The 67,808-nt window shown below is 37.9% G+C and overlaps 3 protein-coding genes across 4 annotated transcripts; 2 read left to right on the forward strand and 1 right to left on the reverse strand.

Moving 5' to 3' along the window:
- Positions 1-671: 671 nt before the first annotated feature.
- Positions 672-3,169, reverse strand: LOC124819774 (glutathione S-transferase L3-like). Its single transcript, XM_047291354.2, has 10 exons — positions 3,100-3,169; positions 2,932-3,006; positions 2,780-2,840; positions 2,395-2,481; positions 2,186-2,284; positions 1,985-2,087; positions 1,812-1,888; positions 1,280-1,387; positions 1,014-1,094; positions 672-921 (listed from the first exon to the last, which is right to left on the reverse strand). Exons 1-10 carry the CDS (start codon positions 3,108-3,110, stop codon positions 910-912), a joined length of 714 nt encoding a protein of 237 aa, XP_047147310.1. The 5' UTR covers positions 3,111-3,169; the 3' UTR covers positions 672-909.
- Positions 3,170-19,867: 16,698 nt separating this feature from the next.
- LOC124822542 (glutathione S-transferase L3-like) lies at positions 19,868-30,377 on the forward strand. Of its 2 annotated transcripts, none has more exons than XM_088097510.1 (10): positions 19,868-20,017; positions 20,120-20,194; positions 20,278-20,338; positions 20,416-20,502; positions 20,611-20,709; positions 20,817-20,919; positions 21,004-21,080; positions 29,604-29,711; positions 29,862-29,942; positions 30,060-30,377. In XM_088097510.1, the coding sequence occupies exons 1-10, from the start codon at positions 20,007-20,009 to the stop codon at positions 30,075-30,077; spliced, it is 720 nt and encodes a 239-aa protein (XP_087953636.1). In that variant the 5' UTR covers positions 19,868-20,006; the 3' UTR covers positions 30,078-30,377. The 2 variants fall into 2 exon arrangements, with proteins under 2 accessions (XP_087953636.1, XP_087953637.1); XM_088097511.1 differs by having other exon boundaries at positions 19,872-20,017; positions 30,032-30,377.
- A 7,362-nt stretch (positions 30,378-37,739) lies between these two features.
- On the forward strand, positions 37,740-38,339 carry LOC148194250 (uncharacterized). Its single transcript, XM_088097156.1, has one exon. The coding sequence runs from the start codon at positions 37,740-37,742 to the stop codon at positions 38,337-38,339; it is 600 nt and encodes a 199-aa protein (XP_087953282.1).
- The last annotated feature ends 29,469 nt before the right edge of the window (positions 38,340-67,808 follow it).

A 67,808-nucleotide genomic window follows, 5' to 3' on the forward strand; every position in this document is an offset into this window, starting at 1 on the left:
GCTCCGTTACCATTTTGTCTTTAAAAGATGTCTCAAAGGATGAAGGAATAATGAGTATTTAAATTATACTTGACTTCGACTCTTAGGCGATCTGAGAATATTGGATGTATCAGAACAAACCCCCTAGTTGAGGACAATGGAAACTTTCATTCTCACAGACCGGACCAATGTTTCGATCCCAAGTCTGTTTAGATATCATTAGGATCAATCTTTACATTCTTAAAGTATTGTTCGCTTTAGAGATTCGAGTTTCATTATGATTTTATCCTTAAAAAACACGTCGAGAGATGAAAAGAGATTTAAACTGTGTTTGATATCGGTGTATTTGAGTTTTGAGTTTTTAAACTACTAAAATCTATTTTTAAGATTGTCACATACCACAAATATTAGATAATTGTTTGACACACAGTTACTGATGAAGTTGGAGAGGAAGGACTCATTCACATATTTTAAAAGAAAAAAACTGAGGACTAAATTCACGAGTCTAAAACACCTGAGTGAAAAAATGCACTGCTATCCCTCAATTGCACTGCCATAATACGTTGTAAGTGAGAGAGATTGTAAGTTCAACCTCTCGACTAACATAATACGTTGAGAAAATTGCACTGCCATCCCTCAATTGTAATACAATTATACCTTACAGTCTTAAATTTTTTACCTGTTAAACTATGTGTCTATAAGGGAACTTTCGTCAAAACAAAGATGCAACATTTTTACATTAAACTCTGAAACTAAAGAACATCTAAATAAGTCTCTAACAGCACAATAAGGTGGTAATATAAACATTATTACGACATCAAACATACAAGCTGAGAAGTGAACATAACTATGTGCAACTTTAGCAGATAAACATAACTGATATTTGACTGAAGATAATCTACGTCGTCTTAGAAAAATCCAATCCAACGCTCACTGTTGAGACTGCAGAGTAGAAATGCAGAAGTAGCATCAAAGAGATCAGTAAGAAACCAATCACGATTCTTCAAAATAAACAGTTAAGAGATTCGCAATACCAGATAACGTTTCTTGAATCTATCAACGATTTCCTGGGGTTCTAATTTTGTCTCTGTATAAGCATCAATCTTGTTAACCTCCTGTAAGAGAAACATACGATATTGCTTTAGTAACCAGTGTATCCCAAGGGTTATTACTTGGTAGTTATGCAGGTTCAAATGGAGCAATCTGTCAGCTGTTGTGCAGCAAATTGAGAAATTTGAAACAAGAGCAATTTCCCCAAAAAATAGAACCTCTTTTTTACATAAAACTGAGTTTAGTGTACCTCAATCCACGTTGCAAGTTTTGGCCTTCCTTCGGTGATGTCATGTTTGAACACGTCAACAGAGACAGGTTGGAATCTTTCAACAAATGGAATGTATGCAATATCCACCTGATCATCACAAATATTTTTATATGATACAAAAGCTATGGTCATTGATGTAATCACGTATGATAATAGTATTCTACATTGGGGTCAAACCATGACTACTTTCTTTCATCTTATTGAAATGTTTGCCTTTTGGATAGAGATATTAAAGATCACGAAATACAGAGTTGGTGTTAACTAAGATATATTAAAATACATTAATATCTTTAATGTATTACAATAGAATTTATAGTACTATCATAATTCTAAAAGCTAATGAGGAAATATGGAAATCAATGCTCGAGGATAATAAGATATGCTAAGGTATTTTGATTTATTCCAACACATTAGATGCATCACGACAAGCATTAGTAATCACAGCCTGAAAAGCAGCAAGTTTTTAAGAGGAAATCGAAAATCAAAGATTATTGAAATGATTTTAACTCACCAAACTGAATTGACCAAGAAAGAACGGCCCATCATCAAATTTACCAAGAGCATTCTCCAAGTAATCAAAGGCAGAACCTGATTTAAATCGCCATGGTAAGGACCCACTTGTATTTGTGTAGAAAATGAAAAGGGAAAATTTCCTATAGTTATGAACTTAAATATATCGCTTACTAGCTTGCTGTACAACACCCCCTTTCAATGAAGAGGACGCGTCATTGTTGAATGTATCAACATGGGATAATAGTTGTTCACCAAACTCTTTCTTAGCAGGATCCTAGAAAAATTTGCACTCAACATCATTAATTCATTCTAACAAAGAGATGAGAGAGGCCATGAAGGGCCAAAAGAGAATGTGCAGTTTCTAGTTCTTACACCAGGAAACAAAGGTGTCCCTTCAAAGTTGGCATCTACATATTTGATCAAATCAAGACTTTCTCCCAAAACCTTGCCATTGTGCTCCAATGATGGCACCTACAAATGAATTCTATTTTAGGGAAACAAATTCAACTTGCTAAATCAAACCAAATCAAATCAAAATAGCAAATTAGAACCCTTTAATTACCCTCATTTGTCTAAGTTACCTTATTTTCAGGGTAGACTTTCTCCTTATACCAAGCTGGCCTATCTTGAAGATCAATAGGAACCAATTTGATCTTGTCTTGTAGTCTCTGTAGTTTCCATTACCAATACGAGAAATAAAAGTGACAGAATAAGAACATTAAATAAGAGTAAATAAATAGTCTATGTGTAGACAGTGCAGAAGGTTGTTAGAATGTTATTTAGTTACAGACTGGATAACTTTTATAAAAACTACTTCAAAAAGGTTATTTCAACAATAATAATGTCTTATTCAGATGCTTTACTCAGTAATTAAACTCAAAATCATAATAAACCACAAGAAGCACGCACTTAGAACATGGCAAATTAAAAATGGACATCATAAAAAGGACATAACAAAGAAACAACCTTGTAGTTCCTAGTTATCCATACACGCTGTGCATAGGGGCAAGAATAACTGATGTACAACCTAAATAAACAATAAAAGATAATAAGGAAATTGGCATTTTAAAATTGAAGAACCATGAAAACGATGAACTTTGTATTGAGATGGAAACAACCTGGTGGTGCCATCAAAAAGAGGAGGTGGGTCGGAGGTGGATGTTAATGGAGGAGGACGAACAGCTTGCACGCTACTGTTGGATACAAAGAGAGAGCATTAGAGAAGAACATAATATTGGAATAAAAATGTAACACAGGATAATTTAGAAAATGAAGAATTTTAATACAGAGTTGCCATTGACGTTGTTCTTCACAGGATATTAACGATTGAATGGACACAATCAGAATATAAAAGATAAAAAGAAACTTACATATATTATTTGACCATTTATTCAATTTTCATAGTCGTGTATTTTCAAATATAAAAGATAAAAAGAAACTTACATACATTATTTATATAAATAAAACTAAAAAATAAAGAAACAAAAGTTTTAAGATAAAATACTCTTAGGCATTGTAAATTTTACCATATAATGATAATAAAACTTTGGAATAAATGTTTAAAACAAAAACTAAAATTTAATTTTAAAGTGATGTTAAAAATCAGTATGGACTTGACAGTTCAGTTATGTTGATATCCTAAAGTAAATCCTTTGTTATCATATAAATTTAATTAAAAAGAAAACATAAATAAAAGAATACAAAGATGAGAATCGACTTAAACCAACGATAAAAATTACATTTCACAAAATATATAAATGAAAAAAAAAATCTACATAAATACATATAGGTAAAACACTAAATCATGTATAATTTATAAATCAAGACTAAATTAGCTAATTGATCAATACAATGATTTCCTTTATGAAAAACATGATAAACTTTGAATTGCATATGTTTAAAAAAAATGTAAGTGTCAATGTTATTTCTTTCTAAGACTTTAAGAAACCACTCGTTGATCCAAAAAATCATGATACACTAAATAAAAATTATTCTCCAACCAAAGTCTTTGAAAAGTCTTTCCTCCAAGCATGCTCCAATGCATAAATGGCCCTTGTAAATTTGACATAAATAGAAATTTTTATTCTAAAAAAGTTGAAAAATTACTCACATATTCACTCAACTTCCTCTAAGAATACTAACACATGAAACTAAATTAGAACAAGCCCTAGATGCACCATCAATATTCACCTTAAACCAATTGACAGATCTTGTTATATTACGTCCATAAATAAAACCACCCAACATTCCCTAGCTTGAATATTAAAATACTTTAGTACCAAAAAGTCATAGACAAATTATTCATATGATTCTTAGATTTATTTCAAACTAGACACACTAACTCTTAAGTTAAAAAATAGCATAAGGAATCACAATTGAATCCTCAAATCTATTATGATTTCTCATCCTCCAAATCATCCAAACAACTATAATAATATTACAACCACTTTAATCACTTTAAGAAAAGGATTATGAGAACACTTCATAAATTGAATAACCAAATCTAAAAAAAAACTACAAATTCTAAATAACTTTTTTCAACCATGTTCGTAACCGTATTACAATAGAATAATACAAGAACAAATGAGAGATATATTTAATATTATTATCATACAAATAACATAGAGGTTTCATATATAACTAAAACATCATAATAGAAAAACAAAGTTTTATCACTCCTAACCTCTTGTCACTTAACAAATTCATACCTACTTATAAAGACTAATTAAACAAACAAGACGAAAAAAGTGGAAAAAAATTATATCTTACACATGTAAACGACATAAATAAGAGGATTAATAAATTCAAACACATCATAAACATTTCACTGAACAATATATTTTAATCACAATCACGTCAAATCACTAGTGCAATGAACGGAAATGACATCGGTTAGTTTCGTTTATACGCACCGGTTTTACAACCGGTGCATATGGAGGCGAGGTAAAAAGGATACGTTTAATACCTCGGTTCTAAACTGGGTCAAAAAAGAATTGATTTTCGCATTGGTTATCTTTTGAACCGAGTCAGTATCTTAGAAAATTCAATAAAAAAAATTTCAGAAAACTGCCGATCCATTTTCTGGGTCTTTTCCTCAATCCTTTAACACAGCAGCCATGTCTCAACGTAGAATTCGAACTCAAGCATTTTCAGTTATAATTCCAAAACACAAACCAGCTCCAAAAATCAGAATAAGATACATCACAGAACAGATAAAACCAAAAATCATCGTGAATAAATTGTTCATACTCTTCAAATCACTCATCCTCTACAGAAACTCATTTACATCTTCAACTCTGTGTTAGAAAGAACCCCCTACTCTTCAAACTAGCAACTTTCATCCTTTGCAGAAACTCATTTTCATAGATGAGCCCAGTGCAACACAATCTGCTTCAGAACTGTCAAATTCATACAAGCCAGCTTCATGAAACCCTGCTGCCGATTGAGCCATAGCCGCCAACCCACCAGGCGGTGTGACATTGTTTCCCGTTGCCCTCACCTCCGCCGCCTGAATCGCGGAAGCGTCACTCTGATCCACCGCTTTGTGGCACCAGGCGGTCCACGAACAACACTAGATCTGAGATCGCGTCCGCTGGTGGAGTGAGATCGCGTCCAGTTGGGTGGCGATTGGTGGTGGGGTTGGGGTTGCGGGGTGGGAGGCGTGACGGGTTAGGGTTGCGGGGTGGAAGGCGTGACGGGTTGAGGTTGCGGGGTGGGATGCAGCCATGGCTTTCGGAGGCGTTGAAGGAGATGTGGCGACGGCGGAGCAACGGAGTGGTGGCGACGGAGAGGCGGAGCGGCGGAGTGGTGGCAAAGCAACGGAGAGAAGAAGAAGAGGAACTGTGAGAAGGAGATTTGAGCGAGAGAGAAGAAGAGGAAGAGTGAGAAGGGTACCGTGAAAGGAGATCTGAGCGGCGGAGCGGCAGAGTGGTGGCTTTGAGATTTGAGCGTGAGCGAGAGAGAAGAAGAGGAAGAGTGAAGGAGATCGCGTGAGCGAGAAAGAAGAGGAAGAGTGAGAAGGGTATGAGTATACTGCCTCGGTTAATATTTACCTAAGGTAAGAGAGGTATACTGACTCGGTTTCAAGATACCCGGTGCCTAAAGTTTCGAAAAATAATTAAAATTTAAAAATATATACGGGTTATATGCCTCGGTTGGCGCGTAACAGATGTTGAAAATCTTTTTGGCTTCGGTTCTACTGATACACAAGGCATATAAGTTGTCTAAAACTACAAAAATGCCACCGCGCTTTTATACGCTTCGGTTTCAGTAAAACCGAGGCATATAGAGCGCATTAAAAAGCTTCTTTTTTAATTGTGAATACACAAATAAATGCATATTGTACCATACGATTAATGCTTTAAATACCTACATGGCTCTATCATAGGGCCGCTTGAGCACCAACTTCCGATACCGACAAACCACCGGGATTTTTCATATTTTTCTCTGGGAAATTTTTCCTTCAGTTGATATTTTTTGCTTTTATTTTTTTCATTAGATTCAGTCGAATTTTATTTTCCCACTAGACCTGAATACTGTTTATTGAGATAAATCGGTTCCTACGGGCCGATTTGATTCATGATTTTTTGACATCTTAAATATTCTTGTGAGAATATGTTCTATAAAATTAAATGGATAGTTTTAAATAGTTAATGTTTAATAATTTTGTTACTTGTGGAGTACAAATGTAAAGAGTTTATTGGGTCCATATGTTTGATGCCCCTGCACTGCAGACGAACATAGGAGGTACTTTTTTGTTCTGAAAGTTGTGAAAAATAAAATCACTTTATTCTTGTAATAGTCTCTCGGTGTGTGTATGTATTATTGCTACATTTTTTTCGTTATTAAAACTAGCCTTCACGATTCTTCAGGTACATTCCTATCACTTTTACAAGACTGTCTTAGAGTTCTTTCTTTTCTTAAAATACATACAGAAGAAATTAAAATAAAGTGAGCTTCTTTTCTTTTAACTATTAGTGACTTGTAAAAATTTGAGGACAATTTAATATAGTATATATAGGTTTATGTACAATATAATGTTATTTTATAATTTTTTCAACAATATTTGTATGGTATAAGTAGGTTTATGTACAATTAATATTTTAAATATTATTGGACAATTTGATGTATGAAATTTTCATAAATTATTTGTTTTGCTCAAATTATTGATTTTCAGGTAAATTAAATGGATAAGATGGTAAAATAAGGAAAAAATTAAAAAAAAAACTTTAATATCATGACATAGATGACCGATAAATGGATAGGTAAGGAAAAGTACGTCATAGAAAGCAAGGATATTATGACAGATAAACAAAGTACGTCATAATAACTTGAATATATTATGACAAGTAACCTAAAGTACGTAAAAAGACTTACTATAACAAAAATTTTCGCTACATTATAAAAAGTGTGAAACTTCTATGTCTGTCATAACTATGACGCAATAACACCTATCCTAAAAGGTCCATTTTACCTGTCATAAAATGACATTTATGTATTAGTGAGACAATGATGTAGATGTTGTACCGCCATGTTTATGAGTTCAACTTTGTTAAGATACCAAATGCTAAAACTTCAAAAGAAGTATAAAATTTTCTAGAAAAAGAAAAAAAAGGAGATAACCAAGTGAAGGAAGTTTGACTTCAAATACTTAGGGGTAAGTTGGAGAACATGAGAATGACGGAGATAGAAGGAGTTTCTGAGTACATCACTCAGGTTGAAATCATGGTGAACCAACTCAGTAGAAACTGAGAAACGTCGATCAATGGATGAGTAGTGGAGAAACTAGTTGATGATGGATGAATGTGAGGTCATAGAAATGGATTAGAGGTGAATAAGTATTATGGGTGATAGAAACTGAATATGGAGGTACCCCTTTATCTTTAGAATTGTGGTTGAAGGAAGAAAAAGATTGAAATGAGGGAGTTAGAGATGAAAGAATTCGTGATTTACTCCACTTGTTGAAAAAGATAAAATGCTCTTAAGAGAGACGAATATAAAAGATAACGCAAAAGGTAGTTCATAAGTGCCTAGTATTAATTGATTTCAATGTTGAATTGACACTTATCTTGTTATAATTATATGTAAAGTTCATCTTAATCACCCCAACTTTACTTATTTTTCAAAAATACAAGAAATTAGAGAGTCAAAACTTAAATATGAAGAAAAACAGAGAAACTCAAGAACTTTTCAAGCTATCTGACATAACATAGTTGCAACGCTGAATGAGGGCTTGAGCTGCAAAGAGAAAATCTAACATGGTAGGTTTCCTCAAGCCCTGGCTTGAAGCTCAAGCCATGGAAAGTCCTTCATCATGAAGTAATCATAAGAAGGCTTCAGCCCAGGAACACATAAGTTAAGCCTTAGAGGAAACCCAGCTACGGAAGAAACCTTACGACTAGAGCCATGAACCATCGCTTGAACCATGTTGTTAGAGTTTATAATACCATAATTTCATGTGTTTAAAGAGACTTCGAAGAGAGCTTTTGGAGCACTTTTTGAGAGAGACTTTAGAGAGTCTTTTCACTCACTTCCTCTATATTTAATATAACCTTTTTAAGGAATTAGGAGATGAAGTTTCTTCCTTTGTATTACTTTTTTCTATCATTTATGAATAGCAAAATCTCCCATGTTGGTTGGAGTGAGATGTAACAACTTTGAACTCTCTTATTTTCGGTACTATATTTCATTTATTGATGTTTGCTTTTGATTTGAAGTTTGTTATTTGATTTATACTTAATGTTGGATGAATTGATCACCCATCTTACTTTACTAGCTTAAGATTTAGTGGGAACTAGTTTTAAGTCGTGGTCTATGTTAAGACCTCAGTAAGTGTACTAAATTGTATCAAGTAATAATAAATGGTAAGACCAAGTATCGTTTCCCAAGAGACTCACAACACTAAACAATTGTGTAATTACTTAACTAATTAAGACGGAAAAGATATTTTGTTGGTTTTCAAATGCAAATGCAACAAAAGTAGATATGAATGCAAATTGATCAATTGATGCTAAACACTAGAATGAATGGATGAAGTTGATAATATGAGATATAATGTTGTTGGGGTTTAGATTTCACCTAATCACTCTCATGCATATAAGAATTCTTCTTCTTTATTAAATGTCAATGTCACTTTCTAAATTACTCAGAACCCGATGTCTCGGTGAAAGAAGCCTATCGTTAATTACTAGACCACAATGTCCTGCATCCCTAATAATTAATTATGCATTACGAATGAAAGCTTAAGACAACCAAGTGTTCTATCCCTATGTCTAGACAATAGTTCCCTTGGGAGAAATTCTCCAGATCATGAATTGTAAGATATCTGTTGATACTCAGACAAATCAAATATCATGTCGTGAATGAGTTAAACATAACAAGCATTGGGCAAATAAGAATAACCTTAACAATTAATGAAAGAAGCATATATAAATCAGAATCAATTCAAATACGTGAGAGTTTAGAGGTTACATCTTCCCTAACAACAAATAAGGTTTAGTTCTCCATTATAATGGAGAAACTAGATGAACAATGGAATGGAAGAAATAGAAAAACCATAGAAACTGAAGAGGACAACTCCCGCATCCCCAAATATGCCTCCAAGGGGCGAAAAGTGTGTTTCTGTGCTCAAGCTATCAAGAGATAACAACCCCAGGTCGTGCAAGTCCTTAAATAGATCAAAATTGGATCATGGGCCAACGTCGCTAGCGCTCATCGCCCCAAGTGGGGGCAAGCAGACGAAACTGCCAGAGAACTGGCGCTCAACGCCCCTGGAAGGGCGCCCAGGCGGTGTGTGATACATGAAACTGATGCGTAGGGCCCCTGGCTGATGCTCAGCCTTGATTGGCTGGAGCTCAGGGCCTTTAAGGGGGCCCTCATCTTTAGTTTGACTTTTCTACACTGCGTCATTTTCTCTTTTTCTGCATCCGAACTCCTTGATACTTTTGCTCTTCTTCCAAATCATACCAATAACCTACAAAATTAAGGGAATTTAGGGATAAAATCATTTATTTTTGTGTTATTATTTTTAAGTTACTGTTACATTGATTTTTGCATTCTTTTATGCATAAGTTTTTGTACTTTAATGTTGCTCACCATTGTTTAAACTATTGTGTATGCAAAGGAGAGGACACAAATTGGTTTTATTGTTCGTTTCAGAGGTTGAATGCGCAATTAGAAAGCGTAACAGCAAGACAAAAAATAGAGACAAATTATGACTTCACTGTTGTAGTTGTAAACTGAAGCCGTAGAAACAAAACTTTATATGGAAGCAAATTTTCTTAATCAAAAGGTTCCAAAGAACAATCAGAGGATATTACCGGGAGATTACACTTGTATTTAAGTGTTGATAAGGTAACCAATTCATTTATTTTCATTTTACTGTTTTTAAGTTTCTATTACATTGATTTTTACACTCTTTTCTTCATAAATTTTTGTGCTTTAATGTTGTTCACCATTTTTCAAATTCTTGTGTATGCAAAGGAGAGGACAAAAACTGGTTTTATTGTTCGACCCAGAGGTTGAACTAGTAATTAAAAAGCATAACAGCAAGAACAAAAGACAGAGACAAATTCTGACTTCACTGTTGTAACTATAGACTGAAGCCGTAGAAACAAAACTTGATCTGGAAGCAAACTGTCTTGACCAAAAGGTTCCAAAGAACAATAAGAGGAGATTATTGGGAGATTACACTTAACAACATGAGCCACACCATTTTTCAAACATTGCTAGACCCACAAAAGGAGTGGAGATGAAGCATGTATTACTCTATCTAATAACAACAAATCAATTTGCTGGTTTTGACCAAGAAGATCCTTTTAATCACTTGACCATGTTCTGTAACCTATGTAGAACACTTGGAACAAATTCTAAAATGGCTATTTTCATTTTCACTTGTAGAAAAAAGCTAAGATTTGGTTACAATCTCGCCCATATCAAAGCTTAACAAGTTAGGATGATGTGGAAAGAAAGTTTCTAGCCAGATTCTTCCTACCATCTAAGTATATTAGTTACAAAACTACCTGATGGAAGTAGCTTCACTCTTCAAGAATGAGCAGCTTCTCGGACCAGAGGTGGCAGCAGAATTGGAAAATGTAGATGTAGTTGGAGGCGCACAAAAGGTGTTTGATGAATTGTCTAGTGCGGTTTTGGAGTGTGTAGGTAGAGGTTCTAGCTCAGACGGCCTTCCAAGGGGGAAGGAAGCTACAGGATAAGTGTGCTAAGAAGGCACAAGTCAGTGAACTTGAAAGTGAGAACTGGCTGGACAATTCAGCAGCATTTCTTTATACAATTCAAGTTGAGTTTACAAATGATGAAGCTCTCTTTTATAGGAGAAGATGAGCTTGGAAGTGTGCAAGGAAAGCTACTGAATTATGCTAATTACATGTACTGAAAACTAATGAACGTGAGTTGCATTTTTCACGTGGGAAGCATGGAGAATGTGCTACAAATGAAGATGGCTCACGGTGTGGCTTGTGTTCCACGTGAAAAATAAGTAAAGTGTGCTTCAAAGTAAAGAAAAGCCATGGCTAAATGTGTTGCACATGGAAAGTGTGGAAAACATGCTTCATGGCTGGTTGCAACATACATTCCCTCTTACTTCCATTGTTTCCTCTTTGCTTGGCAACTCTCCTAGGAACTTTCCAACCTTTATTGTCCTACAAACAATGTAAATGGAATTAGTTAAAGAGAACATGCTAAGACTTAGAAAGAAAAGATTAAGTCCTTTATTCAACTTCCGTTTCTTGGTCTTAGAGTAAAGTTAATACTTCTTTGGATGGAAGTCCTTAAAGGGGTTGCCATCACTACCACTGCAACCTTCTCCCAAGGAGTAGACGACCACTTCTACGAAGCATGGGAGAGGTGCAAAGCCTTGCTTAAAAGTTGTCCTAATCATGGATTTGATGAAGTAACATAACTCAACATGTATATAATGGACTTAGACCACAAACAAGAATGCTACTAGATGCTTCAATAGGAGGAACTATGATGATGAAGAGGGTTGAAGAGGTTACCACAATCATTGAATCACTAGTAACTAGTGATTGTCAAGCACAATATGACAGAAATCAACCTTCCAAAAAAGGAATACTGGAGCTAGGAATGCAAGATGTCATATTAGCACCGAATAAACTCATTTCTCACCAAATGGAAGAAATGGAAAAGTTGCAGCTTGAGTCGAGATCTCACGACTCCACATATCATACATTAAAATGTGATTTATGTGTAGGTGAACACCAAAATGGCCATAACTCTGCAGTTGAAACTGCAAAGGAAGAGGAAATACACTTCATGAACAAGAATTGAATACCAGATAACTACTCTAACAATTAGAGATCAAATAGTGGAGTCTCATTCAGCTTAGGGATTTGACGCTTAGCCCCATTTGGTTTAGCCACGGGTAGCCAATGTTTAACCCCATTACGCCTAACACAAGGTCACTAACGCCCATTAATCTTCGAGATAATCTTAGAGTAAGTCTTAGAGTAAGTCCTAGAGAAAATCTTGGAAATAATCTTGGGAATAATCTTGGAGATAATATAGTTTTATAAACATAATCTCTAACCCTTGAAGCTCTAAAAAAGAATCTTTCAACAAATTTCTATAACAATATAATCTACACTAGCAATTGAAATTGATAATATGGATCTCAATAGCAACTAAATTTCATCTAGAACAGTTATAAATAAAGAGCTCAACTTTGGTCTTCATCTTACTTCAACCATCCCACTCACCATTCATCAATCACTTCTTTCATTATCATTCACCACTTCCCTTCATGTTTTGGGTGGTCTTTCACATGAAAGATTATCTTTCTTTATTATCTCGTAATTTCATATTGAATTATGAGATTATATGTCATTAGAGTTTATTTTTAAATTCAAATAGAGTTTATTTTCATTTATTTTTTTTAGTTTTGATATTATTTTGAATTGTTTTCGGTCTTATGTCTTTAATTGAAATTCGTTTTAGATTTCTAATAATTTTTAAGAGAAAGGTAAAAGATTTACATTATTGCATGCACATATATAATCTGCATTGCATCGTATTCATACTTGGATTATAATAATGAATAAAGTGGTTAGAGTCCTTCTTAGATTATAGAAAGAAGCTAAATGAATTAACTTATTGATGTTGTTTGCTTAACCGTAAGAGGTAGAACAATAAATAAGATTTTTCATTATTGTGATTATGCGTGTAAAGTAAAAAATTAGTAAGTTAATTAATAGATTATATTTTATTGATTTGAAATCTATTTAAAAAATTGATTGAAAAATAATCATTTAATAGCCAATAAAGAATTCAATTATAAAAAAATTGGAGAATAAACTTGGTTTTATATTTAGTTTACTTTTTTTTATTTCTTTGTATATATTTTTAATCCTTTTCTGCAAACTCTTATAAATACTGCCCCAAATAAAATTCTTACACCAGATTGTTGGAAGACAAATGAAGTTAACTTTAATAATTTTTATAGTTTTTTTTTTCACTCTTTCTGCTCTAGTATATTAGAGAAGTGATATTTATATAATAGCATGATGACAACTTATCACCCTCACTACTTGTACCAGAACACTCTTACTCTTAAATCATTATATCTTCATGAAGAAAAATAAAATTAACAACTTCATTAACACCTACAAGATAATATTTCTAATTTCACGTCAATGCATTAATTATTTAAAATTTCTAGATAAAGACCTTTCGATTTCAAAAATCATAATTAATTCTAGTTAAATTATTTCTATATAGTTTCAACTCCGGTATATTCCTTTCAGTCTGTATATTCCTAATTCAGTCTAGTTCTGTTGAAATATTATCTCATTAGAGTTTATTTTTAAATTCAAATAGAGTTTATTTTCATTTATTTTTTTTTAGTTTTGATATTATTTTGAATTGTTTTCAGTCTTATGTCTTTAATTGAAATTCGTTTTAGATTTCTAATAACTTCTTTTTAAGAGAAAGGTAAAAGATTTACATTATTTGCATGCACATATATAATCTGCATTGCATCGTATTCATACTTGGACTATAATAATGAATAAAGTGGTTAGAGTTCTTCTTAGATTATAGAAAGAAGCTAAATGAATTAACTTATTGACGTTGTTTGCTTAACCATAAGAGAGGTAGAACAATAAATAAGATTTTTCATTATTGTGATTATGAGTGTAAAGTAAAAAATTAGTAAGTTAATTAATAGATTATATTAAAATTAGTAAGTTAATTAAAAGATGAAATCAGACTCTTCAAGATATGATAAGGAATATGGTTTATCATTTCACCTTACCAAAGTCACTTTGGGGAGAGGCTCTAAAGACTATAACTTATATTTTAAACAGAGTGTCAACCAATGCAGCTGTCACAATATCTTATGAGCTACGGATTGGGTGAAAGCCTAGTCTAAAACATTTACGTGTGTGGAGATATTCAGCTGAAACAAGGCCTTATAAGAAAAAGAAATTGGACTCTCGAACAGTGATTAACTATTGGTTATTCTAAAAGCTCCAAATGTTATAAGTTTTATGATCTCAAATTAAAGAATATTTTTGAGATGAGTATTGCCATATTCTTTGAGGATATTGAGGTTGAGAGGAAGAATAAGGTTAGAGACTTTATTTTTGAGAAAGAATTGGTGACAATTTCATATCACAACATTGGCTAACCAAGTTGTGTAACAAGCTTCCTTCATAAAGTCGGCTTGTAGCAACTTCCCAACGTTAGTCTTAACGGCTAGCCTCCTCTCTTCTCCTAATTTTCTCTTCTTTTGAGATACCAGCCTGGATTCATTGAAAATAAACAACCTATGAGGGGCTATCCTCATATTGATCCCTGGAAGGTCAGTTGCAGTCCATGTGAACAAACTAGCATTGCTAGTTAGGACCTAATCTATAACATTTTCTCCTTCCTCGTCTACTTTTATCTCAATCTTTAGGCCATGTTCCTCATGCAAGGGGAACATACTAATTTCCCCCAACAAGTTCCATCCACGCATCATTACCTACCCTTGGTTGAGGTATTCTCTTTCTATGGCTAGACCAATTATGCTTTCTTTCTCAACATTGTTAGCACTGAGTTGCACAATAGAAAGTTGCAAACTTGCTATGTAGCATTATCGTACTGTTTTCTAGTCTCTGTGGACTGTGATGATGTGTCTTGATGATGATGAGAACTTCATGGCTAGGTGGGGAGTAGACACCATTACATCAAGTAGGTTGAGGGATGGCCACCCTAGTAGAATCTTGTAAGACATGTTGGTGTTTATGACCAGGTATTGAATATGTATGCTCTTTGTTAAATTCCCTTCCCCAAACGTTGTATTCAAGTCAATGTATCCCTTGGTGCTCACCCTTACTCTAGAAAAACCATATATCGGCTCTTCATACAAGGTCATTACCTCTTCTGGTAACTCCAACTTCTTATAAGTTTTCAAATAAAGGATATCCATTCAACTACCCTGGTTTATTAAGACTTTCTTGATGGCAAAGTTTTCAATCTCCACCTTGATGACCAAGGGTCGTTTATCCACTACTTGGAAGTTTCTACGAAGGTAATAAGCGGCATCCTCTTCATCTTGAAAGTCCGGGATATTGCATTAATTGACTACATCACCCTCATATGTTTCTTTTTGGCTGAAGATGAAGATCCACCTCCCGCGAACCCTCCGGATATAGTATTAATCGTACCCCTTAATGGGGTCTATCATTAGAGTCTATCCCATCGCATTGAGCTGACTTTTCTTTCTTCTTCATTTTCTCTATCTCTCTTAACTTCTCTTTTATCATTATATCTTTGGTATCTAGAACGTGAGCTTACCCCACTTCATGTTTCATAAATCACTTAAGATGTCCGACTTAAATTAATTCCTTAACTTTGTCATAAAGTGTGGCACACTCATCGATCGTATGGTCGTAGTTGCGATGACACTTGCAATACTTCTTCATATTGGCATTCTGTGGTGTTTGGGATTTCCTAAGAGGTGATATAAGATTCGCTTATAATGCTTCCTCCAATACACGAGACTTGGGAGCATTTAAGGGTGTGTATAGTGAGAACCAAGTAGGTCTGAACTCTCTGTGGTGAAATTCGCTCTTTGGGGTTGAGTCTCAATCAACCTATGAAGTACTTGAAAAAACTAGAAGGCCGGGGGGGGAGGGGAGGGGGGGGGGGGTTGAGTAGTGTTTATGGAAAACGTCTTTTGCAACCCTTTTGATATAGCACGTTATCGAGCGTGTGAAATATTCTTTTGAAGGATTAGACATTCGACTTCAAATATATATGCGTTGATAAGATCGTCATGTTATTCATAATGTTTCTACTATAGTGTATGTAAGAACTTCCTTTAAAAATAAAGGATAGTTTAGCTTGGAAGTTCTAATATTTTGAAATATAAAACTCAATTGCAGGTTTTCTAGGAGGATCGTTTAGTAAAGAGAATAGAGAATAATACAATAGATTTTATACTGGTTCGCTCCAACTGAGTTACATCTAGTCTTATTCATATTCCACTATAATCTTCACACGATTACAAATGAGTATTAGCACCATTCCTGGTACTTAACCACCTCGCCAAGATTTCCTCTAAGTATTAACACTACCCCTGATACTCAGCTGCCTACCGAGATTTTCTTTGAGTATTCGAACCACTCCTGGTAGTAGCCTATCGCGCCTACATTCCTCAACTCAAAAGAGTTCAGTTGTAAGTATTTTAATTCTCTTTAAAATTGCAATCAACGATTGCTTACAAGCAGCTTAGACTAAATCTCTCTACAAGAGAATTTGATTACAATACAATGCAGTCTAAACACTCACAGGTGTTTCTCTCTACTCTCTTACAGTAGTAAGAAATTTAACGCTTAAGCTCGAGAGTATCTCTTTCTCTTTTTCTCTTCTCTTCTTTTTTCTTCAGCACAAATGTATTCTTTTCTTTGAGCTCTTTTCTCTTTTTTTCTCTTTAGGATGGATATGCCATTGTAAGCTCTTCTTTGCTTTGGCTATCATATATTCTATCCTCTTGATTTTCTTCATTAGAGATCTTTTATATATAGGCTTCATGAAAATTTGTCTGTTAGACTGCATTTGTAGTTTGTAGCCTTGATACTTGTGTTTTCTCTTTCTTCTTTTTACAGTAGTCATTGTGTAAGTCAACTTTGTTAGAGCAGGCATGCTTTTTCAGTCCTTTGTTTGAAGTAGGTTGTACGATCTTTTTAGACTTTACTTCAAGAGAGGAACATTCCACGATTATCTCGTTTGTCTCTAACGTCCACTTTTGATATTTGATTTGCACCATTGTGGATGTGTGTAGAATAGTTTATCTGCAAAATTAGAGTAAAGTGTGCATGCAAAAGATATGACTTTTCTTATCACTTTTGTTGTTTTTGAACGTTGAGCATGCAATGTCATTTAATGCCTGCTCAGAACAACAAAGTATTTTTTGATTTCCTACATTAGGTAGCATTTTACAAATAAGTTCTTTAATCGAAGATACCAAACATATATTAATAGTTCATCACACGATGAGGTGTTTCTATAGCTCATGGTATCGTTTTGATCCAAGTAAACGCTTCGTTGGCTTTTGTCTCTTTTTAGACAGATAGCGTTTAACTTGCTTAAGCTTTCTTATGTGTTGTAACAATTGTGTCTTTTAATGTTTTAGTCAAAGACAATGTCTCAAGCTGTTTTTTTGTTTTCGAGAGAAGCCAAATACCTAATCCAGGTATTTTAAGCATTGAGCGTTTAGCTTAATTCTCTCTTGGATGCCTTTAGACAAGACATCGTCTAGTCATGCGTCTGGATTTTCTAGCCTAAGTGTTTTCCTATTTCCTAGGACCTAAGTGTTTTCCTATGTTTTCTATGTTTTCTATGTTTGGGTTTCAGGTTCTAGTTTTTATCTGTTTGGGGTTTAGGCTCTAAGTCTTGTGTTTTTACCCTAGGTTGTGTAAGAACCCAGAAAATAAACTGTTAAGAGTAGATGGATGTATTAAAATAATGAGACTGAGCACTTAGTGTTAAAATAAGCTAACAATATAAATAGAAGTTTTAAAATACTCAGCTCATTATATCAGTACGTTCTATCTCTAAAACCACTATCTTCTACCTTTTCTCTTCTTCTTTTTAAAATTACTCACTATTGGTTCATCTGATCGGTGATCAGAACCTCCTTAGGCGATTCTGAGATCAAGGGCGTCCTTTTCCACCGATCAATTTCGTGTTTAGAGCCGGTAAGTTTGTCTCTCTTTAATTCTTGAAATTTCTGATACATTCAAGCACCGTTCGGTTTTGCATGTGTTCATCGATTCTTCATCTGGGTTCTGATTCTGTTTATGGTTTGGTGGTTGGTTTCCCTTTCACCAATCCAAAGTCTGTAGGCTGTCCTAGGATCACTTGCAGATTAGCAAAACGATGGAGAGGTTTAAATCTATCAAGTTGCTTTGAGGTTAGGGAAACTAGTTAATTTAATTGTTTGGGTGATGATATATGAAAATGTTGTTGATGATTCTGCACGTGTGTGAAATTGAATGATTTAATGTTCGGTGATGCTTGTGTGGACTGTTAGATGCTATGATTATGAGGTTTGGGTTTCTGCAGAATTTAAAGTTAAATGGCTGAGTAAATTGTGAAGAAGTGTGATGGTGAAATTGGGGAATTTGTGTTCAGTGTGAGTTTGGTGTGTATAGAGAATCTGGGCAAGTTATTTAGGACTTGTTGAGATCCTTAAGTCATTAAAAACTATACTAAAATAGAGAAATCTGGTTTTCGGTCATTGAGTTCATGATTCTGCAGAATTGAATCTCAAATCTGAGATGAAACTCTCTAATTGATGTTAGAAAGGTTTAGGTACTCTTAGTTAAGTGTAAAGATATGTATAATTCATGTTTGGAGGATTAGAAGTTGGGAAAAATATTCAATTTTTTAAAAATTAGGTGTTATTCGTAATTCTGTAGTTATTCTGCAGAATTATGCAGAACGCTGAGAGAGCTTTGTTGACTGCTCGGTCATAACTGAGTCCGGTCTCTGTAGAGTCTTATCAGTTCATGACCGTTCGGTCTTAAGTGTGGGTGGTCTTCCTCTTGTGTTCGGTCTTAATTGAGTTCTGCTTATGTGGAGTTTAGTTAATGATCGAACGGTCTTTCTAGCGTTCGGTCTCGCTCTAGTGTTCGGTCATACACTAGCGAACGATCTTTCTAGCGTTTGGTCTCGCTCTAGTGTTCGGTCATACACTAGCGTTCAGTCTTGCTAATGTAGAGTTTTCTTCCTTCAAAGTGTTCATCTCCTTTGTGCTCCTCTTCTTCAAAGTGGTTGTGTTAGTCGAGGAGGGTCCCGATCCTACCGCTCTTGTTTCAGCCATCCTTCTCCTTATAAACACCATGAATGCTTCTTCTTTACAAAATATATGTCAGTCCCACATTGGGCACCAATTTCTCTTATAGGTTTCAATATATCTTATTAAGACTCTTACCTCCAAACACTTGTAGTTCCACACACTAGGTAGTTATCCTCTTTAAAGGATACTCGTCCACACCAATCCAAATAAAGGTTATGTTTGCAGAAGACACTCTCACGTTTAAGTCAACTAAATATATTAAATAATGATAAATCCAATAATTAATGAATTTAATTCATGTATAATGCTTATTGATATTATTTAAATGGACCTGGATCACGTGGTATAATCACATGTTAATTTTATAGTAATCTTTTCTTCCTTATTTTAATTGCAGATTATGAAGACTAATTAATCTTGCTTATATAATAGGTCATAAACAAGTTATTTGTCACAATGGTAAGATATATATGGACATCTAAAATACAAATTATTAATCTAAACAATGAGAAGTAATAAATAATTATACTTTTAAAAAATCAAATCGTAAACCTATGTAATTAAACGTAATAAATGATGCGTATTAACTTAGAAATTTAAATCCATTTTGACTTTTTTAACTAAATATCTTTTTATAAGTTTTTGGTGTCAAATATTTATAAAAGAAAAAAATAACTTACAGATGATTGTTCTTGATAAGATTCGGTTAGACTAGGGGATGAATCCTGGTACGACTTCAAGAAAAAAAAACCTAAATATCAGTTGGTGGGACCCATACATAGGAAAGACAGCAGCATAAAAGGACCAAACTCGCTTGAACTTAGACAACATTCTGGTTCTGTCCACTGAATCCTTGATTTTCTGTGAAGAGCAATGGCCACATTGTAAGAAAGCTCTCCATTCTCTATATTCTGTTACCTTCTTGTTCCAAAACTACCCTCTTTTTTGATGCGCTCTCTCTCTCTCTCTCTCTGTAACTTTCACAGTGGCGCGCAAGGTGTTCGTCCTCCTCCATTGACATCCACCTCCGATCAACCTCCTCTTTTTGATGGCACCACCAGGTTCTCCAAAATTCACTTTCTCTTTCATGTTTTTTGCTTCAATTTTCAGATGTCCAAGTCCTTACTTTTTTACCATTCCTTAGGTTGTACACCAGTTATGGTTGCCCCTATGCACAACGTGTATGGATCACTAGGAACTACAAGGTTCTTTCTTCAATTTTCCTCTGTCTACAATATTCTAGTCATACATTTAATTCTCATGCTGGTAACTGACACCATAGGGGCTACAAGACAAGATCCATTTGGTCCCTATAAACCTTCAAGACAGGCCAGCTTGGTATAAGGAGAAAGTCTACCCTGAAAATAAGGTAAGTAACTTACACAAATGAGGGTAATTAAAGGGTTATATTTTGCTATGTTGATTTGGTTTGTTTAGCAAGTTGAATTTGTTTCCCTAAAATATGATTTATTTGTAGGTGCCATCATTGGAGCACAATGGCAAGGTTCTGGGAGAAAGTCTTGATTTGATCAAGTATGTAGATGTCAACTTTGAAGGGACACCTTTGTTTCCCACTGTAAGAACTAAGCACTGCACATTACTTCTGTTTTTTCCCTTAATGGCCTTTTCATCTTTTCTTAGTTGTTGGAGTAGATTAACAATGTTAAGTTGAAATTATTTTAGGATCCTGCCAAGAAAGAGTTCGGTGAGCAACTGATATCCCATGTTGATACATTCACCAGAGACCTGTTCGTTTCATTGAAAGGAGATGCTGTACAAGAAACCAGTAAGCGCGATATTCAAGTTTGTAAATAGAGGAAAGTTTTCTTTTCCTTCATTCTTTGGTCCTTAAAATGGTGATTTAAACCAGGTTCTGCTTTTGGATACTTGGAGAATGCTCTTGGTAAATTTGATGATGGGCCATTCTTGCTTGGTCAGTTAAGTTTGGTAAGTTGAAATCAACTCAGTGATCTTCAGTTTTCATTTTCCTTGTAAAGTTGTTGTTTTCTGAACAATCACCGATTCTTGTGGTGGTTGTTAGGGAGTGGAAAGTCTACGAGAGGAGAAGGAAGAGTTAATGTCCTAACTGTTTTAGCAGTTAGGAGAGGCAGGAAGTTAAGATTTGTATAAATAGAATTCGATACTTTGTTTTAGGGGTTGGAGAGTAATAGTTTGTATAGACAGGACACATTGAACTGAGGAGGGGGATTAGGCTCCCGTTTATAGTTTGCGTTCTTGATTGTTAGAGTTGAGTGACTGTTTTAGGTAGGTTTCATACCGAGAAACCTATCAATTCGTCCGACCTGCCTGATCCAATTGGGAGAGAAAGGTGCAACGGAGGGGAGAATCGACGGACGATTAAATGTAGTAGAGGGTCAAGTGGAAGCCATGGAAATTGCAGTGGACAGAATGAAGGCGGAGACAGCAGCGCTGCGTCAAGACTCTGCAGCGATACGCCAAGATTTGCAAGAAGTCATGCAAATTCTGGGCGAACGGAAACGAAACCAGGAGGGACACTCGGATGGGAGTCAAACGTCTGTTAACGAGAACCGGCGGGGTAGACGAGAAGAAGATGATGGAGGGAGAGAAGTCGAATGCCAGGATGGGCAACTCAATTGGAGGTGTTAGATATATTATATCTTTTATCTTTTAATTAGTTTGTTATTATTTCTCATTTGTATTTTGGGCTTAGCCCATATTTCTTCTATTATAAATAGAGAACCCTATGTGTGTATTTTACACAAGGGAGATTAATCTAAATATAGTTTTTCACTGAATTCAACATGGTATCAGAGCAGGCTCTCTGATCTCTTCTCGTGACCTCTGCTGTCTGCCGGCGGCCGGCAGCCCCTAAAATTTCAGTGGACAGCCCTTTCTTTTCTTCTTAAATCTGTGCCACAGTCAATACCAGTGCAGCCAGTCGCCTCTGTCGTCGACCATCGCCTCAGTTTGGATTCCCAAGATCATAGCAGAGTTCCATATGACCAGCACAGGAGGACATTCGGGTGTGTATAGAACTTACCACAAGGTTGCCCAGTCATTGTATTGGATAGGCATGAAAAAGTCAATCACTGACATTGTGGCTGGTTGTTTGATATGCCAACAACATAAATACTTGGCATCCTCTCCTCAAGGGCTGTTACAACCCTTACCCATACCTCACTCTATCTGGGAAGAAGCGAGTATGAATTTTATAGTCAAACTGCCTAAATGACAAGGGTATGATGCTGTGCTGGTAGTTGTAGATCGCCTCAGCAATTATTGTCATTTCTTACCTTTGAAACACCCTTATTCAGCACGCACCATAGTAGAAGTGTTTGTTAGGGAGATAGTTCGGCTACATGGAGTGCCAGTCTCCATTGTTAGTGATCGGGACCCATTATTTCTAAGCGTTTTTTGGAAAGTTCTTTTTAAGATGCAGGGGACATAGTTGAAGATGAGTACTGCCTATCACCCTGAAACATATGGGTAGGCTGAAGTTTTAAACAAGATATTGGAGGGTTATCTGAGGTGTTTTTGCTCGGAGCAACCAAAAAGCTGGAGCTCGGTACTCCCTTGGGCTGAGTATTGGTATAATACTAGCGCTGCGAAATGCACTCCTTTCGAAACAGTTTATGGCAGAGCTCCTCCTTTCATAAACCGGTTCATTCCAGAGGAAACTCCTGTGGAAGCTATAGCCCAAGAGTTGCAAATGCGTGATGAGGCCCTTAAGCAGCTCAAATTCCATTTGACCCGAGCCCAGGACTTGATGGCAAGATACGCGAACTGAAAGATGAAACCAACAGAGATTAAAGTTCATGATTGGGTATAGTTAAAGATTAGACCCCATAGACAGACTTCTATGCCTTCTAGACTGCATCCAAAACTTGCAGCAAGATTTTTGGGCCATTCCAAGTCATACAACAAGTAGGGGAGGTTGTGTTTGAACTCAAATTACCAGACACAGCCAGGATCCATCCAGTGTTTCATGTGTCTCAACTAAAGAGGGCAGTAGGTGCAAAGAATGTGGAAAAGGAACTGCCATCGGACCTGCAGGCGGATGGGCCAACATTTTGGCCCCTTAGAATTTTGGATAGGAGGCAGACGCAGCAAGGGAAGGAAATGGTACAACAGATATTGATTGAATAGTATGAGAAATAGAGAAGATTGGGAGAGAATATCCCTTGTGTGTGTTGCATACACATAGGGTAATTTATTTATATTGTAAGATATGGGCCAATGCCCTTAATACATAATAGACTAAGCCCAAATAACAGAAACACACATCTTAACATCTAACACTCCCCCTCAAGCTGGAGCATATAAATCATATGTTCCAAGCTTGTTACAAAGATAATCAATTCTAGGTCCTCGTAAGGACTTAGTGAATATGTCTGCCAACTGGTTGCTTGAGTTAACAAACTCAGTCTTGATATCTCCGGATATGATTTTTTCTCGAATGAAATGACAATCAACTTCAATGTGTTTGGTTCTCTCATGGAAGACAGGGTTAGAGCTAATATGGAGAGCAGCTTGATTATCACATATAAGTATCATGTGAGTGACATCTCCAAATTTCAATTCACTAAGCAATTGTTTAAGCCACACAAGCTCGCAAGTAGCTGATGCCATAGCTCTATATTCTGCTTCTGCACTAGACCTTGCCACAACACTTTGCTTCTTACTTTTCCAAGATATCAGGTTGCTACCAATAGAGACACAATATCCAGAAGTAGACCTCCTATCAGAAGGGGAACCAGCCCAATCAGCATCTGAATAACAAACAATTTTTGTATCGTTGTTAGGGCCATATAGCAAACCTTTTCCAGGTGATCTTTTAATATACTTCAGTATGCGAACAACTGCCTCCCAATGGTCTTCACATGGGGAGTTTAGAAATTGACTCACCACACTAACTGCGAAAGAAATGTCAGGACGCGTAACAGTAAGATAGTTTAATTTACCAACTAGTCTTCTGTACCGTTCAGGATCTGAGAAAGGCTCCCCCTGATTTGGTAGGAGTTTGATGTTAGGGTCCATAGGTGTCTCAACAGATTTACAATTCATTAACCCTGTTTCCTCCAAGATGTCTAACGCATACTTCCTCTGAGATATGACAATACCATCATTGGATTGTGCTACTTCAATACCCAAAAAGTACCGGAGTTTGCCAAGATCTTTGGTTTGAAAATGATGACAAAGGTGTTGTTTCATCTGAGAGATGCCAAGATAGTCGCTTCCTGTGAGAACAATATCATCGACATACACTATTAAGTAGATACATCCAGCACTCGAGTGGCGATAGAACACCGAATGATCTGCTTCACTGCGAGACATACCAAATTGTTGAACAACACAACTGAATTTACCAAACCAGGCCCGAGGAGACTGTTTTAGGCCATATAAGGATTTGCGAAGACGACATACCAATCCAGATGACTCCCCCTGAGCAACAAAGCCAGGCGGTTGCTCCATATAAATTTCTTCATGCAAATCACCATTGAGGAAAGCATTTTTGACATCAAGTTGGTAAAGAGGCCATTGGCGAAGGGCGGCCATGGCAATGAAGAGGCGAACAGAGGTCATTTTTGCCACTGGAGAAAAAGTATCACCATAATCCAAACCAAAAATCTGTGTGTAGCCTTTGGCAACCAGTCGAGCTTTCAGACGATCAATCGTGCCATCAGGACCAACCTTGATAGCATACACCCACCTGCAACCAACAACAGACTTTCCAGATGGTAATTGGACCAGCTCCCAAGTTCCACTTTCCTGTAAAGCACTTAATTCATCCATCATAGCTTGACGCCAACCAGGATGAGTTAAGGCATCACTCACAGATTTGGGAATTGACACAGAAGAAATGGATGAGAGACAAGTATAAAAAGATGGAGATAATCTGTTGTAATTAAGAACAGTATAATGGGGGGAAGGGTTACGGGTAGAGCGTATACCTTTACGGAGGGCAATAGGCAAGTCAGACTCAGTTGCTGGAGCCGGAGGAGACACATGAGGCGGCACCGGAAGTGAGTCATGAGGGAGACGATTACGGCGACTATAAACCTGAAGGGGTGGAGGTGAAGGATGATCCTGTGGTGAAGGAGAGTCTAAAGAAGGAGAAGACAAAATGGGTGGAGCATCACCAGGAGGATCACATATAAGAGGAATATCAACAGTAACAGGGAGAGGTACAGAACTAGAAGATAGATGTGAAAAGTAAAAAGAAGACTCATCAAAAGTGACATCAGCAGAGATAAAATGACGATTGAGGGAAGGGGAAAAACACTTATAGCCCTTTTGTGACCGTGGAAATCCTAAGAAGACACATTTGTGAGACCGAGGAGATAACTTATCAAGACCAGGACTAAAATCATGAACAAAACATGTAGACCCAAAAACTCGAAGAGGTAATGGATGCAGAGGGTCTTGAGGAAATAAGATAGAATGAGGGATTTTGTTATCTAGGACGGAAGATGGCATGCGGTTGATAAGATAACATGCTGTGAGAACTGCATCACCCCAAAAACGGGAGGGTACTTGACCATGAATAAGAAGTGTACGAGTTGTTTCAATAAGGTGTCTATTCTTGCGCTCAGCCACCCCATTTTGTTGAGGGGTATAAGCACATGAGGTTTGGTGAAGAATGCCATGAGAAGCCATAAACTGTTTAAACGGTTGAGAAAGGTATTCACGGCCATTATCACTACGTAAATTTCGAATAGAAACCCCAAACTGTGTTTTTATTTCATTGAAAAAAGATTGAAAAATAGAAAACAACTCAGAACGATTCTTCATTAAAAATAACCAAGTACATCTGGAATAGTCATCAATAAAGGTAACAAAATACTGAAAACCTAAAATGGACTTAACACGACTAGGTCCCCAAATGTCAGAATGAACCAATGAAAAAGGAGACGACGCCCGTTGTGAGACACTACGAGGAAAGGAACTACGAGTATGCTTCCCTAACTGACAAGACTCACACGACAAACTTGATAATGTGGACAACCTTGGGACAAGTTGTTGTAGTTTGGCAAGACTGGGATGACCGAACTGAGCATGAAGAAGGGATGGTGACTCCATGACAACGCCAACATGTGGAGAAGGGCGGAGATGATAAAGGCCATGAGACTCACATCCTGTGCCAATCATGTGTTTCGAACTCCGGTCCTGCAACCAAACAGAATCTTTAGTAAACGAAATAACACAATTAAGAGTACGAGTTAAATGACTAATGGACAATAAGTTGAAGGGAGACCCAGGCACATAAAGTACATGATCGATGGATATGGATGGAAAAATATTAACAGTACCAATACCATGAGATGAGACTCTAGACCCATCAGCCATTGTTACTGAGGGTAAATTATTCGGACATGACAAGGAAGAAAACAAGGACTTGTTACCAGTGATATGATCTGTGGCGCCTGAGTCAAGGACCCAAGGTCCAAGGGAGTGAGTTAGACCAACAAAAGGTGTACCTGTACGTGCAACAGATGCAGATGTAGTGGAACCAGAGTGCTGATGATCCTCATACCATTTGAGAAATTCGTTAAAGATTGCAGGTTTGTCTACGATATTAGATGAAGTAGGATGGTCTGCAGACGGTGATCGGGGAGGTGGATCAGAATTTGCCATTGCTACAGGTCGAGGAGGACGTCCATGGAGAGCATAACATCTATCAATTTTGTGGCCTAACTTGCCACAATGGTCACATTTTGGACGTCCTTTACTTGGCTTGCGAGACCGACTTCGATCATCACGTTGAGCAGCCATAACAGAGGAATCATCAGTATGAGGGGATGTCTCAGTGACGGGTTTGCTCGGTATACGCAAAAGAGCAGAACAAGTAGAAGTAAAGTTGGGTATGACAGGAGAACCCAAAATCTGATCACGGACATGAGAAACATCATCAGAGAGTCCGTATAATGCCAACAACATGAAGAACTTTGATCGCTGTTCCAATTCTTCAGCAGGAGTGGAAGCAGGAGGTAATATATCATTAAAGTCATGAAGAAGGGCATGAATTTTACCCAAATATTCTGCCATAGGACCAGGATTGCGCGGACCAATAACAGTTAATAGGTCCTGACAAACACCATAAAGACGCTGAGTGTCATTGGTGTATAACAACTTCGCTTGTGCCCATACTTCTGAACATGTTTCATAGGATCGAAACATTTGTTTCAGTGAGGAGTGAATGGTGGACTTTATAACAATGCACAACTGAGCATCAATTTTCATCCAGCGGGAAGTGTCATCTATGGGAGCAGTAGTCACATTTTGAGTAAGATGATCTAAGTACCCTTGACTCTTCAACCAAAGTTTGATGTCGGACGCCCATGTTGCATAATTTGTGCCATCTAACTTGTCAATGGATAAGTGTACATTCACATAATTGGTATATATTGAAGGATCAGAAGATGAGCCACCAATAGAGGTGTTTGTAGACGAGGAAGACGCCATAGGGAAGGAGAAACCCTAAAAATTCAAAGTGCTCCGATTGACGCAACGACCACAGATCTAGAAAGAGGGCGAGGAGGCGATCACGGCGGTGCTGATCGGCGGCGGAAAGCTCCGGCGACGCGCCGGCACGCGCGGCGGCAGCGGCGGCAGCGGCGACTCTTGCGGCGGCGCGTGGAGGCGCGTGGGAGGTCCGTTCGCCACGATCTTCGTACGACGGTGGTCGCCCGGCCGAGACGATTCCGATGGTGTGGTCGCCGGTCGATTCTGGAACTCCGGCGGCGGCGGCGGCGGCGACGGCGACGGCGACGGCGGCAGCAGCGACGGCGGCAGTGAGGGGTGCCGGAGACCGTGGAGTTGACTGGAACTATTCCTGTGCTCTGATACCATATTAGAAAGTGGGTTTAAAGCCTAACTCAACCCCACAAAACCGGCTTGTAAGGTGAGGTTTGCACCTCACTTATATATTATAAATTGGCCTTATCTCTAGTCAATGTGGGACTTCCAACACACCCCCTTCACGCCGAGGTATAGACATCTCGTGCGTGATAGTAGAAATTGGGTGGTCCGATAACGGCCCGATAGCGGGTGGAATAGAAGAAGAATGCCCACTTAGAACTCGCTAGGATAGGCTCTAACCATGGCTCTGATACCATATGAGAAATAGAGAAGATTGGGAGAGAATATCCCTTGTGTGTGTTGCATACACATAGGGTAATTTATTTATATTGTAAGATATGGGCCAATGCCCTTAATACATAATAGACTAAGCCCAAATAACAGAAACACACATCTTAACATCTAACAAATAGCATGAAGGAGGTAGAGATGGAGCGACTTGGGAAGATGCCTTAACTATCAAAGACCACTATCCAGATTTCATCCTTGAGGTACAACAGATATTGATTGGGCCAACATTCTGGCCCCTTAGAATTTTGGATAGGAGGCAGACGCAACAAGGGAAGGAAATGGTACAACAGATGTTGATTGAATAGCATGAAGGAGGTAGAGATGGAGCGACTTGGGAAGATGCCTTAACTATCAAAGACCAATATCCAGATTTCATCCTTGAGGACAAGGTTGATCATCAGGCGGGGTAATGTTAGGGAGTGGAAAGTCTATGAGAGGAGAAGGAAGAGTTAATGTCCTAACTGTTTTAGCAGTTAGGAGAGACAGAAGTTAAGACTTGTATAAATAGAATTCGGTACTTTGTTTTGGGGATGGAGAGTAATAGTTTGTATAGACATGACACATTGTCCTGAAGAGGGGGATTAGGCTCCCGTTTGTACATGAACCTTGTTGAATTGAAATATAGAAACATATTCTTTTACAGTTTGCGTTCTTGATTGTTAGAGTTGAGTGACTGTTTTAGATAGGTTTGAAACCTATCAATGGTGCTTGTGAATTATGATATCATATCTTAAATTATCATTATATGGGTTTCATACCCAGAAACCTATCAGTGGTGCATGTGAATTATGATATCATATCTTAATTAAATTATCGTTATAGCATTAGTTTCCCATTTCATCTTGATTTCTTAGGCTTAATTTTCATATTTCTTTATTTTATCAGGATCCGTTTCCTTAGTTAATCACCACCAGTAAAATTACGGTTTTTGTTTTAAATTTCTCCTTAAAACACTTACAGAAAAAATAAGATAAAATAAATTTTACCTACACACCAATTTGGAAACACTATAATGAGATAACTTTAAAAAATTATTTTATACATAAACTAGTTTTAACTTAAATAAAATAAAATTTATTTTACTTGTAAATGTTTGTAAAAAAATTATCCAGAATTTTGGACTATTACTATACAGTTAAATATGTTAAGATATTAATACATTTCTATGGTTGTTAATTGATATCAATGAATATTTCAATATCTATCTCTTCCTCCCTCTATCTAAAATACAACATTCAATATGATGAAACTCATGATTTAATCCTTGGTGTAGTATTTGATAAAATCAATGTCTCTGTAGATTTTTTTCTTATAATTTTTAAATGATTTTATAATCAGGTGGATATAGCATATATTCCATTTGTTGAAAGATTTCAAATTGTCTTTGCTGAGTTGTTCAAACATGACATCACAGAAGGAAGGCCTAAACTTGCAATATGGCTTAAGGTACTCATTATCAGTGTAAAATTTCTTCCATTCTTTGTGGAAACAGCACTTTATTCATATGATGAAGTTTGTTATTTGCTGTATGAGTGTCGACAGATTGTTTCCATTTGATAAGAAGAACCCTTGTGAACGAAAATGTTTCTTTTACAGGAGCTGAACAAGATTGATGCTTATACAGAGACAAAAGTTGATCCACAGGAAGTCATTGATCTTTTCAAGGAACGTTTTCTGGTACAAAAATATATTTCTAATCTTTTAACTAGTGATTTTGAAGAACTGTGATGGCTTTTTTACTATTTTCTTTGCTACTTCCCCTGCAGCCTAAACAGTGAATGCTTGATGCTTCAGGCTTCCGCTAAGATTTAGACTCTGCCGATAAAGCGTTCTCTGCATTGATGGGAGCACATGACGCATCTTCAATCAAATTATCTGTGTTTAGACTATGCCAATAAAGCATCCTCTGCATTCATGGCAGCACAGGATGCATCTTCAATCAAATATCTGTGTTTATTTGCTAGAGTTGCACGAGTGTTTGATGTGATAGTTATGTTCATTTTTCAGCTTGTTTCTTTGATGTCATAATAAGGTTTATGTACCAGCTTGTAGTCACGGTTGATTATATTATACAATTATCCTATGTTATATTACGTACAAAGCTTTGATCTAGTGTTATGAATGTTATATCACGTCCTAAGCTTTGATCAAGTGTTATGAATGTTAGACTGTGAATTCAAACATTTGATTTTAAACAGGAATTACAATCAGAAATAACAAAAACAAATGGCATAAAAAGCCATTAACTTCAAAAGCAATACTCAAAACATCCAGGTAAACAAACTAAAACAAACAAGTAAAACACATGACACTAGACTGTAAACACAAGACCCTTCTTCTGTTTCAGATGACTCCACAATCTTTTTATCAGCACTACTCTTTCCACTTTCAGAATCATCAATAGAAGTATCTCCAAAAGCATTTATTCTCAGTGCATAGTTCATCTTCTGATGCACCTCAGAGAATGATCTTTGAAGCATTATCATTTTCTCATCCAGTCTTTTGAATCTTTCATCCACAAATTCTTCAAATCTTGTTTCAAGCATGAACTTATATTTTGAAGAGTCAATATTTAGAGGATTCATTTCTTCAGTGCTAGGAATATATTCATCCTTGAAAATCCAGCCTTCTTTAACTTTTCTAAATCCCACAGAATCTAAGAACAATTTTTCGAAAACGTTCTTATTGTTGCAGCAAATAGTCCTTTCTTTTGTGATATCCACATTCTGCATTCTTAAGATTCTGCTGATGAAGACACCATATGGTAGATGATACTCCTTTTGTTTTGCAATCTTTAACATGTAATCACCAATCACAGAAGACCAGTTTGTTGGAGTACCAGTTTGTTGGAGTACCAGTTTGCAATGCATACAACAGATATATATCCTCACCATTTAATAGTGATTGAACTTCATCTCTCGGGAGTAATATCCATGTGATCATATATGCACACAAGCTTTCTTCCTTGCTTAAATTTTCAATTCCAAAGGATTCATATTTTTCGACCATGTCTGAATTCTTTAGGAAATTGTTATAGATTTCAGTTTTGTAGAATCCTAGAATGCCTAGATGAGCCTTCATTCCTCCTTCTTGAAATCCAGCAACATATTTCCATATGAGAGGATCAATGCTGATATTCACACCTTTCACTCTGGAGGTGAGACAGTTACCCTCGTTTTTTTAGATTTGAATAGAAAACCTTCACAAGGTTTGGATAGCAATCCCCTTGAAGTTCAACAAATTTGGTCAGACCAGCTTTCTCCAACCATTCTTTGAACAAGAAACCTTCATTGTAGAAGAATAAAATGCTCATGCATTTGTGCCTGATCACTTCCTTGTAACCCCACTGGCATATGAAATCAGTGTGTTGATCATCATCACTGAACCAGTCAAATGAATTCGCTTCCCTTCTAGAAGATGATGAACGCTTTCCTGGGCGAGAAGATGAGGCAGACATCTTGCCAATACTTTGTAAAGAATGTAGAGACTCTTTGACAGAAACAAGGGTTTTGCATATTACAACTCTAGTCATGGTATACATATATCAAGGCGCGAAAGCTCAAATCACCAATAGGCCCCTTATTTAAATTTTCAAATACAGAAAGCCCAAAATAGAGATATCAAATCGATTTCATTAAGTCCACACTCGACTTTTGTATGACAGCAATTTTAAAAACAGAAACACACATACAATAACATATAATTGATTCCACACTTAATCCAATCGATTAAAAGTCGTAAAAATTGATTTTCACATAATGCAATCTCAATCAATCAATCAACAAAAAATCAATCATCAAACAATCATTTAGATACATATCATTCATGATGCAATGTGAAAATAATTGTTACCGCTTGTAGATACTCAAGAAATTTAAGGTAATCAAGTTAGCTCATCCTTGAGTTCTATACTACTACAGCAGTTGCTCCTTTCCTGTATAACAGTTAAAAGGTTTTGACTGTTATGCCCATTTGAATTTGGGTCTTATCTTGTTAGTAGCAGGAAGTTGTTCCTTGGGAACCCATTTGTACTTTCCCTTTGGAACACCAACATTTCTAAAATAACAATTTCTTAATGTGTGACCAAGTGTATTGCAGTAAAAGCGTGCATTAGTAGTAGGTTTACTCAGATCAATAAATTTCTTTGAGTTTATCCTATTACTTTTAGCTTTATAACCAATACCTTGTTTGTAGATAGCTCTTCCAGATGATCTCAACACATCATCAAGATTTTCTTTGCCTTGAGTGAATTGTGCCAATGTGCTGGTTAAGTACTCAATTTTCTCAACATGTAGAGGATAGTTCTCACAATCTTTCTCAATAATTTGTACTTCATTCTCTACTGTCTTTATACATTTTTGAGCTTCTTCAAGATCTTTTTCAAGCTTTTCATTATCTTGCATAAGATTATCAATTCTGTATTCATAATCTCTTCTCTTAGATGATAATCGATTGACCTTGTACTGAAGTCGCATGGCCTCTGCATGAACCTCTTGAAACACATCCAGTAGCATGTGGTACTTGACTTCTATTGGTTCATTTTCAAATTCTTCATCACTATCATAGTTTGATTGTGCAGAGCCTATCATGAAGCATATATTTGATTCTTCTTCATGATCAAAATCTTCATCACTGAAAGAATCTTCATCACTGTTTTCATCATTGGAAGAATCTTCATCACTGTTTTCCCAAGCAGTATAAGCTTTCCTTTGCTTCCTGTTCTTGTCCTGAGGATACTTGGAGAATTCTTTCTGATTGTTCTTCAAGTCTGGACAGTCAGGCTTGATATGGCCATCCTTTCCACATTCATAGCATTGAACAATGTTGCTTCTTGAATTCTTCTTTCCTCCTCTTGAGAAACCCGCATTGTTAGTTGCAGAATTTTTATTTTTCATGAAACTGCAAAATTTTCTTACCATCATATTCATCATTTCTTTTTCTGGTATATCTGCATCTGAATCAGTTTCAGATTCATGAATCTTTGTAGCTTTCTTGCTTGTGGCTTTTAGAGCAATCGATTTCTTCTCTTCAATTTCTTCTTCCTCCTTTAGCCTTCCAAGCTCCAATTCATGTTCTTTGAGTTTTCCAAACAATGTAGCCATGTTCATGCTTGTAAGATCTCTTGATTCAGATATAACAGTGACTTTCGGTTGCCAGCTTCTATTGAGGCTTTTCAAGATCTTCGGTTAGTGTAGAAGCAATATCCTGAAAAATTCATCCATGGTTAATGCAGAAGCAATAACATTTCTAGCCTTAACAACATATTGAGCTCTTCGGTTCTCATCTTGAGTCCACTCAGAAAAGTTTTTCAAAACAATTTTTCCATTAACAACATGAGTTGGCTCAAATGAATCGTTTAGAGTTGCATCCCAAACTCCTTTATCCACGAATTCAAGAAAGATTTGCATCCTAATTTTCCAGATAGCATAGTTTTCTCAAGCAAATAGTGGTGGTCTATTTGTGGATGCACCTTCACCAAAGGTTTAAAAATTAAAAGCCATTTTTCAAGATCAGTCGATTTAAAGAAAAATATAATCGACTTGTTTTTAAAATATCTTATGAAAACCAATTCTGGTGCCAATTGTTGAAAATAGAATGGCTTAATTTCTCACACCAATAGCGGGGGTGAATTGGTGAAATGTAAAAACAAAGTTTTCTCTAAATCTCTTTCGCAAAGTGGATGCCTTTAAAAGCTTTCTTGAAACGCAAGGAAAAAGATTTGTTTATGCAATGGAAATTAAATCGATTGAATACAGTAAGAGATCGACTGAATAAAGGAGTGTAGGGATAAAAAGATCAAACGCTGAGTTTTTATACTGGTCCGGCCAAGCCTACATCCAATGTCCTTTCAACCACAAGAAGCCAATGCACTATAATGATCAAGGTTTTTACAACAAGGCTATTATAGCGACCTCACGTCAAAAATATAAAACACCTTTATAACCCTCTAATCAAAATATAGGCAGTATACAAACAGACTAGCAGCAAGAATCCCCTCTCCTGCAATCCAAACCCTTTGAGCCACGCTCAAAGTCAAGAACGCAACACGTTCTTCTTCATGTATTCATAATAGGGAACCTCAATCCAATCTTCACAAGATTATAGGCTCTGATCTCTCAGCTACACCCAATGTGCAAATATGATCAGCCTTTGCAAGTGCAGTTAACTTGCTCTTCAAGAATTCACAAGTAGATGATCACCACGGTCACTTCCTGTTTCTTGGAGTTCTTTCTCTCTTTCTGTAAGAATGCACTTTCTGCAAAAGATATCACAAACTATTAAATTCACAAAAGTTCTTATAGAAATCAAATTCGCTCAATTTATAGATAAACATAACTCTGACGCATTTTAATCGACTAAGCTACTAATGCAGTCGAATACAACAATTCTGTTATTGCAGTTAGCAGCAATCAATGCAGTTAATTGAATGTAAAATTAATGTAGTCGAATCTCATTTAATGCTTGGTCAACATATTTAAAAATATAGCTGTTGTACCATTTAATACAAGCATTAAGCGAATTTCAAATCTGTAACAGACTTAGTCGAATGCACGTTGCATGTAATCGACTATGTAACATAGTTAAACAAAGTTTTGAAAAACTTTCACTTTGAAAATCTCACAGCTCACTTTGAAAATGGTTTGTGCAAAGCCACGAGTTTTAATCGACTCACCCCATAATGAAGTCGACCTAAAACTGTTGTTTTTCCACCCAATTAAAAGTTCAACATAAGTGCTTGTGGTTTTCCTTTTCTAAAACATCAGACATGCATTCACCAATAAAATCAATTATATAGCACAGTGAAATGCAATGTATCAACACAATCATGTTCTCAATGCTATAAACAGATTTATACAATGGTTAAAACATATAGCATGTAAGCAATAGAACATGTAACACACATAACAGCACATGTGTTATTAATTATGTTTTCATCATAAAAACCAAAAGCTTTGAGATTGTAGTTTCAGCTAAACCAGTGCTCCCCGATCAACAATCTCAACATAGTTTCCCCATGATAATGGAAAACTAAATCTTATTTGTTGTTGGGGAAGATGTAACCTCTAAACTCTCATGTATTTGAATTGATTCTTATTTATTTATGCTTCTTTCATCAATTGTTAGGGTTATTCTTCTTTCCTTTATGCTTGTTATGTTTAACTCATTCATGAAATGATTATTGGTTTTCGTGATATGGACACACACGGGGAAACCTAGATCTGGAGAATTTTCTCCCAAAAGCAGTATTGCATAGACATAGGGATATGAGTTTTGGTCATCTTAAGCTTCTAATCGCAATGCAGAATTAATTGTTAGTGATACAAGACATTCTGATCTAGTAATTAAGGATAAGCTTTCTTCGCCGAGACATCGTGTTTTAAGTAGTTTAGAAAGTGATGTTAACATTTGAATGAAGAAGACGAATTCATATATGCATGAGAGTAAACTAGGTGAAATATAAACCCCAACAACATACTCATCTTATATTTTCAACTTCATCCATTCATTCTAGTGTTTAGCCTCAATTGATCAATTTGCATTCATATTTACGTTCTTGTTTTGCATTCAAAAACCCTAAAATTGTTATTCAAAGTCTTAATTAGTTAAGTAATTACATGACTGTCTAGTGTCGTCAATCTGTTGGGAAACGATACTTGGTCTTACCATTTATTATTACTTGATACGATTCGGTACACTTGCCAATATCTTAACAAGTTTTTGGTGTCGTTGTTGGGGACTCGTGGTTTAAACTATACTTTTGTGTGATTCTTTTTATCTTTTTATCTTTAATTTTTATCTTTTTTTATCTTTAATTTTATCTTTTTTATTTGTTAGTGCTAATTTGGTGCTCTAGTGTTTTGTTCTCTAGTGTATGCAGGGTACAATTCGGACTAGAAGCACAAAAGTCTCTGAACCTCTTCTTGTAGGTCTGGACAACAGTAGCAGAAAAAGGAGAAACAGGACGTCCAGAGAACTTTTCCCTTCTGTTGAGACTCTTTTACAACCTTCACCTCAAAGATCTGACCAGGAAACATAAAATATCGCCGAAGAGCAGAATGGTAGACGTACCCTGGCAGATTATGCAACAGTCATTGGCCCTCATCATTTTAATAACATTGCAAGGCCGAGGGTTAATGCTGCAAATATGGAGATGAAGCCTGCTTTGATTCAATTGGTGAAGAGCAACCAATTCAATGGATTATCACATGAAAATCCATATAAGCATCTGACCACAGTCAATGAAATATGCAATACTGTGAAGATCAATGGTGTGCCACATGAAGCTATTAATGTGGGAGGCAATGCTAAGATGTGGTTGAAATCTTTTCCAGAGAACAACTTTACTGAGTAGGAAGTTGTGGTTGCAAAGTTTCTAAACAAATATTTCCCACAGTCAAAGGTGAACAAAGGTAAGCAGGAAATTTCTTCTTTCATGTAGGGCATGGACGAAACATTAGGTCAATCATGGGACCAATTTAAAGGCTTGCTGAGAAAGACGCCTACTCATGGTTTTGATGAACCTACAGTAGTCATTCTATTCCTTGGAGGTCTAAGCCCACAAACTAAATTGATGCTAGATGTCTCACCTAGAGGTAATATCAAGTACAAGACTCCAGAGGAAGCTTATGATTTGATTGAAAATATGGCTAAATATGATAATGAGATGCATAGTGAAAGAACTAAACTTCAACAAAAAGGAGTTCTACAACTACAATCTCAAGATGCTCTACTGGCACAAAATAAGATTATGACTCAACAACTAGAGACTCTAATGAAGAAAATCTCTCAATCGCTAAAGGAATTGCAGAATGTTTCTCAAGCTCAACATCAACTTTGTGAGTTGTGTGGTGGAGATCATATCAATGGACAATGCGCCATGCAAGCTATTATCCAAGAAGAAGTCAATTTTATGGGTAATCTGGGCCACCAAGATAACTACAACCAAGGGTTGAAACCTCACCCAAGCATGGGTCAAGGGCAAGCTGGACAATTAAATAGACCACCACAACAACAATGACAACCACAACCATCCTTATTTGACAAGACTACAAAGATAGAGGAGACACTCCAACAATTCATGCAAGTATCAATCTCCAATCACAAAAGTAGTGAAGTTGCCATTAGAAATTTGGAGATACAGGTTGGTCAATTAGCTAAAAAGTTGGAGGAGATGCCTAACAGGAGTTTTGGGGATAATACTGAAGTTATCCCTAAGGAGGAGCGCAATGCCATTATGACTAGAAGTGGCACAATGTTAGATGAGAGAAAAGTTGAGAGAAAAGAAAAAAGTTGTGTTGAGTGAAAAAGAAGAGATGAATAAAGAGAGAAAAGAAGAGGCTGAGAGAAAAGAAGTTGAGAAAGATGAGAGGAAAAAGAAAGGAGAAGAGGATGAGAGAAAAAAAGAAAAAATAATTGAGAAGCCCCTTCCTTATCCAAAAAAAGATTGAAAAAGAGAAACAATTTGGGCGTTTCATGGAGATCTTCAAGCAATTAGAGATTACTATGCCCTTAATTGAAGCACTGCAGCAAATTCCTGCCTATGCTAAGCACATAAAGCAATTCCTCAACAAGAAGAAGAAATATTTAGATGAGGAAACAATTGAAGTGCAGGTCAATTGTAGTGCCATTATGCAGAAGACTCTCCCTTCAAAATTCAAAGATCCGGGAAGTTTAAATATATCTTGTACCATTGGGAATCATGATATAGGGAAGGCTCTAGTTGACTTAGGGGCTAGCATCAACCTGATGCCCCTATCTTTGCTCAAAAAGATTGATGGTCTAGAGGTCAAACCCACAAGAATGATGTTGCAAATGGCGGATAGGTCCATCAAGCATCCTTATGGTGTAGTGGAAGATGTTGTGGTTCAGATAGATAAACTCCAATTCCCAGTTGATTTTGTAGTGATGGAGATGGGGGAGAATGTAGAGATACCGCTCATCTTTGGAAGACCATTCATGAAGATAGCCAAGGTCGTAATTCATGTAGATGATGAAGTTTTAACATTGAAAGATCAAGATGAAGAGGTGACTTTTAATGTCTTCAATGAGGTGCATCCAATTCAAGCAAAATAGGCTAGACCTAAAGCACCAGATGACGTTTGCTCAGTAACTAGTTTACCTGATCAAGCTGCAAAGTTGGTCAAGAGGGATCATAATTGTTTCTCTCCAAAATTGAAGGAAGAGGATAGGGATAAAGAAGAACTAGTTCACCAAGACTCTGTGCTGGAAAGTAATGAACCCAAGCCTGGCCAATTGATAACAGTTGAAAAACTGTTATTTTTGTGCTTAAAACTGATACTAAAAGCAACCTTTAACACTTAGAAACTAGCTTGGAATCATGTTTTTGTTCATATTTTTGGAAATAAGAGAGCTGGACAGGTTTATGCTTGATTTCAGTGTTTTATGCAGGTTTTAAGGTGAATTTGGTGAAAGAAGTGAAGAAGGATAGATATGGAATCATAAAAGAATTCAAAAAGTGCAAAAGGAGAAGTCGCAACTACCGCTCAGCGGCAGTTTACCGCTGAGCGGCACTCAGAAACCCATGTTGGCTTCGCTGAGGGGTGAAAATGACGCTGAGGGGAAGAATCAATCTCACGCACTTACCGTTGAGCGGCACTATTTTGGGCTTGGGCCTAATTTTCTGTAATATTACGAACAGTATATAAGCTTTAGGTCTTCCTAGGGTTGGTATCTTTGGCTGGAGACGAAGCAAACACTCTCTTTTCCACCCCTTGGAGGAAGATCTTGGATGCTGAGGCTACCTACTCATCCTTCTAGGGTTCTATCTTTCATTCTTTCATTATTGTTCATCTAGTTTCACCATGAATATGGTGAACTAAACCTTGTATGGTTGTTGGGGAATCAATGTAGTCTTATGAAACTCTCATATATGGAATTTGTGTTTTAACATCTTATTTTAAGATACATGCTTTCTTTCATCATTAGTTAGGGTTTTTCCTCTTTGCTTAAAGCTTGCATTGTTTAACTCATTCAATGCCATGATTATTGATTTTGTCGATATGGGAACGTACGGGGAAATCTAGATCCGGGGAATTTCTCCCAATAACATATTGGCTAGACATAGGAATATGAGGGTTGGTTGCAGTTAAGCTTCTGCACTTCAGAACTAATTATTAAGGATGCTAGGAATTGTATGAACTCGTAATTAAGGATAGGCCTTCTTGCAAGGTGATTTAGAGAGTGACATTAGCAATTGATGAAAAGAATGATGAATTCCTAAAAGTATATGAGAGTGGATAAGATGAAATTGATAACCCCAACAACATACTCATCCATCTAATTCATTAAAGTGTTTGTATTCCTCTTTTCCATTGATCAAATTCATGCATACATGTTTAATTACTATCTTTTGCATTTAAACCTACAATCAATTATTCACAAGTCTTAAATAATCAACAAATCATATAGCTAACTAGGTCGTGAGTCCTTTGAGAGAACGATACTTGGTCTTACCGAGTTTTATTACTTGATACGATTCGGTCACACTTGCCGAGGGTTAAACAAGTTTTTGGCGCCGTTGCTGGGGAATCGTGGTTTAACTAGTTCATTTGTGTGATTATTGCTTATCTTTGACTTGAATTTTGAATTTTGAAATTTGAATTTCTTTCTTTATATTTCTGTTTTTATTTTATTTTATTTTATTTTCTATTTTTATTTTTTTTTGTTTTCTGTTTTTTTTTTGTGTCAGACCTCGGAAAACCGCACCCAAAACCCCACCTGTCAAACCTCATTAAAACGCACCCAAATCCCTTCTGAGCGGACGCCAGGTGTCAAGAAACGAGGATCCAAAAATCAGATAGTGGAATGCAGGTGTCAGCAGGAGAGTGGACGTTCGTTTTTAAACAAAACTGATTTTATGAAATCCGCGTCACTCTCTGCATGCGCTCTTCTTCTCCAAAAATCTGATTTTTTCCATTCCTCCACCTTCTCTCTAAACAGCTCTCCCTTCTCTCTACCAGAACTCACTCTTTCTTTTCTCCGATCATCCTTCAGGCACCAGTTCTACATTTCCGGCGTAGAGGACGATCGTTTGAACCGATCCGTTTAAGATTCTAAACTGGTAAGTTCATCCTTTCTCCATTCGTGCTTTTTCCGTAACATGCAAACCCAGATTTTTGGTTGCATGAATTGAATCTATCATTCTGAGTAAATGTCTGGTCTATGTGGGTTATAGTTTGTAGAACGTGTTGTAGAACGTTGAGACCTCTGTTAGAAGGAGAACCCTAGCCCATATCTGAGAACGTTCGACCACCTTTAAGAGGTAAGGGAAGCTTATCTAATTTAATTGTATGTTATTGCACGTTCGTTGATAATGAATGTATGTTGCTGAGTGGTTGAATGTATGTATAAAGCATGAATATTGATATGGTTGTTGATGTGAAATATGATTTCTTAGTATGAGATGAAGTTTATAAAGTTATGAAATTATGTATTGATAATCGAGTTGAATATAAATGAGATCTGAATATGAATTCCCCTATGATAGTGTACGTTCGTCATTGAACGGTCCTTGACCGTTCGGTGTTTGTAGTAAACTTTTTTAAAATGGAATTCTTTCATTTGGGAAGAATTCTAGTTGAGGACGAGCGCCTCCTTGTAATAGTGCTATGTTTGAACGTTCGGCCAAACGTAGATGTACCTGAGTGTTACGTGAGGAACTGGAAAATTCTTGTAAACATGTATTGGTATAATTACTTATTCTTCAACACTGTCTCCCACATGTCTTATCATAATTATTATTATTGATGTTTCTATTATAAGTTAAATTAGTGATAGGTCTCAACCCAAGCTCTCGTAAGGAGTGGCGCTCGGTCTTATACCGAACGCTCGTACTCGTTCTTAATTTATCAACCTTGATAAAACAGCGTTCGTCCAATTTCATTAAAATCCCCTTTACCGTGTTCGGTCACTGACCGACATTAGGTTTCTGTATATGAATTATTCTAAGAATGGTTGTTAAACGTCTTGACGTGTCTACATTCATTGGATCCAGCCTAGAGCCCCGTACCTTATTTATTCTTTGAGTATTAGTTTGAACTTACGAGAGTCAGTTCATTCAACTGATTCACGTTGTAAATAACGTTCCTCATATGGTATATGATTGTACTAGGTCTATTCCTAAATCTATTAGTAAACCTTTCGGTCTTATTCTAATTTGGAACGGGCGATTTCTCGGTCTCGTTCTTAGTGTTCAATCCTCGTTCTGAGTGAGGACTGAACGTTTGGTATTTGAAGTTATTAGAGAATGTGATAAAGATGAAATTAAAATGATGGGTGATAAATGATGAAGAGTATATGAAACTGAGGAAATGATGTGAAATATGAACGAGCGTTCCAAGGAGGAACGACTCATGAGTGAAGACTTGAAATTTTGTAAAGTATGACTGTGGTAATGCTAAGCTGTCGGTTCATCCTGATGTTACGTGAGTACTCGTCCTCATGGAGAGGAGGGTAGGTCATGTGTGGGAACGGCAGGAGGTCCTAGTCCTTAGGGGTACTTCGGAGAGATAGGGATAACCTCGGGTGACAGCTGTTGAGTGTATCCCAGTTACTACACCACCCGGGTGCACGAACGTCGTAGCTACACAGATGTCATACAGTCCGGACGGTCAGTCTAGTGATAGGCTTTTGTTTGATTACGTATGTTGAAATTTGCTTGTGTGTTAGATTGTTTAACTTATATGTTGATGCATGAATTAAATTATATAAGCTTACCCTGTGTTTTTCATTGTGTTGTCTTGTTGTACGTCCGTCCTTATCGTTGCAATGATCATCCGTGTGGATGTGAGCAGAAGGAGACGCGCTACTGGAAGAGGCGTTGGAAGAAGAGAACTTGGTAGATGTAGAGGTGAAAACCGAACAGTAGGACGTTCGGCTAATAGTTTGGTTATTGGGTAAGGTGGTCGTTAGATCACCTTTTCTTTTCTTTTGTATGACCGTTCGGTGTGGGTTTTGTAAATCGTTCGGTCAAATTTCGCTTATCTTGTACAGTTAAGATTGTAAATATATGTAAGGCCGTTCGGCCATAACCGTACGTCCTTTTAAATGTTAAGACTGATCTGAGTTATTATTAATTGTAAATATTCTATTATATGGTTTATTGCTATATTTTTGGGATGTTACATTAGTGGTATCAGAGCAGTTTTGTTCTTTTAAGGACACTGTAGGTTATGAGTACACTGTGTTTTTGCTGTGTGCTCGACGTTTGTTTAATGAGTGTTTTGAACTCTTTGAACTTGGCTAACGTTCGTTTTCTCTGCTTCTCAGAGAACTAATGGCACCAAGACCTCCTCCTCAACCACAACCTGCTGATCACGACGTATCCGATAACACGAGGTTATTGGAATCGGTTATTGAGGCGCTGCAACAACAGAACGCTGCCTTGCTGCAGCAAAACACTGCCGCTTTACATAGTCTAGAGGCCGCTTTACATAGTCTAGAGGCCGCACGCGCAAACTCGGAAGCGACTCAGAGACAATTAATGGAGATAATAGCAACTACGAGGAATACCTCTGGAGCATCCACTTCCAATGCTTCCCATCCAACCGAGTGGAGCTTGGAAAGCTTCCTTCAACATCATCCGGCCAAGTTTAATGGGATGTGCCTTCCGGACGAAGCTGATCAGTGGCTACGAGATATGGAGCAGATCTACAATGCCAAGAGGTGTCCTGACGACAACATATTGGCGTTCACTGAATACTTACTGACCAGAGAGGCTAGCCATTGGTGGGCAAGTATGAAAATGATATTAACGGACGCTCAAAGTCCCATTTCCTGGGAAGTCTTCAGGGCTAAGTTTTATGAAGAAGTATTTCCCTGACAGCGTTCGTTTCGACAAGGAAGTGGAGTTCCTTCAACTGGTGCAAGGCGGGATGTCTGTTTCCGAATATACCAACAAGTTCAAACATCTCGTTCGTTTTAATACCATGGCAACCAGTGAAGAGTGGCAGTGTCGGAAGTTTGAGAATGGATTGAGGAGCGATCTCAAAGTACTGATTTGAAGCCTTTGTATTAAGTCTTTTCCAACAATGGTGGAGAGAGCCAAAGTATTGGAGAAGAACGTAGCAGAGGTGGAACAGCAGAAGAAACAACAAGTGGCTAGGGGACCGATCGTGTCTCGAGGTAATAATAATTTGAGAAGGAGCTCGTACGCTCGCCCACCACAGCCATCAAGCTCAAGTGGGTCTCAAGCAGTGGTTGCGGTCGGACGGTCTGGACAGCAAGGGCCGGTGAAGTGTTTTCAGTGTGGGGGACCCCATTACCGATCTTCATGTCCTCAGATGGTTGGAGAAAAATATTGCACTCGCTGTAGAAGAAATGGTCACCTGGAGAGCGAGTGTAATATGGGAGGACGAGCGGTCATGAGACCGCCAAACGCTGGAAGGATTCAGCAAGGAAGGGGAGGCCGAGCGCAGGCAGCAGAGAGAGTATATGCAATCACTGGCGCTGAAGCAGCCAGCTCAGGTACACTCATTATCAGCACTTGCTTAGTGTTTGGAAAGCCCTGCTGTGTTTTGTATGATTCGGGAGCAACACACTCCTTCATCTCGAAGGCGCGCGTTGAGAAACTGGGATTGACAGAGAGTGAGATGCAGTTCGACCTGGTGGTGTCAACCCCAGCGGCTGGTGAGGTCAGGACGTCTACAGTCTGTATTAGATGTCCTGTAGAGGTCGAGGGGCGTAGATATAAGGTTAACCTCATTTGCTTACCTCTTCAAGGTTTGGAAGTAATTCTAGGAATGGATTGGTTGGCTACCAATCACATTCTCATAGACTGTGGTGCGAAGCAATTGGTATTTGCGGATGAAGAAGATGAAGAGTTATCTGTGACGCTCGGACAGCTAAAGGAAGACATTATGGAGGGCGCAAGTTGCTTTTTGATTATGATGCACTCAGAGGAAGAGTTTGAAGGTTCAAATTCTGAACGATCGTTCAGTAGCAAGTTCAGTGGCGGACGATCGGTTGTGGACGAATTCCCGGACGTCTTTCCGGATGAAGTGCCTGGACTACCTACTCCACGCGAGGTAGAATTTACAATCGATTTGGTGTCAACAGCCGGACCCATTTCTATTGCACCCTATCGTATGTCGCCAGCAGAGTTAGCCGAACTCAAGAAGCAGATTGAAGATTTGATGGATAAGAAGTTCATCAGGCCGAGCGCATCACCTTGGGGAGCGCCTGTTCTCTTGGTGAAGAAGAAAGATGGTAGCTCCCGGCTTTGTATTGACTACCGACAATTAAACAAGCTGATCATCAAGAACAAGTATCCCCTGCCTCGGATTGACGACCTGCTGGACCAATTGCACGGTGCTACCGTGTTCTCGAAGATAGATTTGAGATCCGGTTACCATCAAATTCGTGTGAAGGAAGGGGACGTCTAGAAGACTGCCTTCAGGTCTCGTTACGGACATTATGAGTACGTAGTGATGTCGTTCGGTGTAACGAATGCGCCAACAATTTTTATTGATTACATGAACCGTATTTTCAGACCGTACCTGGACAAGTTCGTGGCTGTCTTCATTGACGACATCCTCATCTACTCTAAGAGCTGTGACGAGCATGAGGAACACTTGAGGATCGTACTTGGCGTCCTGAGGGAAAAGGAGTTGTACGCCAAGCTTTCAAAGTGTGAATTTTGGATGAAAGAAGTGCAGTTCTTGGGGCACGCTGTTTCGGCTGGAGGGATCTCTGTAGATCCGGCCAAGGTACGAGCGGTATTGGAGTGGGAGAGTCCATGATCGGTCACTGAAGTCCGAAGTTTTGTGGGGCTCGCGGGCTACTATAGACGATTCATTGAGGGATTCTCTAAGATAGTAGCTCCGCTGACTCAGCTGACCAAGAAGGATCAACCGTTCGCTTGGACCGATCGGTGTGAAGAGAGTTTCCAAGAGTTGAAGAAGAAGTTAACAAGCGCCCTAGTGTTGGTTATTCCAAACACGGCCAAACCGTTCGAGGTATACTGCGATGCTTCTCATCAAGGTTTGGGCTGTGTGCTGATGCAAGAGAAGAGAGCGGTCGCGTACGCTTCTCGTCAACTGAAAATCCACAAGAAGAACTACCCAACGCACGACCTGGAATTAGCAGCGGTCGTCTTTGCACTGAAGATTTGGAGACACTATTTGTATGGATCAACTTTCCAAGTCTTCAGTGATCACAAGAGCCTCAAGTACCTCTTCGATCAGAAGGAGTTGAACATGAGGCAGAGGAGGTGGCTTGAGTTCTTGAAGGACTACGACTTCGAATTACTTTATCATCCAGGAAAAGCGAACGTCGTAGCAGATGCTTTGAGCAGAAAGGTGGTTCATGTCTCGTCCATGATGGTTCGAGAATTAAGTTTGGTGGAGAGCTTTAGAGATCTAAGGTTACAATTTGACTTGGAACCGAACAGTATCAGATGTTGTAACCTTAGAATATCCAGCAACGTCTTCGGTCTTATCAGAGTGAAACAGTCGGCCGATGAAGATTTGGTGAAGATTTTGGGCGCGCTCGGTACATATCAAGCCAAGCATTTCAACACTGCAACGGACGGCCTTTTACGTTACATGGATAGGACGTGCGTTCCTAACGATGGCGAATTAAAGAGGATCATTCTTGAGGAGGGACACCAAAGTCGTCTTAGCATGCACCCTGACATGACTAAGATGTATCAAGACCTCAGGAAATCTTTCTGGTGGCCGGGAATGAAGAACGATGTCGCTCGTTTTGTGGCATCGTGTCTAACTTGTCAGCGTGCAAAGGCGGAACATCAGAGGTCGGGCGGTCTACTACATCAGTTAGAAATTCCTGAATGGAAGTGGGATAGCATCTCGAAGGACTTCGTGACCCACTTACCCCGTGATAACAGTTGAAAAACTTTTATTTTCATGCTTAAAATTGATACTAAAAGCAACCTTTATACTTAGAAACTAGCTTGAAATCATGCTTTTCTTCATATTTTCAGAAATAAGAGAGCTGGACAGGTTTATGCTTGATTTCAGTGTTTTTGTGCAGGTTTTAAGGTGAATTTGGTGAAAGAAGTGAAGAAGGAGAGATATGGAATTAGAAAAGACATCAAAAAGTGCAAAAGGAGAAGCCGAAGTCACCGCTCAGCGGCAGTTTACCGCTGAGCGGCACTCAGGAGCTCACGGGAGGACCGCTGAGGGGCAAAATGGCCGCTGAGGGGAAGAAACATGACACGCACTTACCGCTGAGCGGTATTTTACCGCTGAGCGGCACTTTAATGGGCTTGGACCTAATTTTCTGTAATTTACGAATAATATATAAGCTTTAGGGTTTCCTAGGGTTGGTATCTTTGGCAGAGACGAAGCAAACACTCTCTTTTTCACCCCTTAGGGGTAGATTGGGAGAGGGTGACAACTCTCCTCTTCTCGTTCTCGGGTTTTTCTATCTCTTTCATTCTTTCATTATTGTTCATCTAGGTTCACCATGAATATGGTGAACTAAACTCTGTATGTTTGTTGGGGAATCAATGTAATCTTTTGAAGCTCTCATATATGGAATTTGTTTTTGCATCTTTTATTTAAGTTTCTTTCATCATTAGTTAGGGTTTTTCCTCTTTGCTTAATGCTTGCATTGTTTAACTCATTCGATGCATGATTATTGGTTTTGTCGATACGGGCGCGTACGGGGAAGTCTAGATCCGGGAAATTTCTCCCAATATTATATTGGTTGTCGTTAAGCTCCTGTACTTATGAACTAATCATTAGGAATGCTAGGAATTGTATGAACTCGTGATTAGGGAGAAGCCTTCTTGAAAGGTACTTTAGAGAGTGGCATTAACAATGATGATTTGAATGTTGAATTCCTAAAATATATGAGAGTGGATAAGATGAAATTGACCCCCAACAACATATTCATACATATATTTCATTGAAAGTGTTTATCTTTTGCTTTTTGCCATTGATCAAAACTTCATGCATACATATTTAATTTTCGTCTTTTGCATATAAAATCCAAATATTTCGTCTTTAAGTCTTAGCTAATCAATAAACCACACAACTAAACTAGGCCGTGAGTCCTTTGGGAAGAACGATACTTGGTCTTACCAAGTTTATTACTTGAACGATTCGGTCACACTTGCCGATTGAAAAACAAGTTTGTGACATCATATTTTGGTGTTCATAAATTTGTCCATCAAGTTTTTGGCGCCGTTCCCGGGGACTCTGGTTTAACTGGTTAATTTGTGTGATTATTGATTATCTTTGACTTTAATTTTGAATTTCTGTTTTTATTTTCTGTTTTTATTTTTTCGGTTTTTATTTTGTTTTATTTTATTTTATTTTATTTTATTTTCTGTTTTCTGTTTTTATCTTCTCCTATATCGTTTTGTGCTAACCAAATATTCTAGGGTTTTGTGTTCTTGTGTATGCAGGAGGCAATTCGAACTAGGAGCAAGAAAACAACAGAACCTCTTCTTGAAGGTCTAGACGAGAGTAGACGGAGGAGAAGAATCCGAACATCTAGAGAACTTTTCCCTCCTCCGGAAACTCTGTTGCAACCATCACCACAAGGTTCTGTTCATAGCACAGAAAATATGGAGAACAATAATATCAGAAGAACTCTTGCTGACTACACCAATATAGCTGGACCTCAGCACTTTAACAGTATAGCTAGACCTAGAGTCAATGCAGCTAACATGGAGGTCAAACCAGCACTAATCCAACTGGTAAAAAGCAACCAATTCAATGGGTTATCTCATGAAAGCCCATATGAGCACCTCACAGCCTTCAATGAGATTTGCAACACAGTCAAAATTAATGGGGTGCCAGATGAAGCGATCAAACTTAGTTTGTTTCCTTTCTCATTGGGAGGCAATGCTAAACTTTGCTTAAATTCTTTCCCAGAAGGAAGTTTCACAGATTGGGAAGCAATGGTAACAAAGTTTTTAAACAAGTACTTTCCACAATCAAAGGTGACAAAAGGCCAGCAAGAGATATCTTCATTTAAGCAGGGCATGGAAGAATCACTGGGGCATGCATGGGATAGATACAAAAGTCTACTAAGAAAAACACCCACGCATGGCTTTGAAGAACAGGAAGTAGTCTTAACTTTCCTTGGAGGGCTTGGTTCACAAACCAAGATGATGCTGGACGCCTCAGCAGGAGGCAATATTAAATGGAAAACTCTAGAGGAAGCCACAGAAATTATAGAAAACATGGCTACTAGTGATAATGAGCTGCACAGTGAGAGAGGAGCTCCTATGCAACAAAAAGGGGTTCTCCAATTACAGACACATGATGCCTTGCTAGCTCAAAATAAAATTCTAACTCAACAGCTGGAAACTCTGACGAAAACTCTTGCACAATTACCTAAAGAGTTGAAAACTGCTGCACAGGTACAAACCCAGTTGTGCGAATTATGTGGAGGTGACCATATCAATGGTCAATGTGCCTTTCCAGTTGAAGCTGTAGAGGACGTTAATTTCATGGCCAATCAATTTCCATACCGTCAAGGGAATTACAATCAAGGGTGGAAACCACACCCAAGCATTGGTCAAGGACAAACTGGCAAGCTAGTCAATATAATAAGCAGCAGCAGCAACCAACCTTTTGGCAACAGTTATCTATGCTTAATGCAAGATCAACAAGGTTGGAAGAAACTCTTCAGCAATTCATACAGAAAACTGAATCTTCTCAAAAGAGCACTGAAGCTGCTATAAAGAATTTGGAGATTCAAATGGGTCAGATTACCAAGCAATTGGAAGAAAGGCCAAATAGAAATTTTGGGGCTAATACTGAGGTTAACCCCAGAGAAGAGTGCAAGGTGGTAAAGAGTGTGAATGAAGAGATAATTGAGTTAGAAGGAGGAGAAACAGAAGAGAGAAAAGAAATAGAGAGCGAAAATACTTTTCCTTTTCCAATAAATCAAGAGAAACAATTGGATTTCACAGAATTATTCAAGATGTTGGATAATGATGCACCTTGGGAGCAGATTCTACAGAAAATCACAGTTTACACAAAATCTGATGAGAACATCTCTACAAAGAAGAGACGTAGAGGTGATGAAGCAAAGAAATGTATAACTGTTAAAAAAGAGCCATTCCCTCCTAAAGCATCAGATCCAGGTAGTTTTTCTATCCCTTGTACCATAGGGAAGAAAAAGGTGAAGAAAGCTCTCCTTGATTTAGGTTCAAGTGTTAACTTGATACCTTATTCTTTACTGGAGCAAATCGGCAATGTTAAAGTGAAACCTGCAAAGGTTAAAATAGTAATGGCCGATGGATCCTCAAAGGAGCCATGTGGGATTGTAGAGGACATTATAGTTTGTGTTGGCAAACTTCAGTTCTTGGCAGACTTTGTGGTGATGAAGATGGAGACAGAGAAGATACCTATCATTCTTGGAAGACCGTTTATGAAAACGGCCAGAGCTATTATTGATGTAAATGAAGGTATAGTGGTGCTCTAGGACAGAGAGGAGAGAGTGGTGGTAGACGTCTTCAAAGATGAGACGCAAGCAAGGGAGGAAGAAGCTAGTTATAAAGCTGCATTTCGAGATGCACCCATGACTAGCCATAAAGATGAAAATCTCAAGATTTCAGGTAACCATTGTTTGTTGTTTCAGGTACCCAAGGAAGAAAATATTGGAAGAGGAGGAGAAATTCCTAGCGACTAGGAGAAAAGAAAACTCCAACTTGGCTCACCTGTAAGAATCAAGAACAAGTTGTGGGTTGTGAAGGGCTTTAAAGAGAAGGAGATGATAGAGATAGAGTCTCCATATTCTAGAAGAACCAAGACAGTTCAGAGGAAACAGTTGAGGAGTTGGTGGAATGACAACATCAACTATAAAGAAGATGGAACTTGAACTTTATTGGGTCAAGCTAATGACGTTAAAAAAGCGCTACTGATGGACAAATTTATGAACACCAAATTATGATGTCACAAACTTGTTTTCAATCGGCAAGTATGACCGAATCGTTCAAGTAATAAAACTTGGTAAGACCAAGTATCGTTCTTCCCAAAGGACTCACGGCCTAGTTTAGTTATGTGATTTCTTAATTAACTAAGACTTACAAACGAATTAATTGGGGTTTAAAATGCAAGACAGAAAATAAACATGTATGCATGAATTGTGATCAATGGCAAAAAGCAAAAGATAAACACTTTCAATGAAATTTATGTATGGATATGTTGTTGGGGTTCAATTTCATCTTATCCACTCTCATATATTTTAGGAATTCAACGATCAAATCACCATTGTTAATGCCACTCTCTAATGTACCTTTCCAGAAGGCTTCTCCCTAATCACGAGTTCATACAATTCCTAGCATTCCTAATGATTAGTTCATAAGTACAGGAGCTTAACGACAACCAATATAAAATTGGGAGAAATTCCCCGGATCTAGACTTCCCCGTACGTTCCCGTATCGACAAAACCAATAATCATGCATCGAATGAGTTAAACCATGCAAGCATTAAACAAAGAGGAAAAACCCTAACTAATGATGAAAGAAAGCATAAGTCTTAATTAAAAGATGTAAAAACAGATTCCATATATGAGAGTTTCACAAGACTACATTGATTCCTCAACAAACATAAAGAGGTTAGTTCACCATATTCATGGTGAACCTAGATGAACAATAATGAAAGAATGAAAGAGATAGAAAAACCCGTGAAAGAGAAGAGGAGAGCTGTCACCATCTCCCAATCTACCCCAAGGGGTGGAAGAGAGAGTGTTTGCTTCGTTTCTGCCAAAGATACCTAACCCTAGGAAACCCTAAAGCTTATGTATCATTCGTAAATTACAAAAAGTCAAGTCCAAGCCGATTAAAGTGCCGCTCAGCGGTAAACTACCGCTCAGCGGTGATTGCGTGACTTGTTTTCTCCCCTCAGCGGCCATTTTGCCCCTCAGCGGATCTCCCGTGACTTCCAGAGTACCGCTCAGCGGTAAAATACCGCTCAGCGGTGAGTGCGTCACTTGTTTTCTCCCCTCAGCGGCCATTTTGCCCCTCAGCGGACCTCCCGCAAACTCCTGAGTGCCGCTCAGCGGTAAACTGCCGCTGAGCAGTGACTTCGGCTTCTCCTTTTGCACTTTTTATTGTCTTTTCTGATTTCATCTCTCTCCTTCTTCACTTCTTTTACCAAATTCACCTTAAAACCTGCACAAAAACACTGAAATCAAGCATAAACCTGTCCAGCTCTCTTATTTCCAAAAATATACAGAAAAGCATGATTTCAAGCTAGTTTCTAAGTGTAAAGGTTGCTTTTAGTGTCAATTTTAATCATGAAAATAACAGTTTTTCAACTGTTATCACAACCCCAAACTTAAAACTTTGCTTGTCCTCAAGCAAATAAGATGTAACTCTATCTTTAAACCAATTCATATGATGATTCACTTCATTCAAAAATCTTCTTCTCAAGATAAGCAAAAACTTCACTCAAACTTATGACCAAGAGTTCGATCAAGATGTGCACATGCTTTAGTATTCACAAAGTCATTTAAATTCCAACACATGCTATTTTCATGAATGATCAATCAATTAAACATGGATGTTCATGTGTTCATGTGATATTTCCTCACTCAGTCAAGTGTTTCACTCACACTCAAGTGTATAAGAGATGATCACTCATTCACTCTACTATCACAATGTTACATGAATTAACTTTGCCTTTCATTTTACCACAATCAAAAACATTCACAAGCATGCATCATCACAAGGACTTTTCTATGGCTTATAATGTGGCTGGGCTAACAAGAAAATTGGTTTTTCTGGATCACAAAATCTTTGAGTTAATAGAATCATAACAACACAATCATCTTATTCATTCCAAACTTTCTTTTGCCTTTGCATTGAGCTTTGCTTCTTTTTCTTTTCTTTTCTTTTTCTTTGCATATTCTTACTTTTTTTTTTTTAACTCTTAGCTCAATGCTTTTCATGTTTTTCCCAACAACCCCAAACTTGAATATTTAACAATACCACACAAGATCTTCTACTTAACTCAAGGTAAAGATTTTCAACTAAGGGTTTTCAGTGTATATTCAAGGCTAAGGGTTCAAAAGATAGAACACACAGTGTTCTCTTTTAGTGGGCTGATTTTATGAATTTGGCCAATAAAAAGGTTTTCAACAAATGGCCTTGATCACATGATGCAAAACAAGCAATTGATTCAATCATAGAAAACCTGGGCAAAACCATTCATGCTTTCAAAGTAATAGCATTCAACAATAACAACTCTGAAGCTCAAAATCTCACACATAAGCTCATTCACATTTAACATACACATCCTACTTAATTTCACAATCACAATCATGATATCATGCATTTGTTCACAAAGCTTGTGAATCACCTGTATAAGCATTTTAATGTGCACATCATCTCAACATCAATTAATCATAAGCATCATTCAGTATTACTTATCACACAATCACAGTTAATAGCAAACCATCACAAGAAATCAGGTTTCAAATAGAGTACATCAAACCCTAATCTAAAAACAAAAACAAATAAGTTCAGAAAACTTAAACCACAAAAGCATAATCATATGATAGCATTTATCAGTAAATGTTATCTCAGCTCCTCATCAGTCTGAGCTGTCCTCTGTATCTTCCTCTTCCTCTTCATCTTCATCATCTTCAAATGCATCATCATCATCAGCTTCATCTTCTTCCATCTCTCTAGCTGAAGCTTCAGCTGCTCCAGCTCCTCCTCCATGCACTGGCTCCTCTGGCCAAGCTACCACATTATGGAATTCATCCATAGTCCACCTGTGGGCTGGAGGTGTATCATACATCCCTACAATCATCTCAGCAGTGGCCACCTGCCCTCTGTGAATGGACTGCAACTGAGCCCCTATAAGAGACATATACATGTCCCTCATCTGGAATGGCTCTGCTTCATGTGTCTCAGCAGATGTCTGGCTCTGTGCTGGCCCTCTCTCTCTACGAGCACGGCGTGGTGGAACTGGCTGAGCTGCATCATCACCTCCACAGTACTATCTATAGTAGGCCTCATCAATAGCTTTTCTTGGCCTCTCAAAAGGTGGAGCAGAAGTGTCCACCCCAGCTATCTTGCAAAGGTGCGTGATCAAAGAAGGATGTCCTAGTGGTGCTTTGTTGTTTGAAGTATTAGCGCACACACTAATCTCATCAGCTATCACCTGCCCAATATTAACATTCAAATTTCTGATAGCACAATAAATGAAAAATGCCCTGCTGAGAGTAATATCTGACACATGTGAACATGGCTGAATGTTGGCATGAGAAAACGTCATCCAACACTTTGCAAGAGGAGTCAAATCCGTCCTCCTAATGTTAACCACTGAGCCAGATCTATTCCTTTGGAAGTGTCCTCCAGGTATACACAGTACTCTCTCCACATCCTCATAATCAGCACCTTCCTCCATGCAAAGAGCAAACTGGCACTGCTCACCAGCCCATACAGTGTCCAGAAAGTTATTAATTGAATCAGGATCATACCTGATAGCATGGCCTCTAACATAGCCCAAATAATTCTCAGCTGGATAATCACCAATCTTCTTTGCATTGGTGTAAAATTCCTTAACCACAGCTATATTGGCAGGTGCAGGATAAGTGGCTAGCTTTCCCCAATCATTCCCTAACACTTGCTCTCCAAATTGAGGAGCAAGGTTAGGTATCATTCCAACCTTTCTCTCCATCAGAAGTCTCCTGTCCTGAACCACTTTAAAGTGCTTCTCATGTTTCCTAGAGAGGAACCTGCTAGAATGGGGTTGCTCTGGTTCCTTTTCCTTTCTCTTGTTTGCCATGGTCTTCAATCTTTTTCCGGATGAGGATGCCATTCCTACATTCAAAACACAAAACCAAACCACAGAACATGATGTTAATCATTAGTAAAACACAGAACACAACTCCTTTCGAAGCTAAACCACCGCTGAGGGCCAGAATTTCCCCTCAGCGCCACCAGTACCACATTCCAAATCACACAAAACCAGAAAAATCAAATCTGGCAGAGTGCCGCTCAGCGGCAATTTACCCCTCAGCGGTAACTCTACAGATTTTTGAAAAACCTGTTTTAAAGCTTTCCTAACTCCACCCAAATGCAATTTTCAGTTTTCCAGTTCATAATCATGCAGTTTAATCGGTTCAAACATCAAATATATCATCAAATCATGCAAAGAAATCAAAACCCCTAAATCTTCATGCTTTGACAATCATATTCAAAATCAAAAACCCTAGAATGAACAAAATGCATTTTACTTACTTGGGTGGAGATACTAGATGCAATGAGAATGCTTCCAAGCTAGAATGCTCTCTTCCAACCCCAAACTTTGATGGAACACTAGTGAGCAAGTGAGTGGAAGAGAAATTTTCTAAAGAGGAATGAAAGGAAAAATGTAGAGAACCTTGGAAAAGGTATGTGGAAGTGTTTGTGCAGAGAAGAGCCTGGATAGAAAACCTAAACCGCAGCTTGGGGTATAAAAATACCCTAATGGGCTCGGGTCCCGCTAAGGGGAACTAAAACCCAATCTGCGAGAGTACCGCTCAGCGGCACTTTCGTGATGTGTTCTTCTCCTTCTTTTCTTAACCTACGTGCCTCCTAGACATGCCCCTCACTGGCTCCCTGCAATTCAATGTTCAAAATGCTTATGCAAACCCTAACTAAAACAAATCAACAAAAATATTCAATCAACTGGGTTGCCTCCCAGGTAGCGCTTGTTTAATGTCACGAGCCTGACCCAAAATCCACCAACACCCTTCAGTAGGTGTTACAGCCATTGTATCCTTCAGTAGATACTTAACCACCTAGCATCCTTCAGTAGATGCTATATCCAACAAAATAAATACAGAAATAATGTTCAAAAATTACAAATTACAAAACCAAAATAAAATCAAAAGTTCTTAAATCACTAGGTTGCCTCCCAGCAAGCGCTCTTTTAACGTCATTAGCTTGACCCAACCTCAAGTTCCTTCTTCTTTTTCTTCTTTCTACTGAACTTCTTCAGAAATTTGATCAAACCAGGAACCTGTTGCAATGTCTCAATCATAGGAACTTTAATCTCCAATTTCTTGAAGATTTCCATAAAGCACTTGAATTTCTTTTCCTTCTTATGATTCTTCTTTAGATGAGGATGTGATTTTTCATATGATTTCTTCTTCTTTCCTCTCATCTTCTTTTTCTTCCTTTTTCTCTCCCTAAATTTTCTCTTTTTCTTTTCTTTTATTTTTTTCTTCCCTTTTCTTTTTCTCCTCAACTTCTTTATTTTCACACAAATTTTCTTTCTCTCTTCTCTCTCAACCACTTCTTTTTCTTTTTCTTCATCTTTATCTTTCTCACTCAACTCTTCTTTCTCTTTTCTCTCTACCCTTAATTTTTCCTCATCAAGAATCTTGTCACTTTCAGTGATAATGACTTGCCCTTCCTCCTTAAGGTTAACTTCAGTATTAACCTCATCATTCAATCTCTGATTGATGTAACGAAGTTGCATCTCCATTCTTTTACATGATTCTTCAATGCTTTTCTGAGTAGAGTCGGAATTTTTCAAAAATCGTTGAAGGGTGTCCTCCAACCTATCCAAACTTCCTGATAAAAAGGGTTGTTGCTGCCATTGTTGTTGTGGTTGGTTCTCAAATTGTCTAGCAGCTTGCCAAAATTTGCTTTGATCCATGCTTGAGTGAGGTTCCCACCAGTGGTTGAGATTACTTTGGTAGAATTGAGTGCCCATATAGTTAAATTCTTGACCAAATTGCATTCTGCAGACATTAGGCACAAAACCCTAAAAACAATTGTTAGCACAAAAAGATAGAGAGAAAAAAAAATCAAAGGATATAATTGAAAAGATAAGAAGATAGGAAATAAAAACAGAAAAATAAAATAAAATAAAATAAAATACAAACAGAAAATAAAATAAAATAAAATAAAATAAAATCTAATCTAATAAAATCAAATAAAAACCGAAAAAAAATAAATAAAAAAAACAGAAAATAAAAACAGAAAACAGAAAAACAGAAAACAAAACAAAAAAAAATAAAATCAAATAAAATCAAATCAAATAAAATACAAACTGAAAAATATAAACAGAAAAATAAAATAAAATAAAAAAAATTCGAAATTTAAATTAAAAAAAAAAAATAAGTCAAAGATAATCAATAATCACACAAATTAACCAGTTAAACCAGAGTCCCCGGCAACGGCGCCAAAAACTTGATGGACAAATTTATGAACACCAAATTATGATGTCACAAACTTGTTTTCAATCGGCAAGTATGACCGAATCGTTCAAGTAATAAAACTTGGTAAGACCAAGTATCGTTCTTCCCAAAGGACTCACGGCCTAGTTTAGTTATGTGATTTCTTAATTAACTAAGACTTACAAACGAATTAATTGGGGTTTAAAATGCAAGACAGAAAATAAACATGTATGCATGAATTGTGATCAATGGCAAAAAGCAAAAGATAAACACTTTCAATGAAATTTATGTATGGATATGTTGTTGGGGTTCAATTTCATCTTATCCACTCTCATATATTTTAGGAATTCAACGATCAAATCACCATTGTTAATGCCACTCTCTAATGTACCTTTCCAGAAGGCTTCTCCCTAATCACGAGTTCATACAATTCCTAGCATTCCTAATGATTAGTTCATAAGTACAGGAGCTTAATGACAACCAATATAAAATTGGGAGAAATTCCCCGGATCTAGACTTCCCCGTACGTTCCCGTATCGACAAAACCAATAATCATGCATCGAATGAGTTAAACCATGCAAGCATTAAACAAAGAGGAAAAACCCTAACTAATGATGAAAGAAAGCATAAGTCTTAATTAAAAGATGTAAAAACAGATTCCATATATGAGAGTTTCACAAGACTACATTGATTCCCCAACAAACATAAAGAGGTTAGTTCACCATATTCATGGTGAACCTAGATGAACAATAATGAAAGAATGAAAGAGATAGAAAAACCCGTGAAAGAGAAGAGGAGAGTTGTCACCATCTCCCAATCTACCCCAAGGGGTGGAAGAGAGAGTGTTTGCTTCGTTTCTGCCAAAGATACCTAACCCTAGGAAACCCTAAAGCTTATGTATCATTCGTAAATTACAAAAAGTCAAGTCCAAGCTCATTAAAGTGCCGCTCAGCGGTAAACTACCGCTCAGCGGTGATTGCGTGACTTGTTTTCTCCCCTCAGCGGCCATTTTGCCCCTCAGCGGACCTCCCGCAAACTCCTGAGTGCCGCTCAGCGGTAAACTGCCGCTGAGCGGTGACTTCGGCTTCTCCTTTTGCACTTTTTATTGTCTTTTCTGATTTCATCTCTCTCCTTCTTCACTTCTTTTACCAAATTCACCTTAAAACCTGCACAAAAACACTGAAATCAAGCATAAACCTGTCCAGGTCTCTTATTTCCAAAAATATACAGAAAAGCATGATTTCAAGCTAGTTTCTAAGTGTAAAGGTTGCTTTTAGTGTCAATTTTAATCATGAAAATAACAGTTTTTCAACTATTATCAGCTACCTGGGAGGCATCCCAGTGATTTAAAGACTTTTGATTTGGTTTTGTAATTTTTAATTTGTGAACATTATTTTTGTAATTATATTGTTGGAGATATCATCTACTGAAGGATGCTAGGTGGTTAAGTATCTACTGAAGGATACTATGTTTGTAACACCTACTGATGGGTGTTGGTAAGAAAATTTTGCACCTACTGATGGGTGTTGGTGGATTTTGGGTCAGGCTCATGACGTTAAACAAGCGCTACCTGGGAGGCAACCCAGTTGATTGAATATTTCTGTTTGTTTATTTTAGTTAGGGTTTGCATAAGCATTTTAAACATTGACTTGCAGGGAACCAGTGAGAGGCATGTATGGGAGGCACATAGGTTAAGAAAAGAAGGAGAAGAGCACATCACGAAAGTGCCGTTGAGCGGCAAGTTACCGCTGAGCGGTACTCTCGCAGATGGGCTTTAGTTTCCCCTTAACGGGACCCGAGCCCATTAGGGTATTTTTATACCCCAAGCTGCGTTTTAGGTTTTCTATCCAGGCTCTTCTCTGCACAAACACTTTCACATACCTTTTCCACGATTTTTCACATCTTTTCATTCTTTCCTCTTGAAAATTTTTCTTCCACTCACTTGCTCACTAGTGTTCCATTCAAGTTTGGGGTTGGAAGAGAGTATCTTAGATTGGAAACATTCTCATTGCATCTAGTATCTCCACCCAAGTAAGTAAAATGCATTTTGTTCATTCTAGGGTTTTTGATTTTGAATGTGATTGTCAAAGCATGAATATTTAGGGGTTTTGATTTCTATGCATGATTTGATGATATATTTGATGATTGAACCGATTAAACTGCATGATTATGAACTGGAAAACTGAAAATTGCATTTGGGTGGAGTTAGGACAGCTTTAAAACAAGATTTTCAAAAATCTGCAGAGTTACCCTTGAGGGGTAAACTGCCGCTGAGCGGCACTCTGCCAGATTTGGTTTTTCTGAATTTTTGCGTGTTGGAATGTGGCACTGGTAGCGCTGAGGGGAAATTCTGGCCCTCAGCGGTGGTTTAGCTTTGAAAGGAGTTGTGTTCTGTGTTTTACTAATGATTAACATCATGTTCCGTGGTTTTGTATTTGTGTTTGAATGTAGGAATGGCATCTTCTTCAGGAAAAAGATTGAAAACCATGGCAACCAAGAGAAAGGAAAAGGAACCAGAGCAACCCCACTCTAGCAGGTTCCTCTCTAGAAAACATGAGAAGCACTTTAGGGTGGTTCAGGACAGGAGACTTCTGATGGAGAGAAAGGTTGGAATGATACCTAACTTTGCTCCTCAATTTGGAGAGCAAGTGTTAGGGAATGACTGGGGAAAGCTAGCCACCTATCCTGCACCTGCCAACATAGCTGTGGTAAAGGAATTTTACACCAATGCTAAGAAGATTGGTGATTATCCAGCTGAGAATTATTTGGGCTATGTCAGAGGCCATGCTATCAGGTATGATCCTGATTCTATTAATAACTTCCTGGACACTGTATGGGCTGGTGAGCAGTGCCAGTTTGCTCTTTGCATGGAGGAAGGTGCTGATTATAAGGATGTGGAGAGAGTACTGTGTATACCTGGAGGACACTTCCAAAGGAATCGATCTGGCTCAGTGGTTAACATTAGGAGGACGGATTTGACTCCTCTTGCAAAGTATTGGATGGCGTTTTCTCATGCCAGCATTCAGCCATGTTCACATGTGTCAGATATTACTCTCAGCAGGGCATTCTTCCTCTACTGTGCTATCAGAAACTTGAATGTTAATATTGGGCAGGTGATAGCTGATGAGATTAGTGTGTGTGCCAATACCTCAAATAACAAAGCACCACTAGGACATCCCTCTTTGATCACGCACCTTTGCAAGATAGCTGGGGTGGACACTTCTGCTCCACCACTTGAGAGGCCAAGAAAACCTATTGACGAGGCTTATTACAGGCAGTACTGTGGAGGTGAGGAAGCAGCTCAGCCAGTTCCACCACGCCGTGCTCGTAGAGAGAGAGGGCCAGCACAGAGCCAGACATCTGCTGAGACACATGAAGCAGAACCATTCCAGATGAGGGACATGTATATGTCTCTTATAGGTGCTCAGTTGCAGTCCATTCACAGAGGGCAGGTGGCCACTGCTGAGATGATTGTGGGGATGTATGATACACCTCCAACCCACAGGTGGACTATGGATGAATTCCATAATGTGGTAGCTTGGCCAGAAGAATTAGTGCATGGAGGAGGAGCTGGAGCAGCTGAAGCTTCAGCTAGAGAGATGGAAGAAGATGAAGCTGATGATGATGATGCATTTGAAGATGATGAAGATGAGGAGGAAGAGGAAGATACAGAAGACAGCTCAGACTGATGAGGAGCTGAGATAGCATTTACTGAGAAATGCTATCATATGATTATGCTTTTGTGGTTTAAGTTTTCTGAACTTATTTGTTTTTGTTTTAGATTAGGGTTTGATGTACTCTATTGGACACCTGTTTTGTTATGATGGGTTGCTATTAACTGTGGTTGTGTGATAAGTAATGCTGAATGATGTTTATGATTAATTGATGTTGAGATGATGTGCACATTAAAATGCTTATACAGGTGATTCACAAGCTTTGTGAACAAATGCAGGATATCATGATTGTGATTGTGAAATTAAGCAGGATGTGTATGTCAAATGTGAATGAGCTTATATGTGAGGTTTTGAGCTCCAGAGTTGTTATTGTTGAATGCTATTACTTTGAAAGCATGAATGATTTTGCCCAGGTTTTCTATGATTGAATCAATTGCTTGTTTTGCATCATATGATCAAGGCCGTTTGTTGGAAACCTTTTTATTGGCCAAATTCGTAAAATTAGACCACTAAAAGAGAACACTTTGTGTTCTATCCTTTTGAACCCTTAGCCTTGAACATACACTGAAACCCTTGATTGAAAATCTTTACCTTGAGTTAAGTAGAAGATCTTGTGTGATATTGTTAAATGTTCAAGTTTGGGGTTGTTGGGAAAACATGAAAAAGGAAAAGCATTGAGCTAAGAGCTAAAAAGTAAGAATATGCAAAGAAAAAGAAAAGAAAAGAAAAAGAAGCAAAGCTCAATGCAAAGGCAAAAGAAAGTTGGGAATGAATAAGATGATTGTGTTGTTATGATTCTCTTAACTCAAGGATTTTGTGATCCAAAAAAACCAATTTTCTTGTTAGCCCAGCCACATTATAAGCCGTTGAAAAGTCCTTGTGATGATGCATGCTTGTGAATGTTTTTGATTGTGGTAAAATGAAATGCAAAGTTGATTCAGGTGACATTGTGATAATAGAGTGAATGAGTGATTACCTTTTATACACTTGTGTGTTGAGTGAAATACTTTACCTAGTGAGGAAATATTCCATTAGCACATGAACATCCATGCTTAATTGATTGGTCATTCATGAAAAAGAGCATTTGTTGGGTATTAACTGATTTTGTGAAACACTAAAGCATGTGCACATCCTGATTGAAATCTTGATCATAAGTTTGATTGATGTTTTTACTTATCTTGAAAAGAAGATTTTTGAATGAAGTGAACCATCATATGAATTGGTTGAAGATGGAGTTACATCTTGTTTGCTTGAGGACAAGCAAAGTTCTAAGTTTGGGGTTGTGATAACAGTTGAAAAACTGTCATTTTCATGCTTAAAATTGATACTAAAAGCAACCTTTATACTTACAAACTAGCTTGAAATCATGCTTTTCTTCATATTTTCAGAAATAAGAGAGCTGGACAGGTTTATGCTTGATTTCAGTGTTTTTATGCAGGTTTTAAGGTGAATTTGGTGAAAGAAGTGAAGAAGGAGAGATATGGAATCAGAAAAGACATCAAAAAGTGCAAAAGGAGAAGCCGAAGTCACCGCTCAGCGGCAGTTTACCGTTGAGCGGCACTCAGGAGCTCACGGGAGGACCGCTGAGGGGCAAAATGGCCGCTGAGGGGAAGAAACGTGACACGCACTTACCGCTGAGCGGTATTTTACCGCTGAGCGGCACTTTAATGGGCTTGGACCTAATTTTCTGTAATTTACGAATAATATATAAGCTTTAGGGTTTCCTAGGGTTGGTATCTTTGGCAGAGACGAAGCAAACACTCTCTTTTTCACCCCTTGGGGGTAGATTGGGAGAGGGTGACAGCTCTCCTCTTCTCTTTCTCGGGTTTTTCTATCTCTTTCATTCTTTCATTATTGTTCATCTAGTTTCACCATGAATATGGTGAACTAAACTCTGTATGTTTGTTGGGGAATCAATGTAATCTTTTGAAGCTCTCATATATGGAATTTGTTTTTACATCTTTTATTTAAGATCTATGCTTTCTTTCATCATTAGTTAAGGTTTTTCCTCTTTGCTTAATGCTTGCATTGTTTAACTCATTCGATGCATGATTATTGGTTTTGTCGATACGGGCGCGTACGGGGAAGTCTAGATCCGGGGAATTTTTCCCAATATTATATTGGTTGTCGTTAAGCTCCTGTACTTATGAACTAATCATTAGGAATGCTAGGAATTGTATGAACTCGTGATTAGGGAGAAGCCTTCTTGAAAGGTACTTTAGAGAGTGGCATTAACAATGATGATTTGAATGTTGAATTCCTAAAATATATGAGAGTGGATAAGATGAAATTGACCCCCAACAACATATTCATACATATATTTCATTGAAAGTGTTTATCTTTTGCGTTTTGCCATTGATCAAAACTTCATGCATACATATTTAATTTTCGTCTTTTGCATATAAAATCCAAATATTTCGTCTTTAAGTCTTAGCTAATCAATAAACCACACAACTAAACTAGGTCGTGAGTCCTTTGGGAAGAACGATACTTGGTCTTACCAAGTTTATTACTTGAACGATTCGGTCATACTTGTCGATTGAAAAACAAGTTTGTGACATCATATTTTGGTGTTCATAAATTTGTCCATCACCCCGCACGGTCAAGAATCACGACTCCATCTGGGTTATAGTAGATCGATTAACTAAGAGCGCCCACTTCCTAGCGGTCAACTTGAAGATGTCAATGACGAAGCTTGCTCAACTCTACATCAAGGAGATCGTTCAGTTGCATGGAGTGCCCTCGAGCATCATCTCTGACCGAGACACGAGATTCACATCTCGGTTTTGGCAATCTTTACAAAGCGAGCTGGGCAGCAAACTTCAAATGAGTTTGGCGTATCACCCTCAGACGGACGGATAATCCGAGAGAACCATCCAGACGCTCGAGGACTTACTGAGGACGTGCGTCCTAGATCACATGGGCGTTTGGTATGAAGTCTTACCGCTAGTGGAATTCACCTATAACAACAGCTTTCAGTCTAGCATCGGAATGGCTCCATTTGAGGCTCTCTATGGGAGGAAGTGCCGAACGCCACTTTGCTGGTTCCAAGAAGGGGAGAAGTTGTTGACGGGACCCGAGCTTATTCAACAAACAACAGAAAAAGTGAAGCTAATTTAAGAAAGGTTGAAGACGTCTAGGAGTCGACAAAAGTCATATGCAGACAAGAGGAGAAGGCCTTTGGAATTCGCTGCGGGAGATCATGTCTTTCTAAGACTGAACCCAACCACTGGAGTAGGCAGAGCCGTCCGTCCAAAGAAGCTATCCCCCAAGTTTGTCGGACCCTATCAAGTCTTAAGGAAGATCGGACCAGTGGCGTACGAGCTGGCCTTGCCGCCTCAACTGTCCAACCTCCATCCAGTCTTCCACGTTTCCCAACTCCGAAAGTACATAGTCGACCCCTCTCACATACTGGAGTTGGAAGGCGTTCGTCTCCGCCAAGACCGTACGCTGGAAATGCAACCGGTCCGAGTTGAAGACAGCCGTACCAAGTACTACAAGAGAAAAGCCATCCGTTTGGTGAAAGTGGTATGGGACGAGAAGACTGGTGACTCTACCTGGGAAGTGGAGGATGCCATGAAGGATTTGTATCCCCATCTGTTTGTGGGTAAGTTTTAACTTTCGAGGACGAAAATTTTTGTAGTTGGAGGGAATGTCAGACCTCAGAAAACCGTACCCAAAACCCCACCTGTCAAACCTCATTAAAACGCACCCAAATCCCCTCTGAGCGGACGCCAGGTGTCAAGAAACGAGGATCCAAAAATCAGATAGTGGAATGCAGGTGTCAGTAGGAGAGCGGACGTTCATTTTTAAACAAAACTGATTTTATGAAATCCGCGTCACTCTCTGCATGCGCTCTTCTTCTCCAAAAATCTGATTTTTTCCATTCCTCCTCCTTCTCTCTAAACAGCTCTCCCTTCTCTCTACCAGAACTCACTCTTTCTTTTCTCCGATCATCCTTCAGGCACTAGTTCTGCCATCCGAGGAGGAACGACTCATGAGTGAAGACTTGATATTTTGTAAAGTATGACTGTGGTAATGCTAAGCTGTCGGTTCATCCTGATGTTCCATGAGTACTCGTCCTCATGTAGAGGAGGGTAGGTCATGTGTGGGAACGACAGGAGGTCCTAGTCCTTAGGGGTACTTCGGACAGATAGGGCTAACCTCGGGTGGCAGCTGTTGAGTGTATCCCAGTTACTACACCACCCAGGTGCACGAACGTCGTAGCTACACAGATGTCATACAGTCCGGACGGTCAGTCTAGTGATAGGCTTTTGTTTGATTACGTATGTTGAAATTTCCTTGTGTGTTAGATTGTTTAACTTATATGTTGATGCATGAATTAAATTATATAAGCTTACCCTGTGTTTTTCCTTATGTTGTCTTGTTGTACGTCCGTCCTTGTTGTTGCAATGATCATCCGTGTGGATGTGAGCAGAAGGAGACGCGCTACTGGAAGAGGCGCTGGAAGAAGAGAACTTGGTAGATGTAGAGGTGAAAACCGAACAGTAGGACGTTCGGCTAATAGTTTGGTTATTGGGTAAGGTGGTCGTTAGATCACCTTTTCTTTTCTTTTGTATGACTGTTCGGTGTGGGTTTTGTAAACCGTTCGGTCAAATTTCACTTATCTTGTACAATTAAGATTGTAAATATATGTAAGGCCGTTCGGCCATGACCGTACGTCCTTTTAAATGTTAAGACTGATCTGAGGTATTATTAATTGTAAATATTCTATTATATGGTTTATTGCTATATTTTTGGGATGTTACATGTTGTTTTTATTTTATTCTGTTTTTATTTTATCTTCTTATCTCTGATCTTATATCTTCTTCGATATCTCCAAACTAGGAGCAAGAAAACTACAGAACCTCTTCTTGAAGGTTTGGACGAGAGTAGACGGAGGAGAAGAATCCGTACATCTAGAGAACTTTTTCCTTCTCCGGGAACTCTGTTACAACCATCACCACAAAGTTCTGACCGTAGCACTGAGGAGATGGAGAATAACAATGCCAGAAGAACTCTTGCTGATTATACTAATGTAGCTGGACCTCAGCATTTTAACAGCATAGCAAGACCAAGAGTCAATGCAGCTAATATGGAGGTGAAACCAGCATTAATCCAACTGGTGAAGAGTAACCAATTTAATGGGTTGTCTCACGAAAGCCCATATGAGCACCTTACAACTTTTAATGAGATTTGCAACACAGTAAAGATAAATGGGGTGCCGGACGAAGCAATCAAACTTAGCATGTTTCCATTCTCATTAGGAGGCAACGCTAAGCTTTGGTTGAATTCTTTTCCAAAAGGAAGCTTTACAGAGTGGGAAGCAGTGGTGACAAAGTTTTTAAACAAATATTTTCCACAATCAAAAGTAAATAAAGGAAAGCAAGAGATTTCATCATTCAGGCAAGGCATGGAGGAATCACTAGGTCATGCATGGGACAGATATAAAAGCTTATTAAGAAAAACTCCCACACATGGTTTTGACGAAGTGGAAGTAGTCCTTATCTTCCTTGGAGGTCTTGGTTCACAAACCAAGATGATGCTTGACGCCTCAGTAAGAGGAAATATCAAATGGAAAACTCCAGAGGAAGCTACAGAAATCATTGAAAATATGGCTACAAGTGATAATGAACTAAACAGTGAAAGAGGAGCTCCTATTCAACAAAAAGGAGTTCTATAGTTACAAACCAATGATGCCTTGCTAGCACATAACAAGATACTAACTCAACAATTGGTGACTCTCACAAAAACGCTAGCACAACTGCCAAAAGAGTTAAAGACTATTGCACAGGTTCAACCACAGTTGTGTGAATTATGTGGGGGTGACCATATCAATGGTCAATGCGCTTTTCCAGCAGATGCTTTAGATGATGTTAACTTCATGGCCAATCAATTTTCATACCGTCAAGGGAATTTCAATCAAGGGTGGAAACCACACCCAAGCATTGGTCAAGGACAAAGTGGGCAAGCTGGACAAACTGGGCAATTTAACAAGCAACAACAACAACCAACCTTATGGCAACAAATTTTGATACTTAATGAAAGATCAATAAGGTTGGAAGAAACTCTTCAACAATTCATACAGAAAACTGAATCTTCTCAAAAGAGTAATGAAGCTGCTATTAAGAACTTGGAGATTCAAATGGGTCAGATTACCAAGCAGTTGGAAGAAAGGCCTGACAAAAATTTTGGGGCTAATACTGAGGTTAACCCCAGGGAGGAATGTAAAGTGTTGGAGAGTGCAAATATTGAAACAGTTGAGTTAGACAGAGAGAAAGAAAAAGACGAGAGAAAGAGGGCAAGCACAGAGTCAGGCATCTGCTGAGACACATGAAGCAGAACCTTTCCAAATGAGGGACATGTATATGTCTCTTATAGGTGCACAATTACAGTCTATCCATAGAGGGCAGGTAGCCACTGCTGAGATGATTGTTGGAATGTATGATACACCTCCAGCACACAGGTGGACTATGGAGAAATTTCATAATGTGGTAGCTTGGCCAGAAGAGCAGGTACAAGGAGGCAGAGCTGGAGCAGCTGAAGCTTCAGCTATGGAGATGGATGAAGATGATGTTGATGATGATGAGGATGATGCATTTGAAGATGCCGAATATGAGGAAGAAGAGGAGGATACAGATGACAGCTCATATTGATGAGGAGTTGAGATAGCATTTACTGATGAATGCTATCATAACTAGAGCAGGACTTATGTTTTTGTTTTATGTTCTGACTTATGTTATTGTTTTATGTTCTGAACTTATTTACTTGTGTTTTAGAATAGGGTTTGATGTACTCAATTGAAAACTTTTTTTGTTATGATGGTTTGCTTATGGTTATGATTGTTTGATAAGTAATGCTTTGATATGGATTGATGTTGAGATGTGCACATTACATGCTTATACAGGTGGTTCACAAGCTTTGTGAACAAATGCATGATGTTGTGATTGTGATTGTGATATTAAGCAGGATGTGTATGTTAAATGTGAATGAGCTTATATGTGAGGTTTTGAGCTTCAGAGTTTGTGTGAATGAATGTTATTACTTTGGAAGCATGAATGACTTTGCCCAGGTTTTCTATGATTAAATTACTTGCTTATTCGCATCATATGATCAAGGCCATTTGTTGGTAACCCTTGTATTAGCAAATTTCATGAAATTAGCCACTGAAAGAGAAAACTATGTGTTTTATCCTTTGAACCCCTAGCCTTGAACATGATTGGAAAACCCTTGTTGAAAAGCTTTACCTTGAGTTAAGTAGAAAATATTTTGTGGTATTCACAAATGTTCAAGTTTGGGGTTGTTGGAAAATAGAAAGGGAATTGAAAGCATTGAGCTAAGAACTAAGAATTAAGTATGTGAAAAGAGAAAAAAAAAGAGAGAAAGAAAAAGAAAAGAAAAAGCAAAGCTCAATGCAAAAGAAAGTTGGGGAAAAGTAAGAATGATTGTGTTTATATGATTCTCTTAACTCAAGGATTTTGTGATCTAGAAAAACCAATTTTCTTGTTAGCCCAGCCACGCTATAAGCCATTGAAAAGTCCTTGTGATGATGCATGCTTGTGAATTTATTTGATTGTGGTTAAATGAAAGGCAAAGTCATTTTATGTGACATTGTGATAGAAGAGTGAATGAGTCATTACCTCTCATACACTTGTGTTTGAGTGAAACACTTTACTTAGTGAGGAAATATTCCATGAGCACATGAACATCCATGCTTAGTTGATTGATCATTCATGAAAAATAG

The sequence above is a fragment of the Vigna umbellata genome, chromosome 8 (assembly GCF_029865625.1).
Source record: "Vigna umbellata cultivar VRB3 chromosome 8, Vumbellata_1.0, whole genome shotgun sequence".
Lineage (NCBI taxonomy): Eukaryota > Viridiplantae > Streptophyta > Magnoliopsida > Fabales > Fabaceae > Vigna > Vigna umbellata.

Bases quoted from the DNA above. Each gene is read 5' to 3' on its own strand.
- LOC124819774 (XM_047291354.2), bottom strand. The intron at 1,889-1,984 runs GTAAGCGATATA...GATTTAAATCAG, and splicing joins GGGTGTTGTACAGCAAGCTA to GTTCTGCCTTTGATTACTTG. The intron at 1,388-1,811 runs GTGAGTTAAAAT...TGTGATGATCAG, and splicing joins TTCTTGGTCAATTCAGTTTG to GTGGATATTGCATACATTCC.
- LOC124822542 (XM_088097510.1), top strand. The intron at 21,081-29,603 runs GTAAGTTGAAAT...TTTTATAATCAG, and splicing joins TGCTTGGTCAGTTAAGTTTG to GTGGATATAGCATATATTCC. The intron at 29,712-29,861 runs GTACTCATTATC...TTTCTTTTACAG, and splicing joins AACTTGCAATATGGCTTAAG to GAGCTGAACAAGATTGATGC.
- LOC148194250 (XM_088097156.1), top strand. From the start codon at position 37,740: ATGGAGATCTTCAAGCAATTAGAGATTACTATGCCCTTAATTGAAGCA.